The 71,553-nt window shown below is 41.1% G+C and overlaps 2 protein-coding genes across 2 annotated transcripts in view; both read left to right on the top strand.

Annotated features, from left to right (window-relative positions):
- The window catches only part of HECW1 (HECT, C2 and WW domain containing E3 ubiquitin protein ligase 1), a 94,813-nt gene extending 59,536 nt beyond the window's left edge, over positions 1 to 35,277 (top strand). The window contains exons 22-27 of the mRNA XM_027901507.1: positions 15,104 to 15,202; positions 16,619 to 16,748; positions 20,485 to 20,631; positions 21,335 to 21,449; positions 22,677 to 22,875; positions 30,184 to 35,277. Of these exons, the coding sequence (XP_027757308.1) occupies positions 15,104 to 15,202; positions 16,619 to 16,748; positions 20,485 to 20,631; positions 21,335 to 21,449; positions 22,677 to 22,875; positions 30,184 to 30,295 (802 nt within the window). The 3' untranslated portion in view covers positions 30,296 to 35,277. The remainder of the gene's footprint in view (positions 1 to 15,103; positions 15,203 to 16,618; positions 16,749 to 20,484; positions 20,632 to 21,334; positions 21,450 to 22,676; positions 22,876 to 30,183) is intronic.
- A 4,875-nt stretch (positions 35,278 to 40,152) lies between these two features.
- On the top strand, positions 40,153 to 64,389 carry STK17A (serine/threonine kinase 17a). The gene is made up of 7 exons (XM_027901508.1): positions 40,153 to 40,429; positions 46,912 to 47,124; positions 54,189 to 54,333; positions 60,331 to 60,457; positions 61,208 to 61,256; positions 61,379 to 61,558; positions 62,367 to 64,389. The coding sequence occupies exons 1-7, from the start codon at positions 40,227 to 40,229 to the stop codon at positions 62,698 to 62,700; spliced, it is 1,251 nt and encodes a 416-aa protein (XP_027757309.1). The 5' UTR covers positions 40,153 to 40,226; the 3' UTR covers positions 62,701 to 64,389.
- The last annotated feature ends 7,164 nt before the right edge of the window (positions 64,390 to 71,553 follow it).

The raw sequence follows: 71,553 nt of genomic DNA, 5'->3' as shown, positions 1-71,553 counted from the left end.
CACAGGCCTTAAAAAAGGCCAAGTGAAAGCAGCTTAACCTTTTCTTCCCCGACAGACTGTCCCTGCTTGTGTGGGGCAAGGCCGGCAGAGTGAGCAGGTACTTTGCCTCACCAAGTATATGTGCAAACAGACAAATTGCTGATCTTGTTTCTTTATCAAAAATTCTGAAAGCATATTGTGTTATCCTCATTTTTTACTGTCTGCCTCCAGGTCTGCCTGTCTTTGGGAGTTGTTTTCACTGTGATAGTTTCAGATGTGGTTCAGCAAAGCATGGGCTGCGAGCCCTGGGCATCATTTGATCCCTTGTGGGATTTCATTGTGTCAAAGAAGTACTGCCACGTGGGTTTGTTCCTATGGTGTTTTTCTTTGTCAATCTCACTAACTTCTTTCAGAGCTCCTTTTTTAAAATGGAAGGCAGTTCAGCCCCTTTATAAATTGCAAATAGTACGTGTCCCTCTATTCTTGTAAACAGATCCTCCTACACTTGGCTTGCAGTGGGCAGGAGATCAAGAACAGTTGTACTGTCATGTCTGTTAAGGTTGAAGGAGAAAAAAGCATGTTTCTTGGGATAGCATGGTCTCTGAATTGCTGGGGGTTTTTTTGTATTATCACTTACAGCAGTGGAGCATTATGCTATCAGTGATCCTTAGAGTGTTTCTCTACTGACACGAGCAGGAAGAGAGCTGCTTAGTTCTTACAGCTTGTCCACCCCCCACTGCAATCCTGTTCATTAGACATTATGTGGTGCCTTCCCAGTTTTCAAGAAGAGATATAGTCTGACTTTTGCTCATCTTACCAGACTGCACGGGTAAACTTTTGATTAAGGAGGCCATAATTTGTGGAGATGTATTTTGATTTCAGGGCAGAGGACCAAACCCAAGATCATTCTGCCCACATTGTGAGCCAACTGAATGCAGGCCTCTGTCTCTGGAAATGGTGTTGCCATGTTATCTCAGCAGTAGTGGAAACAGGCCCTTACTCTTACGTGTTACAAACACTGTCATTGGGAAGAGTTCAGCTGCAATTTTCTTAAGTGATAAATTCTCCTGCAAAAAAAAATATATAGTTTGTTTGATCCCTTCATTTTGACCCTCTGTGCATTGAGAGCTTTCAGCATGAAAGCAGCAGATTTTTAAATGTTTCCTTGGCTTGTAGAACTGCAGAGAGACACCTAATATGATTTTCTGTAGCAGCTAGCATTTAACTCGGAAATCAGCAACAGTTAGACACTTAGGTTATTTCTCCATCTACACATACCAGCCTGGCTTCTTGCATACAAAATGTTATTTGGCCTCTGGGCATTTTTGATTTTCTCTTTTTTTAAGAAAGAGAAAGAAAGAAATGCTATGAATGAAGAGGTTTGCACATAAAGTATTGTAAATAGGGCAAGATTGCAGAACCCAAGGGAAAGATAAGCAACACAGTCAGTCCTGGGAAGTACTTCTTGAACCTGTTATGGAAATAATTGGCTGAGACCAGCATTTTATAATTAGCCCGATAGGTTTCATGATTGGGTTGTAGATATCTAGGCATTCTAAATGTTGTTATGTTTATCGGTGTGACTGATCTCAGCTGTTCATGTGTAACCCTGCAGTATTGTATTCAGAAGTCTGTGCAGCCAGCTAAAATAGGATTGGGACCAAGCTTTTTAAAACTCAGAGTAAGACTCTCTCCCATAAAGGCTGTATAGGCTAACTTCTCCAATGGCATTGTCCTAACGTGCTTGAGGTTGTTTGTTCACGAGGAACGGGGTTTTGTGATCTCCTCAGTCTTTCTCCAGCTTCATTTTCATCAAAAACTTCTGTTTCTCAGATTTAGTTGCTGATGTGATTCCAGCAGAGCCTCCTCCGTCTAACATACAAAAAATAAAGATTATCTTCCAGTTCTCAAATCTGTTACGAAGCACCGATTAACACAGATGAAACAGTCTGAGGGCTCCAAGGTCACAGATAATTAATATTCATAGTCTTTTCAAAGCTTGAAGTCTGATGTCAGTCATGAAAACCACGCAATGGGTCTAGATTTGCAGATTTCTTCAGCTGTGTGCTGCTTTTTTTGTGCTTGGGGGCTTATCATTTATGTCAAATCTACCCTTGGCATGTATTTCTGCAAGAATGGCTATATTAAGAAGCAGGACCAGCAAAAAAATTCCCTCAAAGTTATTTTACATTTTCTCTTTCTTTAGAGAACAGTGGTGAGTTTGAGATAAATACAACAAAATGCAAAGATGTGAGGTTTTGTTCATATTGGCAGAATTGGGAAATACGCTGCTCTTTTCCCGTGGCCTAAAAGTTACTGTTCTGCCCCTTTTAATGGCTTATTTCATGCTTTGCTCTTTGTGCAAACAGCATTCTGAGTCCAAAATGAGCACATCAAAGCACAGAGTAGTTGTACGTATGCCAAGTTATGAAAGAGACATAATGACTGGAAAATATTTCTCATTTATGGAGAAACTGAGATTTAACACCTTTCCCTCAAGCTTCCATTGAATAAGACTTTTTCCTTCGGTTAACATACGTGCATGCTGAGCACTCAAAATATAAGATATTAAACACTTTAAAAAAAAAATATTTAAAGTCTCCGTTTGTCTGAAAGGACACTGTTATAACTCTCTAGACCAAATAAGTTTGATGATACGCATTTTTATCTGCATGCTACAGGGTGTACCTGAAGCTCGTAGCCAGAAGAGCTGCTTTTAATCCATGCCAGTAATGAGCCGTTCTATCTGATCTGGGTACTCACCTTCCTCCCTCTTAACAGTCCTTTGAAAGACTGCAGATGGGCTTTGAGCTCCTGAAGCGTTGAAGCCCTGGGGTCCAGGATGACCGGTATTAGCGGATTTACAAAGATACTTTTTCACGTTTCTGTCTCTGATTTGAATTACTAACAATTGATTGAATACTGTAGTTCTCTTTTTCACCAAAAGTCAGTAAGTATTAAAAGACTGGTTGGGTAGATCAACTCTGAGGAAATATGTTTCTGAGTTCTGGGACTAAAATGCCTAGTTCTGGAGTTTGCATAGTCTCAGATCTTCATGTGGCTTACTGGTTCCTCTCCCCATCTTCATGGTGCATTTTCAAGAGGTCTAGAAAGTGGCTGTCATCTTTCCCACGCATCTCATTCTTTCTGTATTGTAACAAAATCACTTGCCTAATCATGCTGTGATACACTGTGGTTTTCCTCTGGTCTATATTTTGCCTGACATTTTCCATAGTATTTCCTCTAGCTAAGCAAGGTGTTTAACTGAAAGTCTGTTTCTGTGATAATTTCTCTATCATTGTCACCAAACCTGAAGCGTATCATTTTTGTGCTGTTTCATTGTTCACGTGGCTGTCATTTTCACGTTATGATCTGGGTGTCATTGTAATATCACTTAAGAAGTTCTACTTCTTAGAATAAAGCAGTTCTTAGCGTTTTCTCGTGAACTTCCCCTCACTGCTGCGAGTACTTCATCTGACAATGGCAACAAAAGTACCGTTGTTTCTCAGTTCCCAAATCATTGTGTTCATACTCTGCTGTCAGGTGGAAGTCCAGTCTCTCTTTTTCATGCCTTCTGAGTGGGCCAGAGTTTTCCTTCACAGCAGTCCTGCCCCGAGGAGTAGTGCAGTAAGATAATGTAATGCACCCTGTTTTTGAGAGACAGCGCTGTACTCATGGCACAGTCATCCCCACCAGACTTTTTGTCACCAGATCTCTTGCCTGTTCTTTTGTCTGACTTTCTCCAGCAATCCATGTCACATCATCTGCTTTGGAATTTTTGGTCATTGCGTGTTTGTAAATGTAGAACCAAAGCCAGAAATGTGAAAAGAAGCCCAGTCTCTGCATAAAAGGCCAAATGGCCTAGACAGAAAAAAATCATTCGCAGACATTCATTTGGAGATCTGAGGGATCTTTACTTGAAACATCTTTTTCTGTGTTTTCATAGTAAATTAGTGACAGCATGGGGTTTTGTAACAGTCAGACATTTGTGGACCTTGCTGTGACATTTATGCAGCCAGAGAGCAGTACCCTAGTGTTACAGTTATCTTAGAGGTATTTACAGCTTGCTGATCATACTTAGCATTCTATATCCATCTCAGAAAAGTCCTGTTGCGTTGCTTGTTTTTCTGTGTATGAAAATTACTACGTTTATTTACCAGAACCTTATTAGAAGGTTGAAGACCTATGAGTCAAGTGGTTTTATGCAGAACCCTGCTGAAGACCACAAAGACAGTGATATAGTCTAAACCAGCAGCCCAGGTCTCCAGAAGCTGTAGGCTGATTCCTGGCTGCAGTGTCCGAATGAACTCCATTAACTGAACGCTCATTTAGAACTGCTTTGGGGCGGGAGTTTCTTCCTTCAGTTCCCATAGTTAACCTTTCTCTCTGCCCTTCAATACCCTTCTTCATATTCCACTTTGTGCTGCCGAACAGAGTCAGACAGAAGACTTGCATGCTATTTCCACGTCGTGTTCTGCGGGCAGATGGAAGCCTGGTGTGCCCGCTCTCCGTGCAGACATGAACTTGCTTTCCCTGTGCTCCAAGCCAGCTGACGTGGTTACTGCAACACTGAGCTGAGAAAATATACACTGTCTCCCATCAGGGCTGGTTACTTCAGGCTTGGCACTGCCTCGATTGCTTTTATGTGCTGTGGCAGGCTTGGCACGTGGATAGAGCAAAGCTCCCTTTGCCGGCACGGCGCTGTGTGGGCGTAGCCACAGCCAAACTCTGAGCGGCCCCTTTATTTATTTGTGTCAGTGAGAAACCACGTAACCATCACTATGCATCTCTAGCATCCCAAAGAATGCAGGGTGTGCTTTTTCCCATCTTTTGTTACGACAAACCCAAGAAGAACCCAGAATATTGCAACCTCAGCTGTCCTTTCTCCCTAGAGAGCTCAATTGGTTTTCTTAGGAGCAGTGCCTTGTGCAATTGCCCTGATCAGACAAATTCCTGGTAAGTTGGAGACCTGTTTGACAGGAAGGTGAACGTCTCAAAGACCCTGATTTCCTAAAAGCTTTATGAAACTTGTGTCGGGCTACAGGATAGATCTGCAGAAGAGTGTCTTAGTGAGGCAGGTTGATGAGCTCAGCAGGGATCTGTTCTGTTCTCTCAGCTGGCCAGGCAGCATGAGGGAGCTGACAGTTCTTTCACGGGCACAGGCTGCGAACCAGCTATAACATCTTGCTCGGTAGCTTGTGGATGTGAGGGAGAGCTGTGAAAGCTCAGGGGAGGCAGAAGGGAGAAACTGGAGATAGTCCAAAGTGTGGGAAGTGCTAGCAGAGATGTGTAGGAGGAACTGTAGTTATTGCAGTGTGGTAATGTAGGGCCATCAGAGACAGATCTGTAGGAAACAAAGCTCCATTAATCCTACTACGCAGAAAATTACTTGTTTCAACTAACGTGTTTTTAAAGAAAGTGACAAATTGCCTCGTGACCTAATGGGTTGTATTCAGAAGCTGACCAGCTCACAGGATGGATTTAGGCACATTCCGTGGCTCTTTATAGAAGCAGTGGAGCAATGTAGTCACAGCATCTAAGCAGGAGGTCTGCAAACTGCCATTACTCCTCTCCACTGACTGAAAGTAGCTCTGGGGAATATGTGGTGTGAGTTACTCATTATTCTGTCTAATTTTTCAACTGCTGTGGCAGTCAGCCTACATATGGCCCAATACTCAGGGAGTCAGAAACGCTGAGTTTGGTTCTGGGCTCAAAAGGGACAGTTGTGTGGGTCTACATTTTGGGGGAGGAATAAATTTAGAAGACCAACTTTGCAGCCATCTTGGAAAGGCCTGTTTTTGCTAAACTCTGAAAAATCATCCTCTTAAAAATCAGATCAGATACAGCACCACCCCAGAGTGGGGCATCCAGCTATATCCAGTTGTTTTGAAAATTAGATGATTACCTCTTTGCCTCAGTTTCCATCTGAAGAGATTTCCTAGTGTGTAATCAACTTGAAATCCATTTGATGCACACTAATGCTCTGAACTGCTTTGAAATTCTCAGATGAAAGGCACCATAGAAAACCAAAGGATTTAACGTTGTGTTACACTATAAATTTTAATTACTAGCAATATCTTATTTTTAATACATTATGTTTCCATGAGAAGTTTTCAAGCACTGTTGTAAATCTTCTGGACAAGAGTCACATTAAAATAAATGTGCAGCTGAAATAATTTTATAAGACCTTTCCACTATGTGAAAGGGGTATGTTACTGAAATGTCTTCTTGCTGCTGTACTGTGGTCTCTCTCAATGCCTTCTGTACTTAAGTAAACTTTGATTTTCCTATTAATTTTGATGTATGACTATATCACATAGAGCCTACCTCAACATCTGGTTAATTATTTATTAAGAGTCAGGAGGAAGATTAAAGGCAAACCAAAACTGAAGGAGAAGAAAAACATTCTTTTTAACCGAACTTGTACAGCAACCCTTTTTTAAAAAAAAAAAAAAAAAAAGTTCTGCTTTATGTTTACCTTGTTCTTGACTTTCTGTCTCTTAGTAGAGAATTTTTTTCCAAGTTCTTTTAATGATCTGAATATCACTGTTATATAAGTTGAAAGAAGTGATGTGTCTCACAGCCTCTGCCCCTTTTTCCTTCTCTGAATTTCATCGTCTCACCAGCACTGCTTCCATAATTAGAGTTTGGTTTGAGGGAAAGGGAGGTGTTCTGTTTTGTTCTGTTTTTATGAAAGCTGTATTTATGGGGTTTTTTTTTCCCCCTGCTTGGGGCACTTAGTCTTTTGCAACATTGCAGATTAAGTTTGCCCAGAGATGGGAGGCTTCACATGAAAATCTGCGTAGTGTCTCCACCTCGCGTGTGGCAGAGGAGAAAAGGGTAAAATCCACGCTGTGCCTGAGCACGTGCAGGGAACCATAGGGATGGGCAGTGATTCTATGTGTGTTTGTAGTGGCAAAAAAACTCCCAGGGAGTGATGAATGTCCTCATATCTCCTGTTCCGGCCGCACTGGAATGGCAAGGCTGAGCTGTCACTATGAAGTATTGCTCAGTCATCATTGCCCCTCCTTATTTCTCACTACATTTTATTCAGACTTTGGTGAGGTAAAGAGAAGTCAACTCGAGCAGGTGCAGAAATTCCCAAGCTAACCTTTTTTTATTAGCAGCACCGTTCATACATCAAAAGAAAGTGCTTGCAGAGCAGTATTGTTTTCAGTAAATCACCCGTATTCATTTTGGGTATTTTTGAGTAGACAAAACATTTCTCTTCGTGTAGGCCTCTCCCTGGGATGTTTTGAAGGTTAAAAGTTTCATTTGACCGTTGAAAATGATTCTTCATTTCAGTATGTTACCTTAGTGTTACATTAAATATCAGAAAAAGGGAATATTAAAGATTTGAGCTGATCTGTATGTTTTTAAAGGGAGAAAGGCAACACTGAGTTTGTCAGTTTGCCTCAGCTTGAGACGTATTTTTCAAAATCTCAATAAACTTACGGAGAATGAGAAAAATCCTGACCTGACCACCCTCTGTGAGAAAAAATTCATTTAATAACAAGAACACAGAGCTGTGCATTCAGTATCTTGTGACTGATTGAAGGAAGCTTTTTCCACTGTGACTTATGTCTTCCATTCTGGAAAAGGACAGAGTGGAAACTGGAATTATTTAATTGTGTTGGCAAGAGTTGTAAAGGAAAAGTCAAAAATTTTCTTAGACCTGAGAACAAGAACGTGAAGGATCAGGCCTTCTATTCTGCATATTCCCAGGAGAGGATTGGAGCAGTCAGTTTGCAGTGGATTCAGTAATTTGCAAAACAATATCTAAGGCAGACTGTCAAGCAACTAATAGCATGTCTGAATATGAGCACACAGATTTCTGAGTTTACTCAATTGAGGAACCTCATCCTGAGAGACAGGGATCACTGGCTGAATCGCAGCACAGTGCAAACCCACCCAAGCGTGCAGCTTCTGGGCCAGGGAGGGTAAGTCCACGCAGCTCTACACTGCAGGTGACCTGTTTGCAGTTAGCTCAGTATCTGCATCGTGCTTCATCACGGGGTGTAAACATTCCTGGCTGTTTACCTGGGACTCTATGATGAGCAGTCTCTCTCATGCTTAAATACCCCAGACAGGCTGGAAAAGATTTTGACTGGAAATAAGCCCATTATTGTGGCTTCAGTGTTCATAGTAGGCCATCGAAGGAAAATGTGCAGTCAGTCAGCTTGTGCTTTTATGGCCCTCTCGCCTGGCAGATGACTAAATCTCTGGATTTTCCCCTGTAGCTTGACTTGTTTCAAAACGTGGCAAACACAGGTCATGCAGTGTACAAAACTTCAATAATTTATAGATTTGAAAATGCCCACCACCAACCTTTCCGAAATGTTTGACTGAGAAATCAAAGTCTCTTTGATGAAAATGCCCTATTGCTGGCTTGAAAAAAAAACAACCCATATGCATCAGAATAAATTGGTCCATAAGGAGCTGATCGACAAAATTACATATCATTTTATAGAAGATGAGAAAGTAAAAAATGTCAAACAGACTAAGCAACTAAAGTGGGCCAGGGACTCAGAGGAGTGTGATTCCAGTATTGTCTCCAGCACCTTTTTTCTTGATAAGAAACTTCAGATGAGTCATTTTACTTTTGTACTTAAGTTTTCTAATTTTTCAAATGATCTCTTCTGTAAGCTGTTTTGACATCTGCCAGTCAAAGATACAGTCAGGATATGACAATCACAAAATGTAAAGGGTTTGTAATCTTGTAGCCAATAGTCCATACCTCAGTCTGTATCTCCCCTGTAGCACTGGGCAGAACTGGAGGAGTGTTTGCCAAGAGTCTCCAGAGGCCAGTGTGTTTTATCCATTGTACCAGCAAGAAAAGCTAAAGCCTGCAGGCAGACTGGTTTCTGATGAAGGTTAGTCATGCTTGTGCTGCTGTGTTTTGGCAGGGCTTCTCCCAGAGGAGGATGATTGTACATTATGGGCTCTGAGGTTGATAGTTCCGCAAGCAGAGATGGCCACCTCAGCACTCGGCCACACTCCCCCCCCCTCCTTCTGCAAAACTCTGCATTCACAGAACTTCTTTGTTACTGGTAAAATGACACGTAGCACAGACTTCTTGTTCCAGAGAGAGACCATCTTCATTTTAGATAGCCAGGATATAAGGAAGATGGAAAGATCTCTTGAGTGAACGTGCAGCATAGCTAGGTTAGAGACAAGGAAAAGACTTGAAGGATCTGATTAGGTTAAATAAAGAAGCAATAAGGTTTTCATTATCTCTTTGGTTTTCAGTTGCTGGTAAATTAAGCTTCAGGAATGGTTTGAGGTTTAGTTGCTAGTTTAGGGTGCATGAGCTCCAGAGATTTAGAAGGACATGGACAGTTCACATTTCCATTGCATGTGAGTGATAGATCTTTTTCATGTGGTTACTCCTTAGTACTTGAGGAACAGAAATGTTGTGTTCCACTTGCCAAAAGATCCGGAAAATAAAAGTAGGGCAAGATCTTACTGAGGTGTCAATATTTACTTGCCTTTTGCAGGAAAAACTTTATGCACAAATTAGCAATAAACATAATAAGAAAGTACAGAGACTCCCCTTAAAAACTCAGTAACTGTCTGAAAACCCATAATGAATTTTGACTGTATGTTGGATAAGTGTTTCGATATTTAGAACATAACTCAGAGGGGGTGAAACCAAAACCCGTTTGAGCCAGTCATTACCATTCCTTCAAAAGATGTGGGGGGGGGTCTAGAGTAGGTTCTCAGGTGACGTGCGAGTGTTGTTAGATATCAGAGGAGTGGGATAAGTTCTCAGCACAACATTAGGTGATGCCATGCAGAGATGACCCAACAGTATGTCTTGGTCTCTCTGAGAATTCTTCATACTAGAGGTGAATACAAGAAAAGAAAACGAGCTAACAGTCGTCTTGTTACTTCTTGTATTGGAATTCTTCTCCGTAATTTAGGAATTATTCTACCTTTTCTTTTTAATGTGCTGAATCTTCACAGACTTCCATCTCGCAGCCTTTGTAAGAGCCATTCCTTTCATATTAATGACACATGAGCTCATCAGATTCCTGACCCGAAGAGGCATCCTGCCGGAATGCCACAGCGTCCACCTCCCAGCCTGCAGATACGCGGAGCAAACCTGCCACGAGGCCAAATGACACGGTGGCAGAGAGGCAACCTGCAAGGTTTGCAGATGCAAGTGAGATAGAACGGCGTTAGCTCTCCCAAACCCTCCTGACAGCAGAACGCCCCGTGTCATCGCATTGCTCCGCTCGAGCGTTCTGTCATCTGTGTGGGTAGGGGTTAAACACGCACTCCAAATTAAAGAAAGGCATTTGTTTACCAACGCTGATAGGAGCGTGGGTTTGATCCACTGCCAAGGTTTTGTAAAGGTGATCTGATGTACTCCTAGATTATTTCTCTGTAAATGTGGCTCACACAGGACATGCTGGTCATGTCCTGCACCGAGCCAGTACAAGGATACTGGTGCATATACCTAACACATGGCCAGTTTAGCTTAAAATTCATAGTGTGTGAGTCCAGGCAGAGTTGATGTAACCATCTGGTCAGCTTTCTTGCAAAAGACACATTCTTAGTTCTTTCTTGAATTAGGAAAAAAAAAAAAAAAATTCTTCATTTATAAAGTGTTAGTGCTGGTGATAACACCAAAATTCAGAAATCACAGAATCAGTACATTTTCCTCTTCATGTTTTGTCCCCCCTTCATATCACAAGATTGCGTATCAGAAACTTTTGGGCTATAAGAATGGATTCTTACTTCTTTTAACCAGCAGTTTCTGGCCTTCAGGTTGTTCGTGAGTGTCTTCATAACAATGGTGGGTTTAACTGTCCCTTTAAAACAAGCAACCTCTTGAATCTATGATGCCTGATTCCCTACAAATTTCTGTTTCATGACTGAATTCTCTGTTGTCTAATAAGATGCATGTTCAGAGTGAAGTCTTTCCTGTGACTGTGCCTTTCTAAATATTTCCTCTTGTTAGATTTTCTGGTATCTAATAATGATTGCGATTAGGTCCAGTCTCTCCTGCTGTGAAAGGACTAATAGGCTGTCCAGCTGTCGGGCATCCACCTGACAAATATCATTCTGCCTCAGGAGAGCTGCCAAGGACAGAAACCCTGTACTACAGTGAAGCCTCATTTGTTCAGTTTGTCTTTCAGGTGGCCAGAAGTTCATCTGCACAACATTCAAAAGCTTTAAAACTGGTGCAAGAGAAAGTGTAAATTTGCCTTACAGATGAAAGCAAGTTTTCACTAGTCTTATGAAAGGGAAGTGACATTTTCAAATTTGATGTGAACCGTGTTATATTTATCTCTCTTGAGCCCTTCTTTGAATATTTTTTCACAAGCTACTGCATCAAGAAGGGCACACTTAAATGCAGCTAATGTGTTTGAGTGAGATAAGGCTTGCAAGATTTTCAGTCTTTTTAATCCCATCAGGTGCTTCCTCTGTTTAGGATTTAAAAGTTTTCATACCATACCCAATTTAGCCCACAAGGTATGGTTCCCAAAGCATCCCCAATAGAATGATAAAACCTGTTCTTCCTCCTTACACATGGATTACCATGTTTTCAAGGTACATCACTATCCATCTCAATCCAAGCTAAAACTGTCGTGTAAAGTAGAGCTGCATTCATCCAACCGGTTAAGAGAGAGCCCTGTAACAAAGTGTCGTTATGGGTCCTGACTTGCTCTCTGGTCCTATGTGATAACAACTGGAGTAAATTAAATCTCCTGTAACCCAGCTGCAACTGCAGGAAAATTTGTTGCCCAGTCGCTGCTATGGAATATGGATTTGTCTCTCCCTCAGTACACAGATATGCAATAGGTATGCAGAGTAAGAGAGTCCCACTGAGGGGAATGAGCCTGTTACTTTGCAACAGGCTGTTTCAGGGGCACCTGAAGCCTCCAGAAGGAAAATGAGTTAGCTGGGTACTGTGGAAACTCCTGCAAATGGGTCAAAGAGTAGTGTTGTTAAAAGCCAGAAAGCAGGTGCACACAATGTGCTTTTTGAGTGGAAGAACGGTGTCAATAGGCAGTCAAACCAGAGCAGCTCTACTGCTCATTAATTCTGTCTCTCGTTCCACCATTTCCTGGTCATTAACTCCTTCCTGCATTTCCACTCTCTGCCGGAGCACATTACTCAGACTCAATCATTGTCTCCAAGAGGGAAGGGTGTTGAAAGAAAAGGCCAGAGCAAGACCTTGCATTCCCCAGCTCTCCCAAACTAGCTTTTCTGCTAGAAAGAAACCAAACAAGCATTTTACATTTCCTTGGAAAGATAAATGTAAGTCAGGTTTAAGGAAGGTATGTGCCCTCTAGCCAGGATTTACCTCTGCGCTGCTTATTCTGTCGAGAAAACTTGTTTTGTTCTGAAGGGACTGTCTCAGCCACCTCTACATCTCACCAATGCTCTAAATCCGTCAGGAAGAAATATAAACACAGGAGCCTGGTTTTGTTTTAACTGGCTTTTGTGAGGAGGGCAATTTGTTTCTTCTTGCTTTTTTGTCAGTTCCGATACATTTCAAGTGGGACTGTTATACTTGGCTGATTGTAGTGGCAGCACGATGGACTGTATTGTTGTTCTCTGAGAACGGCAGCAAACCTTTTAATAGGCATCCACTGACTTACCGTGGTCCGTGTTTCTCAGGTATCCGTTGGCTTGCCATGATCAGTGTTTCTCAGTGCACTGCTGGACCACAGCAGTGTGACCTCTGGTCCCAGGCCCTGTCCAACCTGGCCAGGGGGCCGGAGGACCTTGTCGTAGACTGCTCTTCAGATCACAGAGTCAAGCATAGCAAGTCTTTGCAGAGATACCAGAGCTTTGTGCAAGGGCAGAGGGGTCTGTGGGTTGGAGAGCTCACACACTTTGGACATGAAGCACTTGGTCTTCTGGGGTGATACGGAGCTGCCAGCAGCTTTTTTATCCATTGTATTGGTGGGCACCGGGAGTGGCAATGTCTTGTTAGTTACATCATCTCCCTTTATCTAGATCAGCTAGTACTGGACTTGTTTTCATACAGAGTATCACTGCAAGGGCTAGGACTGTGGAGCTATGGTCATACCCCCTGTTTGAGCAAGATCTGGTGTGTTCCTGAGGGCTGAAAGCGCAAGGCCAGACCGATGAACCACACTGCCCACATTGGCTTAGGCTGACCCAGCAGGCTCGGTCCTTTCACACAGAAATGCTACTCATGGCTTTTGGATGGTTTGGTGCCGTTCTGCCATCAGGCACTGACTCAAATTAAACTCACCATTAACGGCCACCCTGACATGTGCCCGTGGTTGTAAACACCTTGGTCTTGGTGCACTGCCCCTTCATGTCAGCTTTGCATGAATGCCCTCAGAGCCACGCTGAGGTACAGTGATATATCCAGCAAGGAGGAAAGGAACGCTGTTTACGCATTTGAGCAGTTTTTTTAGGAGGAGCAGCAGCGTTCCCAAATCTTTCTTGGCAGTTTACTTTCAGCTCTCCTTTATTCCAGATGGCTGCTGCCTGCCCCATCCTGCACAGCTGAGCACTGCAGGGAGGAACACCCCAGTGCTCGCAGTGTTTTCATCCAGTGTTGGCTTTCAGTGCACGGGGACGGATGGGGGCGAGGAACAAAACCGAAAAAGCCGACGTTGTTATTTAGGACAAGCGGACTCGATTATGGATCCTGAAGGTGCTATAAAACTGATGGATTATAGGCTCGGCATTTCTGGGATTTTTGAGCTGTCTGGCTTCCACTGTGCTTTCATTGTGTCAGCTCCCCCTCTTCCCCTTGCTTTTTTGCTGGAAACGTTGCACCAGAGCACAAGTGAAGTGAAGCAGGTCCTAACTAGATCCAACAGCTGCCTTTTGTTGCCGCTGTGGAAACAGCTGTAAGGGGATAATATAATCACTCCTCTGTTGCCAGTCAGCTGCATGTCATAAGCACCTTTCTTGGATGCAGGGGACCCGGAGGCAGCTCCTGTGGTGATGTAAATGCTAATTGGGCCCACAGCATGCTGTTTTGTGCCCCATTTGACATACTGAGCACTTGTTGTTCTGTCCCGTGAGCATAAAGTTGACTGAACGGATATTTTGTGTCACTTTTATTACAATGAGGCTCGTGTTTCATTCATATGCAGGAGAGGTCTTTGCGCTGGTTCCTGTAGTGGAAGGAATGGTTTCTTGGATTTTAGATCTGTTTCTCATCTTCTGTGCAATAAAACTTCGCTGTGATGTCAGTCAGCTCAGGCTTGGAGTACTCATATTTGACTTGTTAGATTTTTTTTTTTTTCTATTCCTTTTCTAAAAATAAACAAGTTTTGAATGGTTGTTGGGTATTGTTTTTACAAAAATCAAACTCACTTGACCTCACACCAATTCTTTATTTGTCTGAGATTATTGATTTAAAAGTAGATTAGATGGAAAAATATCTAACTCATAGAAGAAATCATAGAAAGAAAAATTTCACAGCTTATCATGACAAGTTGAAGACTGTAATGGGCAGGGTACTATTTGAGTGTATTTGCTGTGGGGGACTAGGGGTTGTTTTTCTTAGGAAAAAAACATAGAAATGTGTAAATGCTGAAGACAGCTGAGCATCAGCATTAAGACAACAGTCTGGGGACGGTGATTTTAATCTGTCCTTGGTCACAACAGTTAGCTTACTTGAACTTCAGTTTTCCCGTATGAAGTCAACTTTTAAAGTACTTTAAAGCCCCACCTTGGACAGGATTGTAACTAGTCAGAAACTGGATATACTGATTGTCCAAATATCCTTTACAACTCTTTTGAGATAGTATGTTTTCTGGTGAGGTAGAACATTACAGTAGTTCATTGGCTAAATATTGTGCTTGATGGGGTCAGTCTGTGTCAGAACATTCAACTAAAGCTCACAGAAGGTGAGTGTTTATTGGTTTGGCACAGGAGAGCACATAACGTACCAGCTGCATGTATAGGCACTGTAGGAGATGGATCAAGAAGAGATCCATTATTAATCAGACACGGGAGGGGTGGCATTAAGTATCTGCCTGGAAAAAAAAGAAATCAATGAATAAATGTAAAAAACTAATTCAGAAACAAAAAAAAGAAAAACAGTTGCTACCTATGTAAGTTTCTGTACTGACAGTCTCGAGTTACACTTCGTTTACTCTGTGCTTTTATATCACAGGTTCAGGTTCAGCGGTCGTATTCTTGGCCTTGCTCTCATCCATCAGTACCTTCTGGATGCTTTCTTCACAAGGCCGTTCTACAAAGCCCTACTAAGGCTGTAAGTATAAGCGTGCAACCACGCAGAAACAGTGAACCCACAGTGAGTCCTACAGAGACACAGTCCTACAGACCTTTCATGAGTTGCTTCGAGCACCCTGACCTTCAGGTTCTTTCTGGTGTTGGTTGGTCGGTCTGTGATTGAAGAAAATTAACACATTCTAATTCTTCTTTACTTTCTCCAAGAATTTGCCAGTCATAAATACTATGTTGATAAAAATGAATAATAAGTATGACGTATGTAGGAACACACATTTGAAAGTACTGACCCAAAATTCCCGAGTTTACTGAGGAAAACTTACAAAACTTCAACCATGTGGAAGACTGAAAAGCGTCTTTGGTGGAATGAAATAAAATAACAACAAAAAAAGGAGTGAGGTCATATTAAGAATAAATACATAATATGTCATGCCTCACTGGTGGAGTAGGTTTTCATTCCAGAGCACTACTTGGGTTAATTAGGAATGCTAATATAGATAAAAACAATGAATGTTTCCTTTTGGTCTTCTACTGTCTTTTATATTAGTAAGCGGAAGCTTTCAGTAGTACATTACTTTCAATTTCTAGTTTATATTTGATTGACAATCTGTCCCTCTTAATTAATAGACTGAAGTAAGACAAGGTACATAAAATTTGCAGCAGTAAGAAAATGACATAATAATAAGTATTATGTCAATACTGCAATTAAATGACAAAGAGCAGAGTAAAGCTTAGCTGAAATAGTTTATCAATTAAGATGATTCCAGATCAGCAAAGATAATTGTCTTAACAGTCCTTTGAGTTCTTTATCATGTTGGGGTTTGTTGTGTTTTGTTTGTTTTTTTTTTTTTTTTAACAATGAGTATTGCTGGGTTCCAAATGCTCATATCTCGATCATACCAGATCTAGTCTGGAAATAGCCTGAAACCTGGAGTGCTCCCTGCATCCCTATTGCCCCTTTAGGGAGTTTGAAACCAGGCTGGTCATAACATCCACCTGTCCTTTCAGCAAACGAGGACGGCTCCTTAGTAGCAGAAATTTAGGCTGCCTGATGTGCCTTATGTCAGTCCTTTGAGCTCACCTTGAGGAGGGTAGGTACGTGGAAACAGCCAGGTACAGCATGGTGGGGCTGAAGGTGAGCATGTGCTCTGCAGTGCAGGGCATGCTGAAGAATCACATAAAATCAAGCCCCAGAGGTGTCTCCTGACAGCAAACGGTGCAGGCAGCCAAGAGATTTGGCCTTGAGCCTAGCTATGCAAAGTAGACAGTTGCAGAACTGCCTCAAGAGGGTCTTGTAACAGGCTTTGATGTTGACAAAACCAAATGAACATCAGCTTTGTGTTGGATCTTCAGCATAAATTTGTTCACATACTTAGTAGGAAGTCATCCTGCCAGCAGTCATGGGGTCTTATCGTTTTTTTTCTTGTCTTTCAATCAGGCCATGTGATTTAAGTGACTTAGAGTACCTGGATGAAGAGTTCCATCAGAGCTTGCAGTGGATGAAGGATAACAACATCACAGACATCCTGGATCTAACCTTCACAGTGAACGAGGAGGTGTTTGGACAGGTGAGCACAGCTATGCAAAACATCTGAAAAGCAAATTTGAAGCTGACAGAGTCGGGCATGATGAACACTTTTCTGTCAGAACAAATCCTTTAGCCTTTCAATAACATTTTCTTCTCCCACCTTCTGTTTCTTTCAAGCCACCTGTTCCAAGGCAGATGTTTATTCTTAGGGTGTATAATATAAAATACCAACTCCCCTACAGGCCTATTAAGCCACACACTGATGAGCACGAGGAATTCTCTGGAGTGCAGCTCTTCTGTCCAGCATGCAGTTCACACAGATGTGGCATTTGGTGAATGCAAGCAATGTAACTCAAAGCTGATGTGACTGAAAGGACGGGGGTTAGGAGGGAAGAAAAACATCTGACAGGTGGTGTAGGACCCGGCAGCTCTCACCACTGTTTTGTCTAATGTCTCCCTGTTAGATCCTGTATCTCTTGCTTAATTTGCACCTACTTAACAACTTGGTATGTACATCCATTTATTATGCTTTCTACAACTCAGCTCTACCTTAGTCATTGTAACCTGACTGATCTTGGGTAACTATAGCCTTAAACAGGGTGCAGCAGGTAAGTCTTAAGTCTGGCACCCAGAATAGGTGTCTCCTCTGGGATTCTTTGGCTTGCACAGAGGGCCTGGTGCTCTTTGCTGTTGCAACTCATGCTAGGTTATAACTGCCTCTGGAAAACCTTCAAGGGACCCAGAGCAATATTCAGAACAAGATTAAGGACCTCCAAGGTGATACTGAAAACGAGGGGGGCCGAAGAGCCACGCTCAGCAAGCACTGCAGACACTCAGGGAATGTGTGAGGAACAGACACAGAGTGTCAAAGGGAGCGGAGAGATCAGGTGGAATATACAGAGAACGGCTCTTACCGCTTCAAAATAAGATTGCCAGGAGGAGTTTGCACAAAGCTAGAGTAGTTGTGTGAGCTAGGGGACAGTTAGACTAGTTTCTGGGGGGAGGAATTCTGGCCCTGCAAGTTAAAGGGCTGCTCAACTATAAGCTTGAAAGTAACACAAAGCAAGCAAGGCTTCGGGGTGTATATTCCAAGCTGAATTTAGTCTGCATATAGTACAAGGTCACGAAGGCTGAGCCAGAGTTAAGGGTGGATGAAATGAAAAGGATGGGGCCAAAGAACTGAAGTAGTAAGCCTCTGTAGGAACAATAACACAGTTTTTCCCCAGACTCAGATGAAGGGTTTTTTCGTGGACTTGGAGCTGAGAGCTTGTATGACATTGAGATGACAGTGCAGTGGTTTCCCTGGAAGGTATGGCCATGTAAGACTAATACAAAAAGACAGAGAGAAACATACAGACATACTCACGAAGGCAGATAAGACAGGTTTATATTTACATTGGAAGACTACAAAGTTGAATAAGAATCTCAACCTGAGTTGCTCTGATGCATCTGAAGGTAACATTTGGCACACTAATTACTTGTTATACTTTCCCCAAAGCAAAGAGCTAGACAGTTAGATAGGAGTCTGTTGTGGAAGGTGGCATTTGAAAGAGAATAGAAAAAAAACTGTTGTAGATGCTGCGGTATGAAAGCAAAAGAACACTAAAAGGCAGATTTTGATTCTAGTTCACATGTTGTCTAGTACTTTGTTTCATGTGTACTAGACACTAACCTTGCTAGAACTAATGATGGGTTAAAAAATGGTTCTCACTGTGAATTACAGCTGTCAGAATCCCAGAGTCCAAAGTGAAAGTGGGAATTTCCCCCTTCTAAAGCTTGCTAAGGGCTGACAGCAAAGTAGCAAAGAAATCTCAAGTCACATTTTATGCTCACAGATGGATCCCAGTTGGAAATTCTTGCATGCCGAGAGTATCTGAGCACTTAAATGCCCTCTGAGCACTGCTTTGCTGGATACATGTGCAAGTGTACATCACAGTGGGAGCTCTGCTAATATTTGGGAAGCTGGATTTCAAGGGCTGGATAAGGGAAACGAGAATTACTGACTTTTTGAGAAGCTGCATGGTAGATGGGTCACAAGCCTTTTGTCTGCTTCCACAATGACTTTACTGTGGACCAGTCACTGCTTCTGTCATTTTTCCTTTCTTGTCTCATCTCTGGTATGTATTGAGCTTTTAAGCCTTCCAGGCCAAATTCTTTTTCTTGAACTTTCTTAATTAGAATGAATTACAGCCTTCTTGTATACTGGGACCCAGAGCACTCCTGTAAGAGCAAGGGTACAGTGTCAAATCGAGCATTGCACATTTCTACTGCTGGGGACTCAATGCTAATTTGAGAAGTTCACTTATAAGACAGAGAGAGGTGTCAGTTACTTGTCACCCAAAGTAGTTTCTCATGCTTTTAGCTAGCAGAAAGTGTTCTTTGTCACCTTTCAGGCCTGTCTCTGAGCTCGATATGTGGATACAGCCTGACTCTGAGCCCTGGCTATTGCTCCAGTCAGGTAAAAGAGATGAGCTAGTGCGTTTGAAATGTCTCCTTGCTACTCTGAAACCTGATTGTGAATTAACCACAGCTCACGGCTGTGGTTAATACTTCTGTGAACAAGAAAGGAAAAATAGGGACACTTTGATTGCAGGCCTCCAATTCCAGAGAACTACTTGTATTTGAATTCATATGGATAATGAGAAGTTGAAGAAATCACCAGCTTGTGTAGATGTTTGGGGGAAATCTTGCAGGAGACTTAGAACATCTGGACTTACAGCTGTGCTGAAAGCTGGACAACATTTAAGTCTTTGGTTTTCTAGGTGTATCTTATTGCCACACAGCTTTGAAGAACACAACATGGCAGCTGGGCCAGAGTCTTATCCTCTGGATAAAGCAGCATCGCTTGTATAATGGTGATGCAGTGATTTACGTTTGGGAATTTAACCTGAACCAGCTAAGAATTCCTAACTCATTCCATCCAACCTTACTTGTTCTTGCTGTTTCTCAACAAAGCTGCAGGTTAGATGACTCATTCAATGTTTCCTTAATTCCTAATATTGCAACAGGTCCCTCAAGTAAAGTGACCTAAATACTCTCTGTGCTGTCTGTTGGGCTAATAAATAGATAATAATATAAATAGCACTAATAATGAATATGTATTTGTGCAGCTCCATTTACTATCTGTGCTAGACATCATTGTTATAGCAGCAGAAAACTGAAGAGGAGAGCAAAACATTCTTCCTTTTAAACCCACTGAACTGAATGTGAAAATAATTACAAGATAAATATTATTTTCTGTCACATGGGAGAAGGAGTATGTGCTTGCTGGGTAGAATCCAGATTGATTCCTTAAATCCCTTCTCAATCTCAAGTCTTAGTAACCCAAGCCAGTTAAATTAACCATTAAAAGCAATTAAATGCTTTAGCTCTTGATTTTTAAAAAAAATTATTTACAGTACAGACACTTCTCAGGTTTGGATGGCTGACACAAAGACCTGAATCCCAGAGTGACTATTTGTTTTCTGTGCAAGGCTACTGTACAGGTCTTGTTTTAGGTAGTGTACTGGGAGTATTCATTTTATGATAATTTCTTTGGCTACTGGCATTTCTGAGTAAACACTTTTACTTGCGCTTGGGGAAGGGTAATGCTTGTTTTCTAAGACACAAGTAGATATCTCTTCCAGTTGGTGGAGCAGTCTGCCTACTCCAAGACTGCGATTCGGTTGCCTCTCCATCCTTGCTGTTGTTTCCTGTACCGTTGCTTGGATAGTCTTGAGCTTAAAATACAACGTGATCCATACATTGCTACACCACTGTTTATCTTCGTTCTGTAGGTGACAGAGAGAGAGTTGAAATCTGGAGGGGCAAATACAGCAGTGACAGAAAAGAACAAAAAAGAGTACATCGAGAGAATGGTCAAGTGGCGAGTGGAACGAGGAGTGGTTCAGCAGACAGAGGCCCTGGTCCGTGGCTTCTACGAAGTAAGTAACGAAGCGATGCTCCCACGGTCTCCCATTCCTCATCTGAATGAGATTACCCCCGTGGTTAAACTGTGCTTCGTTGGGACCCTAGGAAAGAGCTGCACAGACACAACAGCAAGGATTCCTGGATCTGTAGGGATGGGGACCTTGGATATGTATGGCTTGTTTAGCATTAAGGAAGAAAGGAAAGAAATGTGTAGCCTGAATATAAATAAAGCATTATGATCAAGAGTTAAGAAGGACATTGCTTTCCATTCACCTAGTAAGAGAAGTAGTCATTTGCAAATTTTGTTCTACCCTAGATGAAGACCTGAGGGCACTCCCACACAATAGAAATCGAATTCCAGTGTAAAACAAATACAGAATAAATTGTCCGTATTACAACTCCAGGCTTTATCAAGATCACTCGTCAGAATGAATGTAACAACGAAGAATGTTCTACACAGATTGTGTCCAGTCACTTTTACTGTTTCGGGCTGGCCAAATCTCACGTGTGATGGTTGTTCGCAGCTCATCAGACTCCCTTCATCTGTAGGCTCCCTGAAGAAGAGCACAGATTCATCAGGAGAGGAGTGGAAGTTAGCTGTCAGCTTGCAGACTTCATCAGAGTAAACAGCTGGCCATCAGAGCCATAGGTTTAGGAGACTTTGCATCTGCTTTATTTCCCATCTCAGACTGTGCTTACAAGTGTTTTTTGTTCTAGGTTGTAGACTCCAGGCTCGTCTCTGTTTTTGATGCCAGAGAACTGGAGCTGGTTATAGCTGGCACTGCAGAAATAGATCTCAATGACTGGAGGAACAACACGGAATATCGTGGAGGTAAACTGCCTGCTCATGTTTACTAATATCTTGACTGGTTCAGTCTAAAACATAAAAGACTTGGTCCATCTTTTCCTTCTGTCTTTCCTAAGGGAAATTTCCCTATTTTGTTCAGAGAGTTGTTGTGAAGAATAACTCCTGAAATAAGATCTCAGGTTTGGGTCAAGAGGTGTAACAGTGCTGAAGTTGCTTCTGCTACTTCTATCCAGATTTTATCCATTCAGTCCCTACAGACTTAGCAGGAGTTTTGACTATTAAGGACTTAAATGGATTTGCAGTATTAGATCTAAAAGTTACTTAGATGACTGTGAATGAATTCCTGGCTTCACTGAAAGTAGTTCACAAGTCCTCTTGGCTTCAGCAGGGAGCTGAAAGCAAGAGCTGAATTTCATAGTTCCCAATTACACTTCAACAACATACAGATCTTGCTTAAATGTCCCCTCTTAGCGTAAACTATGTCACTTCTCTGCTGCTTGGCCTGGTTTTGCTTTAAACACTGAGTATGATTTATCCAGCCTGTCTTGGATGATGGATAAATGTGAAATCCACCGGTTCTGCACCACAAATGGAAAGTCCCTGAGGTTCATATATCCTCCACTGAAATTCAAGGTTTCAAGTCTTTGCTGCTCACTGCCCAGCCTTTGTGTTGCCTTGAAACACATAGCTTACCCCAAGCACAGCTGGTCCCCAGAGTTCTTCTCCTGCTTTCTTTCTGTTCAGCTACTGAAACAGATTCAGCCTGGGTTTTATGCTGGCTTTCACTAGCACAAACCAAGGCACAGAGCCCCTCAGGTGGGAAGTTTGCCAGGGAAGGGCTTGTGGCAGCAAGCTCCTCTCCATATGTCGAACACCACTGCGATCCAAAAGAGAATTTATTTGGGAACGAGAAATTGTTAAGTTATTAAGACTCACACTGTGTGGCATATTGCAATTGGTCTTTAATACCTCGTGCGTGTAACACCAGTTGTTGTCAAGGGATTTGTGAAAGGCCAGTGTACCTTGAATATATATTTGAGTTTCGGGGTTTGAAATTGATTAGTAATATTATAATACCCACAGCCAGGACAAAATGGAACCTGGCACCTATTGCTCAAGAAGAACAAGGTATGTTGTCAGGACATGATCTTTTAAGCTGATCTTCTGACCCGTGCCAGTAGGAACGCTTTTCAGCTTTGCACCTTCCACTTAGGAGGGCGTGATTTTAATCCCTCTTGCTTCTTGGTTCAGGTTACCACGATGGACACATAGTGATCCGGTGGTTCTGGGCAGCGGTGGAGAGGTTTAACAACGAGCAGAGGCTCCGGCTGTTACAGTTCGTCACGGGAACGTCCAGCGTGCCATACGAGGGCTTTGCCGCTCTCCGGGGGAGCAACGGCCTACGGCGCTTCTGCATAGAGAAATGGGGGAAAATCACCTCCCTCCCAAGGTATGTCCCAAGGGGGAGTTGGTACCAGAACTGCTGTGGGAAAGGTGGTACGCTGCTGCACCTCCCTGCCAGGGAAAGATAACGAATGCAGTAAGGACACCTAAAAAAAGAAAAACCAAGAAAGAAGTAATTATCAGTTTGTTCTGTAATTATACTGGGAGTTGTTTTATTTTGCTACCTTTTTGGTTTTTAAACTAGTTGGAATCCTCGGAAATGGTTAAGATAAAGGTTTCCACAGATCCAAACCTAGTTGTCTTATTTTGATTCTAGAACAGATCCAGACCAACAGGAGCCTGTCAACTGATTCTGTTCCCTTTGCTTCCAGAGTACTAGTAAAAATACCTGTGAATTTACAGAGAAAGCCAAAACCTGTCTCTGAGTTTTGACTAGAACCTGAGCATAATCCCTTCATTCGCTCTGGTGGTTCTACTTTTTCATAATGAAGAATCTTAGTGATGGGACATCAGACCGTGTGGTGATAATATCCAATTTGTTACATCCAGTTCAGTCAGCCAACTAGGAGCAAATGAGTTATAATGTCATCCTGAATCAACGGATTTGGCAGTGCTTCCCAAAGGAGGGGTCGTCTTCCTTTTCAGAACAAAGGGACAGGGGCTCAGAGGGGTGGTTTGACTTGCCTAAGGCCACCCAAGAGAGCCCTGGCACAGCCAGTGATACATTCAGTTCTGAGTTCTGCTTCGCCACTTCGTGGGTGACCAGCACTCATCCTTTCTCACTGAAGGGAGTCACCTTTTTCTTGAATGTCCTTGCAGTTGCCTGAGGCTCTGCCCCGTTGACATTGCACAGCAGTTCAGCACCTCCGAGACACTTTTGCTACATGGCCCTTTTACATCACATTTTCCCTCCGAAGGATGCTGTCTCCCTGCTCCTATCATTTGCTTTCAGCTGCAGCCCAAAGGAGGTCACTTTCGTGGCATGGAGCAAAAATCTCTTGGCGCAGACCTTGCAAATATCTCTTCAGACGATCAATTAACAAAGGCTCTGGTCCAGTTTTCTCATTACTTGCAAACCTACAGAGTCCTCCAGAGAGGCAAATTCCAAATCTGATCACCCTCTTAGTCCATGCTCAAGCCCACATTTATTCAGTGAGGAGATGCAGGAACTGGACCAGGGCACTGCATCTGCAGGCATTCAGAGCTGGCACCTTATGTATGGACTCCTTCTAAAGTCAGGAAAAGGGAAGCGTTTTTAAGGAACAGTTCATCCCAACTGAACACAGATTTTTAAAATTGTTAAGCTGAGTCTCATCTGGTACATTCTGATTTATGTCCCTCTGCTATAAAGACTCTATAGAGACGATATGGAGAACTAGAGCCTACGTGAAAGCTAGATTTAAAAACAGATGAGAAGATGTAAGGTCAGTGAGATGACTCCAAACTCCAGCCAGCAATGGGGAAAGAAAGCCTGAGAAGAAGTTTGTTATGCATAGTCTGGATCCTCATTTGCAGAATTAGGTAGTCTGGTTCTACGTAAGGGTTTCAGAGCTTACTGAGGGCATTCCTGCCTTGTGACTGCAACTAGCAGTCACAGACTTGTGCAGCATTTCTGCACAGTTCTCTTTGCACTCCTTCTTTGCACAGAAAATGCCCTGGGCTGACCCATCAAGTTCTGAAAAGGTAATTGGCCTCTTTCTGCTCTGCTTAACTTTCTTTGTGAACCTAGGAATTACTTATGACCTAGATTCAGTTAGCCCCGAGATATTCACATTAATGATTTTATGTTTGTCTGCTGATCACCGAAGTTGTTGCTCTCCCTGAAAGAGGCCTCTTTTCCAGGTGAAAGTTGGTAGCAACTTTTAGAAGTTTTAGAGCTCTGCATTCATTTCAGCCAGGGGAAAAAGAAATAACACTTGCTCCTGGGGAATAAACACCGCTTGATCACCTTAAATTAGTGCCTACATTTTTATAAAATTATGGGCTGCTGCCAAGTATACACAGTGTGAAGAAATAACATAAAACACACAGGGTAAACCTGGAGGTTCCCTAAATCCTTAGTTAAGCAAATAAATGAATATCATTTAAAACTTTTTTTTTTTAATGCCTGTTTATGGTTTTCTCATGTTTATTTAGATTTATGTACTTACTTAGAGGCTAAAAAACAGTCATATGTTATATCCTGTAGGCGTTTTGGCCCCTGTGATGTGAATTTAACTAACTTTAGCTGTTTACAGTAAACCACAACAAATTCACTTCTCACTCCAACAGTTTCTGCAGTTTCACAGTGAGAGTCACTCCATGTTTTCAAAGTCCTAGGGAAAAAACCACCAGCTTTCTCACGTCTTAGAAATCATCAGATTTAGTTGCTTGTGTGTTTATGCATAGTTGTCCTGGTGGCCTTAGGTCTTAGTCTGCAGTGTGTTGAAAGGTATTAGGGAAGCTGATGTGTTTGGCATTCTTGACATCCAGGTAGATGGTGAGTCACTGGCAATAGGTTAGTCTGGCCTTTCGGTTTTCATTTGCTTTACGAAGCACTGAGAACTTTTAGCTCTACGAGGAGGGTAGAGGACTCTCTTCTGTATTCCCTTGCTTCTGCTCCAGATGGCTGAAGTAGTTGGGTGACTCTCCCTTGCATCCTGTCCTTATGCTTTGGCAATGGAGCATGCAACTGCCGTTTGCTTGTAGTGAGCAAAGATGTGACACCTAATGCAATACCTAAACCACCTGTGCTTTTGCACTTGCAACAACAACCTGGCGCTCCCAGAAAAGAGGCATGGTGCAAGTTTCTAAAATGCAACGCTTTTCAAAGAATAACCACTAATACATGACACTTAGAGTGCTTCTCGAAGCACTGAGGGTGAGGAAGACAAACCTCCAGACAATGACCCTGAATCAGGTGCCAAAGAGACTGCCAGCAGTCAGTGTGCAGATCTGTCAGTGTAAATCTGCAGCAGGGTTTCTTCCAAACTGCTGCGGCTTGTCATGTGAAATAACAGGTTCAATTATGTGTTCGTCACAGTTGAGTTTTACTCTCCCTATCTAATATGCAAAGCATTGCCCCCAAAATAAAGGAGTTACGTGTTTTACTTCTTAAAACTGTTGCCTGAAGTAGAAATGGTGGGAGAATTCTTCCAGCTAAAGACTCTTCTGAAGCAGGAAGCCTCTCTTCACCTTTCCTGGGTCATGCAGGTGTTTTAGACTGAACCAGTAGTTTTAGCAGTAGTTCTGTAAGAAATGATTGTTTATTCCCCACCAAACATTAATGAACAGCCACGGGTTTTCTGGCTGGGATAGCTTCATCTGATATGGGATCTGATATGGGATCTGATATGGGATTGGAACTCCTGGCCCAAAACAAAGCTGTACAAAGAACTGGCAGTGCTTTCTACTGTAGCCATAAAAGGCAACAGTTCCCCCTTTTAAAATTCTCAGTCATCAAAAGTGTTCAGTGCCTACAAATACCACTGCCCCGTCTTCTGGTTGTGCTCCTCACCTGGCTAAAACTCCTGTCAGTTCCAAGGTTATGTCTGTTTGAGTATGAATTAGGTAAGGACCTCAGAATGTATCCCAGTGATTCAAATGATCACATTTGACACAATGAGGTCACTTTTCCTCACAGTGCTGAGCTGCAACTACCCTTTCATCAGAAGAGATATTCATTTGGCACAGTAATGCATGTTATATATGATACAGATTACCAGTGCTAGTCAATGTCTGAACTTTTGTAAGACAATTCTGTCCCTCTCTGTCAGATGATCAAGTATTTAATCACCACAGAATCCCATATAGCAACTAAGAAGGATTGTGTGTGACTACAAAGAAGTTTTTTCTCAAAATTTCCTTCTTCCCCAGTGGACTGACTGCATGGGCTTTGCTGTCTTTTATCTCTCCGTATCTTCACTGTCCTCTTTTCTCACATAAAACGGGAATGTTATCTACAAATCTACATTCATCTATTAACCACCGGTTTCCAGACAGGATATAAGTCAAAAGGAACAAAACTTGCTACCTGTGGGTCCTGAGGTTGATCAAAGAGAGGTTTGTGGGTTCATCTGAAGAAAGCAAGGTGAAAAGGAGAGCTGCCCAGTTTGTGCCTGACAGGCATGTTTATGTTAGAATGCAAGTCTTATTTTAGTTGATGGGTTCAAGCTATAATTAAGGGGTTCTGTGCCCACATTTACTGCCTTTGGGTTCTCATCTTTCTGAGGAATAATGGAAGTGACAAAGAAAAGATGAATGCAAAAGTCTTAAAAACTTAAAATTTTCAGAGAGAATTCTTAGAAGAAAAGAAATAGCGCAGTACTGTGAACAGTGAGCAAGATTAAAGGTTCAAACCCACCATAACTACTTTAAGCAATAAACACAGTCTGCCAGGAGGAATGAAATTTTAAGTGGTCCATTTACTGCTTTACTTACTTGGAGGATGAGGGCATATGAGGGTCACAGTTGGTTTACGTGACTTTATCTTGCATTTTCTTCTAGAGAAGCCAGAATCCTTCCCATAAAAGCTCTTACCAATCTAATTCTTATTCCAGACCTCTCACTCCCTGAACACCCTCTCAAATGTCACCAGGCTTATGTGGTAGGAGGCTTAATCAAGGAAAGAAATATTTTCTTATTGCTATGACTGTTTCTTGCACTTCTGATGTAATGCTTTCACCCCAGTATGTGCAGCAAACGTCCCCTGGTTACTGTAGACACTCTCACTGAGATGGGCAGTAGGAGGCTGACATGGTTCAGGACTAATTTACCTTTGCAGCAAAGAAGCAATTAGGCCCATTGCTGAATGTAAAATAGACAGTTTTGTGCATAATTACCTTTTTGTAAGATTGGGTGGGCTTCACAGGCATCATTGGAGCTGCAGTAGATTCATATTAGTTTCACAAACCAGAATTTGAACTCAGGCTTTGCCTTTAGCAATATATTGTGGTTTGCACCAGAAGTAGGTAGAAGTGTAAACCTAACCTGAATCGTACTCCTGAAAATTATTTTTCATTGATTAATTTGATGCCTTTTTTTGGAATGAAAGGGTTTTTTTCTGTAAAGTTGTTTTTTAAGTGGTGAACATGAGAGTGTTGCTTGGCAAAATGCTTCAGTGTTTCTAGACACATTAACTTTTTTCCCTTTCTTTGTAATAGTTTCTCCCTACAGTAAATTGCTTGAGACCTCCTATAGAAGATCCCACTCCTGTAAACCTCATATTAAGGAAAGGAATTACCTTTTTTCTGAGTTTGCCTAGGTCAAGGATGACTAAAAGTCAACAGCATTGTTGTTTCATAATCAGCATGCATTGAAATGGATAACGATCAGTCAAGATGAATGTCTGCAAGACAGTAAGCATCAAAGTCGGTGGCTGTGGATACGTCTGCACCACACGATGGGATGCACAACAGCAATGCCTGAGATGCTGTTGTCTCAAGCAGTTAAATGTGCCGTGGTTGAGCACCATACAGAGATCTTCCTTCAGGTTCTGCAAAGTTACATTAGCAGAATCCACACCTGAGCCACCGTGGCTACGCTGCTTCCAGTTCTGGAGCCAGGCAGCTGAGCCCCTCAGGACTGGCTGTCTTTGCCTGTTGCTGTGATAGACATGTTCTGAATGGACTACAGGAATCCTTCAGTTAATTAACTCCCAGTGGTTGATATGTATTGGCAATGGATTGTAGAAACAACTTACGCTGCCGTAAGATTGCTGAGATAAACAATAAACAGTGTAGTGCTACTCATGGATAATACACATGAGCTGCCATGTTTAATTTCAAGAGATGAATTAAATAGTGGGTTTATTAATGTTCCTTTTTCACTAACTCAAGTGTTCCCAGCTCATTTCCACAAATTTTGTGTTTATTGTACTCTCTCTGAGAGTGACCAGCTAACAAATCTTCATTCAGAAGGGGAAAAAGGATGGTAAAAGCTCTCCTAATTGAAGTTCTGTGATGCAGTGAAGATTACATGCCTCTGACTATTTCAGTTGCCTGATTGTTTTTAATGATTCACCACTGGTGCCTGATAAAACTCTCCCTTTGAATCTACAAGTCTCAGGCCAGCCCATCTTCTGGTATTATGTTTTTCACACTTTGTGGGTGGCCTAAGAGGTGACTAGCACATTTTTCATGTAGTTTTCTCCAAGATAGCTCTGCTGCATCAGTTTTGAAGAAATAGCATTGAATTCAAGTATGAGATAAGAAAGCTAGATGTAAAACAACTTTGTGGCTCCTAAAAATACTCAGGGCCAGAAGCCCAGACATCATCAGTCACTGAGGCTACGTTTCCTTCTGCACAGTTTTGCAAACTCACATTTATCGAGCGAGCAAGAGGAAATAGAAATATTGCTAACATCATGTAAAAGCTGCCTGAAAAAATTCGTACAATCTTAATGAAAAGGTGCCTCTTCATCCCTGTTTGTTGAATGAGCTCTGCAGTTTCTCAGTCAGATGAAATGGCTGAACTGTTGGGGCAGAGGCTGTTTCTTTACTCCCCACGTGTGTAGCACCCCACACAGTGAAACGTAATCTGCCTCTGGGTCTAATTGCTGCTGCCAGAAAAGCTGCACCAAGGTGGAGGCTTTCATGGAACCCATTCCACAGCTTCTTTTGAAGGTGCTGCCAGTGTAAACACGATGGAGGGTAAATACAATGGTAAAGCCAGGGGAAGAGATGGTCATCATCAAGTTTGCAGCTTGCTCTGCACAAAGTGTTTTGCTTTTGTCTTGGCTACCGCAAATAAATAACATTGAAAGGCCAGACTTGCAGCAGATGGCCAACAGCTGACTTGCAGGAACACTTTCAGCAGCCTTCCTTCTTCAGTTAGCAGATCCCTGGATGGTCTTTTACCAGTCAGCCCTGCCTCACTGCAAACACACGCTGAGCCCATTCTGTCAGTATAGTCCATAACGTTATCCTTGTCCACTGGTGCAAAACTTACTGGCTGCTCGTGTTGGATGTACAGCTGAGTTCCATTTTTTGTGGAAAAAAAAAAAAAAATCTCAAAGCAACCAAAATTGTAGTAATTTCCCTCTATCAGGGCTCCTCAGTGACCTCCAGCATTCTTCTCCATCAAGATTCCCCAAGACCCCTGCAACGTCTAAAGCAGGGATATCAGAGAATGATGTTTCATTTAAACTTAGTCTGTGTCTTCCTTATGAAATATCCGCGTGTATGTGCACATACATTTCATCACCTCCTCTTTTGGTGCAGTTCAAGGGTTTTCCTTTAATAGTCGGAATTTATTTTTCTCTCTCTTAAGTGAACTGGGATGTCTTGAGTCTCAGTAGGATCGAGTTCTCTCAGTTGTTATTTTCTCAAATTTTTTTTAGATTAAACTTAACATGTAGCATATTTTCCTTTTGCAGGGCACACACATGTTTCAACCGTTTGGATCTTCCACCTTACCCCTCATATTCTATGCTGTATGAAAAGCTGCTGACAGCTGTTGAAGAAACTAGCACCTTTGGACTTGAATGAGGGGGTTCAGGCACTTCTGGTGTTTTTATGGCTGATGATGTCACTTTTCCTGTCAACCATCATTTGATCTTGGTTTCCCATGTTTTTATTTTTGAAAACAAAACAAAAACGACAACAAGAACAAAAAAAATCAAGATTACAAAAGCTGTGCATGAAGAACTGCCGCCCTCAGCGATCTAACCTTCATGCTTTCATCCTCTGTTTCCAATGGACTGCTAGTCTGTATGCAATAGAAAAACAACTGTCTCAAGGTTTCTGTATATCTCTACATACCTCCATTAATAACAATGAAAATACAAATGCAAGTTACACTACACTTGACCAAATGTTAATAAATGTTTACTTCCACCTGCGTTGATTAAAAAATAAAAAAAAAACCCTCATCAAGCATTCCAAGCTTTTATATACCCACATCTTCTAAAATCAATTCACAGCCCATCTTCTTAACTGTTGAATCCAGTACTAGGAGCTGGTCAAATATATCTTCATCCATCCTTGTTTTCCCTGTGTGTATTGTCCATTTGAGAGACATCTGTGAGCAAAACTGAAATTTTTATATACGAACTCGTGATCAGTTGCATCAGCTGGAACTGGCACAGATACATGGTGCAGATATGACCTTCAAAAATTCAAAAAAAAAAAAAAACCCCAACCTGTAATGCAATGCAAAGCATAACAGCGATTGTTATGATTGTTGCTTGCCAGTACTGGAGAGAACTTGCACTTCAGAGATATTGGGAGGGGCATCTCCATTGTAATGTTTACCACACAAGAAGCACAAGGTTGTGCACACTCAAGAAGGATGTTTTATTATGTAGCATAAAGGACAAGGCTCCCTTACCTTAGTATTGTATATGACAAGGAAAAGGGGAAGTAAGAAGAATGTTCTGCTCTTACGAATACTCTTGGGTTCTGTTTACCAGATCTTTGTTTTCTGATGTTGAAAATGCTCCTTTCCAAATGAGAAATTTAGACAATCCCATCCCCTGTGTCAGAAGCCATTTATTTTCTGTCAGGCTGGGCTAATCTGTGGCTGGTTGGGGGTGGTTTTCGGTTCTGTCCTTTTTGTTTTCTTGTTCAGTGGAATCACCCATATCCTCAAGAGCAGTTGGTTGTAGACAAAATGTTTTCATCTAAGGTCTGTCAGATGAGAAGCTGCATTGATTGAGGGTGTTTGTCAGGGATGAAGAGGACCGTAACTCTCTGTGGGTTAAGACTTTGTTGCACTTCCTCTTGGAGGAAGCCCAAAGGCCCTCCAGTCATGCTAGATACCACTAAACTAAAGATCTAGCTCTTGTTACTACAGACATAACCCTCTTCAGTTTGGTGCATTTTGCATTCCAGCTCTGAATCCAGGCAACAAAATCAAAACAGCAGTAAGATTGATTGTCTTTGGATGAATTCTGCTGAGGCTCTTACAGTCCACCTCACTGCTCTGATTATGTTCTGTTTAGTAATCTTTGCTGCCCTTGTTTTCCAAGACTAATCTCAGGTTGAAAGTGTTTGTCTTGACTGGGAAAAGGAAGTACGAGCATCTTCTGACACTAAATATGTTAAAGGATGCGTGAAATACGAACAGAGAGCCTTGTGAAGGTAAGTGAGAAGGTAACATCACAGCGTCTAGCGGCTCACATGAAATACCACACCCCCTTGGGGGCTTGTTACTGGTAGTTTTGTGCTAGCTATGCTTCAGAACGTTATAAAATGAGGAGATTAGTGTAAGGTCTAACACATCTGAGTTTTCTCTCCAGAGGAAAAAACTGGACGCTACTTTCTCGCATGGTTTTATGGTGGCTGTACAGAATCTCATCTCACTTGAAAAACTGCATTCTGAGAGTTTTACACCATTCTCCTGCTTTTATTCTTAGAACAGTAGGTATTTGAGAGGTGATGCACCCAAAAACATGTTTCTAAGCAGAAAGAGTAGCTTTTGTTAATGATACAGTAAAAAACTGGAATATTTAAATTGCCCCATTCATTCAATTTCTGTGACATTTCAGCCACTTTTATACTAATTTCATGTATGTTTTTACTGAGAATCTATTTTATAGTATGTTGTTACTATTCTTATTGAGTAATCATTTTACGGTTGCAGAGGGAGGCTGCAGCTACAGGCCAGCTTCATTGTACCAAACACCAAAAATGATGTTTAGTATTTCCATAAGGGAGCTCTCAGGCATCTGTTCCACATGACCAGCCCCACTGCTCAGGAGAGATGGAAAACTTAGCATTTTTCTGAGAGCATCTGTCACGTCCACACAAATTCCACCAGAACGAGTGACACCAGGAAAGGCTGAACGTGAAACCTTCCAATTTCTGCCTCTTCACCTCCGGGCCCCAAAGTCCAGTGATTCCTGTATGGTTCTTAATTTATTCCTGGTGATGTGTTATAGTTACCTGCACTATGTCAAATGTTGGGATGTCTTCCAACATTAGAAGAAAAGAAAGAGAAGCATCCAGCTGGTTGGTCCATGTTTGGCCAGAGAAAATCAAGAGCTGTCTCATTAAAATAGTAAAAAAGTGTAAAAAAAAAAAAAAAAAATCCAATCTTTACAATGCTGTATAGTTGAATTTTTTTAAGTATTTTAAAACTATATTTTATTAAGAAAAAGTGAAACTATTTTTTGTAGCGTAATAAAAGACGTTTGTATTTCAGAGACAGCATCAAACCCCACTGACTGAAATATGGAAAGCTTTCTCCTAAAATTCTTCTTCACGACATGTTCTGGCACTTGCTAGATTGTGTAAAGTAGATTATGTTTGGCAGATGCCATCTCAAGCACTTTGTGTATTCCTGCTCTGGGAAACATACAGCACAGCCAGCTACTTCCCATCAAAATCCTTGATCCAAACTGTCTTTCAGACCCACAGCCTAATATTTTTAAAAGGTTGCTTTCTAAGTTGACAAGGTCATGCAGACTTCCTTGCAAGTTTTTTGGATCTAAAGCTAGGAATAGAGACAATTGGCTGTTTTCATAAGACAAAGAGAAAGAACATTGCCATACTAGGGTGTTCTGGTATTCTGCCATTCCAGTCCTTTCCCTCTCTCTTCCCCAATCCCCTACCACAATAGGTTTTCAAACTCTAGGATGTCCAGATCGATGCTTCTCCTTTCATTGTGTCATACCATGGGCAGAATCCAGTCCCAGCCTGAAGTAAAGGGCAAGCCACGCATCTAAGTGGCATCGTGGTGTTGGAGCGAGGCAGTGAATGGTGCTAACAGGAGAGAGGGTGGAACCCACCTCCCTTGGCCTGTTATTTAACCTGCCCATTAAGCAATTAATTGACTTTGTTGTTGTTATGCATATGCGAGACATATACCCTTCCCTGTTCATATTTTGATTCAAATGCTGTTACTCACTCCCCAAGTCTGCATTTGCATTTGTCACACACCGACTGTTGACTACAGAAATTCTGGTTTCGTTGTTTCCCCACAGGAAAGACTAGAAGATACTCCATAGGGCAGATTTACAGTGGAATAATCTTTTCAGCTCTTTAAACCTCAGTTCCCTTTAAACATGGTGGTGACTAGATAATGGTGGTGGCTAGATTAAGGTATGGCATCAACATCAATAGATTTTTAAAATGCAAATGAAAAATGAAAGAGGCAATCTGACAGCTTTTGTGAATTCTGGTTTTTGATCAGAGCAGTGAATATTGACAACCGGTATGTTTTCAGAGGGCCTGTATGATTCTCAAAGTGGTTTTCATGACAGTATTAATGGTAGAGGGAGGGAGGGGGATATTTCTTTTTTATGAAATCCTGTTGCCCTACTAGCATTGATCTGAAGAGAATGAAAACAGGTATTTTAAATCACCAGTAGGTCTTCCACCTTGAGGTGGTCTCACTGACTGTTCAACCACATAAGCTATGCAGGATTTGATCCAGTACAAACAGCTGTACCTTACTGTTAACAGCGTTACCAAATGCTGTCACTTCAGTCTGCAGTGCGTTACATGAGCTTTCGGCTTCAGTCGTGTGGCTGTGCATGTTCAAAACTTGACTTTTATGTTCCAGGGAGACCCGTGGCTATCACAAGGAAAGAAGTGAGTGGTCCAAACTACACCTAATGGAGAAATCATGAGTTTTGTGCAGGTCTGACACAGGGGACTTTTTTTCACCTGGTTTGCTCAAGTGCCCGTGAACTTTTACGATGGACTGTAGCTGAGGTTTAAGTTCATAGTCTAGTCTGAGAGACAGCCTGTGGGGAGGGGGGTGTTTGCTGGGTTTGTGTTTTGTTGTTCCAGTTTCACTGTAACAAGCAGTTGACATACCTCTAGTTGGAAACAACAGGATACTAAATTTGAACATGAAAAACGAATCTGAAATAAGCTAAAATATAAACGCACAGGAGACGAGCTAAACCTGTCCTTCACTGTTAATCCTGTGACAGCCTGTGGAATTTCAGAAGGACAGATTTGACTGGAGATTTGTTTAATTTCTGTTGAAATAATATCTGCCCTGTCTCCATAGTAATATTAATAGGGCTTCCCAGTCAAGATTAAACACTTTCAGTCAAATGCAGACCAACAGATCTTTCTACAACAAATGCGGTGCTTTTTTATTATTCTTGCTGTACCTCAGTGTTCATTATTAAAAGATAAAATTACTGCAATGTACTAAATCTGGGATAGGTTTTCCAGTTATCACGAGGTCCAAAAGATTGGATTGTTATTTTCTCTCTAGTGAGTCATGTAGGTCCTTTGTTCTAGTAGAAAAACAGATGCCTGTAGATAGTAGTTACTAGGTATAGTAAATATTGTACCATTAGCCAAATTCCCTGCAGCTTCCAATTTATCCAACAGAAATGTCTGTTATGGTTTTTGTTAAAGACTACATAAAGTCAATGGCAGGAAAGGTCCTCATTATTGGACTGATTTTGCTTATATTGACAGAAAAATGTCACATGATACTCAGGCTGTGCTTTCTATTCGACCGTATCACTATAGAGGAATGTCAATAAAATCACTTTGTTATGGCATTGTGTGGACTGTCTATTGCAAACAAGTTATTTTGTAGAGGATGTATGTTAGAGTGGGTGGAGACTGGCATTGGTCAAAGCCCACTCATTTCAGGAACTGCGGTTCCAGGGTCGTATCCTTTCTGACCATTGCCTTCAGGCCCTTCCACTGCTTTAATTCAGTTTCTCAAGGTACGTGTCGTAAAAACTTGAGGTTCTCCCCGTAAGTGTGCGTAACCAGTGCCCCCATACTCTCCCAGACTACCCTAAGGCCAGCCCTGCTTTGAAAGCATGTGAGCTTATTCCACGCTGTGGAGAATGTCTGGTCGAACGGAGGGACAAAGGAAATGTATACGCTGCTTACGCATACCTTGCTTCTGGATGTAATTACTGCATTACAGGTATGAAATGCGAGTGCAAGGATGATTTCTTAATAGCATGTGCTGGGTCTGCATTAAGTGTTGACAGCAAATACATAGCAAGATGCTCTGGCATCTCGGCGTGTCACACCCATTTCTCTGCTGCTCGTCACTGTAATATCTCAGGCATGTTTCATTAGCACATTCCAGGATAGATTAACGCGCCTCAGATGCACCGTCAGCAGACACCTTGCTGACCGTACCTGTTTTCTTACACAAGTGGCACCCCGTAAGGGATTATGATACAATGGGAAGGATGGGAAAGCTTGAACGTGAGGCACAGTTTTTATGAGGGAAATTACAAATCCGGGGGAGACGCTCCAACAGAAATGGTAAGTATATCTTGCACAGCAAATGTGAAACTATGTGACTGTGAGAACTCATGAGAGACCCTCTGCAGCTGGCACTGCCTTTCATCCTGTGTGGAGGGGCACAGGTCCCCAGGCCATTGCTGGCTCTCCTGTGGCAGAGATGGTGGTGGTGGTGGTGGCACGAGCAGCACCTGCCCATGCACATGCTCAAAAAATCCAGATCTCAGCGCAGCCTTTGTTCAAAACTTGTTTGTGTGATGTGCATGTGCGTGAGGAAGAAGGGAGGGAGAGGCCATTTGTCACGCTAAGCTAGATTTCTCTGAGTCGTTCACATATAAAGGAAGGGAAAATTAATATCTACTAAAAAGCAGTGAAACAAGTTGCTGATCATTAGGGTGCATCAGAGGTGTCAGTTTGTGCAGCAGTGATCCGTGTGTGTGGGCTGGAACTATGCCTTTTACCAGAACCCATTCTATTATATATTATAATTATCGAATTTCTGTTAAAAAAGAGCAACAGCACACCTGCATTCTCTATGTACATTAGATGTCTCTCTTGGCATGGTAACAAAACTCCATAATCCTATAGAATATTACAAAGCAATAATAATCCTGCCCTGTGGTAGCAGTGCCATAGTTTTTACCTACAATGGACAATAAATCCTCTTGCAGCCTGATGTTCGTTCTTGTACAAGAGGCCAGACTGGACAATAGCTGTCACATCTGGAGAACAAAGCCACAAAGGATCTGCTGAGTCTCCCCTAATCATAAATCCTCCTTGAGCTGCAAAGCCACAGTCTTTTATTGTTTTTTAATTTAATTCTGGTAAAGTTGAAAATCAACTTTGACTGAAAATACCTTTCGTGGATTTATCAAGATGAAGAGTGTGTGGCTTTGTTTGTTTAGTTCCTACCCTCTTGGAACTAAATTTATAAGAGAAAAACCCAATACCTTATTCTGCCTGAAATACAAAGCCTGGTTCTTATTATATTAGGCTTTGATGTAAACCAGGTTTATATTTTTTTAACTCTATTGTAAATGAAGCTTATCCCCACAGTGCCATGTTACAGCTTGTTGAGGCTGAACAGAACAGAAGTCACTGGAAAGCACAAGGAGTGCAACTAATGATGTTTCTTCCCTGAATTGCTGGCACATAGGATTTCGCATAATTAGTTAACTCCCATGGTACAAGGAGATAGTGGAGCTGCATGGGGGAGTTTTCTGTGTCAGTGATAAGCAATAGTTACCACTGAGGTCACCTGCCTTTCCTTCTGTGAAGAGGACACTTTTTAAATTTTTCAGTATGAAAATAGAGTACTGGTTTGGGTTATCCTTTTTTCCCACTTGCAAAATAAATCAGTTGCGAGGGGAAAAAAAAAAAATGCCGTAAATACCCTGGTGTGACACTGAAAATCTATTCAGTTTTGAAATTGACCACAGAGAGCAATTGAAAAATTGTTGTTGGGTGTGATTTCCTAATGCTGGTTTTCCAAAATCAAAACAGCATACAAAAATAAATTACATATGCTCCTATTTTTTTTTTTTCACGTTTCGGCGCTTAATGTGGTTCTCCTTGTAGACAAAGCAGTACAGCTTCCTAACCAGCGTGCCACATGGAGTCACCTTGTTTAGGTAACAGCTTTTCAGGAATGCAGCTGGGGCAGGGCTGGAATCTCCTTTGGAACTTTGTTACAAGCTGTGATTTGACTTCAGTACCTCTTAGGTATGTCTCACTACTAAATCCGATCAGTGACTTTTTAAGAATGACTGAAATCAGTAACAAGAGATTACTGTAAAAGATTATACTTACAGTGCGTGAGGATACGTTTGCTGACAGCTTTGCCATCTTTGTGGTGCATCTTGGATTTTGTAAAACATAGTCTGCCTAATTTGTGAGAGGTGAATCAGTGTTTGCCTGGGCACTGCAGAGAAGCTGAAACTGACCTGAGGAGCATCAACGTAAAGAATGGGGACCCTCATGATGTGTTTTCCAACTGGTAAATTAATATTATTGTATGTAAAATTCATATTCAAATGAGAATTTCTGCAAAACATGAACTCGGGAGAGTATTTGGAAAGATTACTGTTAGATTCCCTAAGCACAAGTTTATTATTCATCTGTTTTGGAAATTATGAAATCAAATCCTATGAGTAAAAAGGAAAAATAAATATTATTGTGACACGAGTACCAGTTTATACTAAACCTCTCACAAACATCAAAATAATTCAGTGAAGCTGGCAGTAATGATGCCTGCTGCTGCCACTTAGTGGAGCTGTGCTTTCCTTCCTTAAATTAGAAAAGAGGAGGTCAGTAACACTTTTTTTTGTTGCAGCTGGTCAGGAACCTCCATTTGTACAAAAGTGTGGCGGGACTGTTTTTCAGCGGTGCTGGGTGCTCGGAGTTCTTGTGTAAGTGCTTTTACAGGATGACAAGAGGTGTTTAAAGAATACAGGAGCAAAACACCTCAGGTGAGGAACGTGCGCTCTTCCTGTTGCCTCATAGGTAAACCACCACATCGAGAAATAAGTAGCTTCAGCGCAAAATAACTAACTTCATAATGGAACTCCGGCAGCCTGCAGGAATTCCAGCCACAGAAGATCCGCCATTGCGGAAGTTGAAAGGGGTGAATTTAGCACCTGAAAAACAATCTTATATGTGCTGAGCTACGGATGGTAAGATTTCATATTTCTGTTATAAATGGACCATGATGATGATGATGATGATGATGGTTACTTTGGGTAACTTCTCCATCATGTACAACCTGCCTGAATACATACATATTGAGAAGGGAAATGTCTTGTGATGATCAGGCTGGAGTCAGAGTGACAAAACTGAACAGAGCTCATGTCCCTATACAACACTTTTGATCCAGCTCTTCAGGGCAATATAGAAATCACTCTCTGACTCCAGTGCATGCAGATATACATTGAGAAGGACATTCATTGTTTTAAACAGAATACTGTGGTGGTGTCTTCCACCTCACCTCCTGCTTCTTAGCTTGCAGGCCAAACACAGCTCATGAGAATGAGTTCCCTGGATGCTACTGCCAGAAAAGAAAACAAATATATGGAAGTGTAAAACAGTTAGTGTTACCTGGACCAGCAGGAATCACTGTTTGCTATGCCATCTGAGTGCAACTGAGCACACAGCAGGCTAATAATATTTCAGTGATAGAAGCCGAATATCCAAACAACAGAGAAAAAGCACAGACATTTTACTAGCAGGTAACATATGATAGTTACCAGCCTAGATGTGTCTGTTAGCTTATCTCTAAGTAAATCAAGCATTGTTCATATCCACACATATTTCTCCCTGTGCAGATAGCAGATATAAGCCTATGCTTATTTAAGTCCAAGATCAGCGCTGTTTTAATGCACAGGTGAAACTACAATAAGTTACAAAGCTTATATTTATCCTTTCTAGAGGGAAAATTTACTACAGGATATATCAGCTCCACAATATTCTGGCACAACTAGGCAAAACATAGTCTGTTCTATGGTGTATAGTAAAGTGGGAGAAGATTTGAGACAGCCAGCACAGCTTTGCCAAGGGCAAGTCCTTCCTGACCCAGCCAACGGCCTTCTATGTTGGGGTGACTACATCAAGACTACAAGATGTCATTTATCTGGACTTCTGTAAAGGCTTTGACAAGGTCCCCCACAGCATCCTTCTCTCTAGATTGGAGAAAGATGGATTCAATAGGTGGCCTGTTCGATGTTTCAGAAACTGGTTGGATGGTTGCATCCAGAGGGTAGTGGTCCGTGGCTCAGGGTCACGGTGGACACCAGTGTCCAAGAGGTGTCCCCTCAGGGACCAGTGTTATTTAATATCTAAATAACTCTATACACTGGTTCTGGAATTTATTCCTGAAGTATAGATGATTAGAAGGATGGAGCACTTTTCCTATGAGGAAAGGCTGAGAGACTTAAACTGAGCCTCGCCGCCCACAGCGGCCGCCGCCAGGGGGCGCCGCGCGGCCGTCCCGCCCCGCCAAGGTGAGGCGCGCGCGGGGCGGGGCGGGGCGGGGCGCGCGTGGCTCCGCCCCCCCCCCCCCCCCCCCCGGCCGGCGCGTGCTGCCCGCTGCCCTGCGCGAGCCCGCGGCGGCAGCGCCCGCTGGGAGCCGGGACCGGGAACGGGGACGGGAACGGGAACGGGACGGACACCGGGAGGGCGAGGAGCAGGAGGAGAAGGAGCAGGAGAAGGAGGGAGTCCCCCTGCCCAAGGAGAAGCCCCCCGCGCCATGAGCCCCGACGAGAAGCCGCCGCCCGGTCGCTCCCGCGGTGACTGGCCGCCGCCGCCACAGCCACAGCCCCAGCCCCAGCCCCAGCCCGGTGCCGGGCGATCGGGGCGGCGGGGCGGGTTCCTGGCCGAGATCCGCACGCCCATCCGCACGGAGCCCTTCCAGGAGCGGTACAGCCTCAGCCCCGGCCGGGAGCTCGGCAGGTGAGCGGGGCCGGGGGGCTGAGGGCTCCCAGCCTTGCGGGGTCCAGGGGCACCCAGCGGGGGCTGAGCCTGCGGCGGGGCAGCCCACGGGGACGTGCCCGTGGCTCTGGCTGGGCTGGAGGGGCGCGGAGAGACGGCGGTGCCCGCCTCTGTCTGTCCCTCCTCCCGCTTGGAAAAGTCGCCCTCGGCTCCTGAGCCTTGCGAACCTGGCTGGGAAGGTGGTGTGGTGTTCCGTGGAAGCCGGTGTGGAGTAGTGGGTAATGCTGATTTCCATTGGAGAGGGAAACCTCCCTTCTTCTTTTTTTTTTTTTTCTTCCTATTTGGGCTTTGTAGTCTGTGACGTGCGGGGAAAAAAAAAAAAAAAACAACAACTTCAGACTCGTTTGGGGTAACAAATGCTCGAGAATAACCTAATGGTGGAACTTCTCAAAGAGTTAAAAAGCTGGTGAAAATCTTGGGTTGGGAAGTGATTCCACACACAGGGTTTAGTCCGTTTATGATTTCAACACCTGTCTGATAGAAAGCAAGGTTTGAGGGAAAAATTCTCTTTGGACGGTTTTTGCGTCTTGGGAACTACATATACGGAGTTTCAGCACCACTGGACCATTTTTTTTTTTGTCTGAAATTCTGTCACTTTTTACAAAAAGAGAAACACTGTGCCTAGAATTGCATGTACTTCATCTCAAGAGTATTCTGATCAAAAAGATTAGATGGAATACCACGGGATATATGTATAACAAGATACCCTCTTCAGTGTATGGTCTTTTCAAGTTATGCTAGCTTAGTTTTACAGTTTATACAGCAGTTTTAGTTTTAGTTTATACAGCACCACAACCAACCCCTTTGGAGCTAAAGAGGAGTTTCAAAGCAAATGTAGCTGCAGTAAGTGTCTCTAACAAAATTTTAGGTTGCCTAGGTGTTAGCTTAATGCTCACTTAGTAACTCTGATGTATTAACTGGAGTTTAAACGTAGTGAACTAAAGCATTCCCATGGGAAGCAGGTGGGAGAAACATCCCTTAGAGTGAGAAAGCTTTTTTTAGCGTGTTGTGACAACATTTTCCAAGGTCTGGAAACTAAAGCTGACTAAATACAGGCTACAAATCAGCCTAAATTCTAAGAAACAGGCAAGAAGCTGTAGGAGGAGTATAGAACAGGATGTCCTGGTATCACTTCTGCTTTTTTTTTTTTTTTTTTTTTTTTAAATTTATTTAAAGTTCAGATGAGTTTTCAGAAAGTATTTTGCAGTTCTGCCATGGAATTAGAGTTTCTCTTAGAGCTGGATGATAGTTATTGGCTTAATCAGAACATGAAATAGATGAAGGTTCCTTCTGGCACGCAAAAGTACAACTGAGATTATTAGCTTTTACCCTATGAACAAGAATTAAGGTACTGCAACAAGTCTTAGTCTGCAGTCTAAAGAAGTAAATCTGAGCATGGCTTTTTTTGTGAGGAATATTTTTTGATCAGAACTATATTTAAAGATGACCTTTGCATGAAGGTTGTGATTTTACACCTGTATGTGTTAAATTGAGTTAAGTGACAGTTCTTAGTGTTTGTCTTGTTTTTGTTCAAGTCCCACATATTTTGGTTCAGACTGTCTTTTTCTCTCCTCAACTTCACAAATGTTTTCACTGTCTTGTCTCTTAGAATATAGAAATCTATACACTTGAATGTATGTGCTTGGGTTTTTATTCAACAATTTTGAATTCTTTTTTTTACTACATTTTGATTTTTAAAAAGTGGATACTTCAGCTCAAGTACTCCCATTAAAGACCATTTTTTGCCAATTTTGTGACAAAGCATAGATGGAAAGTCTCTCCACCCCTCTGACCTGTCATTTTATTGATAACTTGTTAGCACAAATTGTTTCCCTTTTATATGTTCGTAAAAGGTGTAATTCTCAACTTATGGGTGAAGTTTATCTTTACAAAGGACTTGGACAAACTAGCACCCAGGCATGACAGGTTTTCATCCTGGATGAAAAGCAGTCCCTCTGCAGTGCACACAACTGCTTTGAGAATGTAAAGCTAATTCTGTTGCCTCATTCAGTAGCTGGGAAGGTGTTTGCAAGTCTATTGAGGTACAGCTGTTAGGAAAGCCAGGTTATAATGGCTTGGTTATAATGGCCACTCTGGAAAGGAAATCATCTCAAGTTGCTTGGGATGACATGGAAATAGCATTCTTTTAATGAAATCATTACATATATGAATTTTTGGTCCAGTCTTCACAGCCTTACTAATTTTACTGTCCTCAGAATCAGAATGTTCTCACACAGGTCTTCATTTGCATGAGGTTTAAAATCAAACTTACCTGTGATGAATGTTTTTAGGGTGCCTCTTCTCATCAGCTCACTGAGACTTAAATGTTTTCAGACAGTGCTAGCTCGAGTTAAGTTAGCTTGAAGTAGTGTAACCTTAGCAGAGGACAAGACACCAATTGCTTAACTCTTACCATCTGTGCTTAAGCCATAATTGTACTGTAAAATGGGGAACAATACATTTTCTACTACCCAGAGCTTCCTTAAAGAGTCCAGTGTAATTAAATTTTGTTGCTTTGCTCATTTTCCTCAACAAAAAACCTCCTAATTACATAAAGTGTTACTAGACTATTAATTCTTCAGCTTGTTGATGGAGCATTGCACTTTTTGTTTCTTAATGTGAAACAAGCTATACGCATATTGGAAGTCTGTGTACAGAAAATAATACTCCTGATGCTAGAGCTGGCTTGGAGAAAAGCATAAATGTCTGGTCTCCCTGTCTTCTGGAAGGTAAAACAATCACCTTAAATGACTGATCCAAAATAAAGGATCTTCTAGCAAAATAATGGGTGCAGAGCACACATGTAAATAAGTCCAGTGCAATTCAGTTGGTTCTCCTCATTCCCAGTTTTCTGTTTAGGCAGCGAAGCTCATTCTCCACCCAAACCTAAGAATAAGAAATACTGTAATCATCAGAGGAGATTGAAATATTCTTTGTTCCTGGCTAAGTTACCTGGCTATAGTTTCATGTGCAAGCAATGCATGTCTTAAATCCTTTTTTTTTTTTTCCCCCAAAAGAAATACAACTCTGGCATGAACTTTCATATTTCTCGGGTAGCTTTCGGTAATGTGCATCTTAGCAGGACGTGACACTTGTACAATTTTGTGCATCAGTGAGAATGCACCTGCTATCACACTTCTGACCTCAGCTGCTTTCTGCAGAGGCATGGCTAGGGTGAAATAGTGGTGGAAGTAAGTGAAAGTGGGAAAGAGGTGAAGATGAAGACTTACAAGTAGTTGGTTTCACCATTTGAGAATAAATTTATGTGAGTAAACTGTTTGTGAACATCAGAAATGGAATCCCTGCGCTTTGCTGTTTGGAAACCCAAAATTATCAGGGGAAAAAGCCCACACTTCAGAAAAAAAAATTTATAGGAGTTATGTAATAAATTGCATCATATTGTATTGTGGATCTCAGAAAAGTTTTCTGAACTTTATAAAAAGTAAATATATTCACAGGCATTGCTGTTATTCCTGCATTTGTTGTGGTGACAGTGTTTTATAGGTCCCTTAAAAAAATAATGATTAATGTAAGGTTAGTTCTTTGTTGTTCTTAACCTAGGACAACCAAAATTAATTGGTGTGACATAAATGTTCCTGCTTATCTAATTTGACATTTTATTTGTGATTTGACACTTTTCCTTTAAGCTATAATGTGTGCCTGATGAAACAATGCAAACTCTGTTGGCAATCTGAGAAGGTGACATTGAGCTTCTTTGCAATCAGATGTGGTTTATCTTAAATCATAACTCTCGAATGAGACTGAGAACTACTTCTAATTTCCTATTCTTGCCTCCCTCCAAAGCATTTTTATATGTGTTGGGATGACTGGTGGTCTGTTTTCAACTTGGGAAACGTGTGTTAAGTTTTTCATCTCAAAATTGTTTTTCCTTCCATGCAGTGTGGTCTCTGCTGGCTCTTCTCAATACACTGAACTAGCAATAATGGGATCTAACACTCTTTTTCATTGTTTGACGTGTTTTTTTATTAGGAGGTCCGAGAAGCAGGATTTTAAGAAAAGCAAATATGAAGTGTGTGCAATGTAGACTTTGTAAGAAAGCTTGTTTATAGCTGTCTACCTGCTATTCTTTCTCAATCAAAAAGAAATTCTTTAAAATTTTTCTTTGGCTTAACCATACAGTGGGTGCTATCTTTGGATCTTAGCTCTAAAATTTTCTCAGACGTGAATCTAGATCGCTGCACAGAAAATAGTTCTGCTAGCTAGTTGTAAACATCAGGTCTGTCAAGTTTGATCTTTTGGGGGATTGTATTCAGAAAAGATGAGTTCTAACAGGTAGTAGTTAAAATAGCTCTAATTATAGGCATAACCATAAAGAATCTGGGCAGGATTCTTGGTCTCGAACAACTAAGAATTATTATTATTTGTCAGCCAACTGAACTCCCGTGTAACCTGTCCTTTTCATTACGTCACCTATCAGGCTTCTGGCCAGCTCAGCTAAACAGGACATGCGTGGCCACGCACACGGTGGTGGCTCTTGCTGTCCCTTGCTGCTCCGTGAACACTGTTTTATTTCCGTAATGACTAATGCACGATGAATCGGCAACGTTCGGTACTCATTAGGCTAATTAACTTGCTTCCAGATAGATTTTGTGTGTAATTCAGGACAGCACAGTGCTTGAAAGCTGTATTAGAGAGATTTCAAACTTCAGCAAGTATTTTAACACCTTTGGTAGATGAATAGTTATATATTGCACATGACTTTTAGGATACAAAATCCTGTAATATTATTGTCACGCATTTGCAAAGCTCTATAATATTGTCCTTATGTACATGTTCATAATTAAGAATTTCCTCCCAAAAAATTTTATTCAAGACATTGAAAGCATATTCTTACTATTTGTCTACTTACACCAGACAGCTGGTGGGCTGGGCTGTGATCTAGCCTTAATAGACATCGTGCTGTAGATAATGTGTGCTTACACAAAATATTATCCCTAGATGAATAACTGTGGCTGTATCAGTGGTTACGAGTCCAGTTATTTTATTTGAGATTGCCCAGCAAATACCCACTTTGTGGGTGTTTATTCGACTCGATCCATTTAGACTGTGTGATTTTGAAACAAATGCCTGTTAAAAGCAGGCTGACCACAGCTGGGTTTAGCAGTTACATTTCATGGATAGCAGTCTTCTGCCAGCGGGTCAGGAGACGTGAGAGCGAAAACTTTGACACGAGCTGAATTAGTTAATCCTGTGAACTTCGGCTCAGAGGAGGGAGAGGCAAAACCCATTGTAATTGTATTCCAAAACAGATGAAGACTGCTATTTTGGTTTCAGCAACCCTACAGTAAGTTAAGTAAAGAAAACCAAAATAAAGATCTCCAAGCTATTCCTGCAGCTGTATAAGAGCATGCTTATATATAAACAAAAAAAGATCGTTTTGATGAAGATCATGTCAGTATGGTAAGAACTAAAGTAAGTAGGAGAATTCATCATTCGTTAGATGATAGGTATTAATTTAAAAGCCTTTTCAGTCTAAAAAACAGCGCTGTATGAATGGAACTGAGTGGAGTAGGTGGTGTGGGACTGTCGCAGGGAAGTTTAGAGCAGACACTTCAGCCAAAGTGCTGTGGGGGAAGTCTCCTGACGCAAGTGCTGCAGTGTGGTTTTAGCTGCCCTGCTGGCTCGGTGTATCATCATCAGTTGTGTGTTCTGTGGGAGGTGACGCTCATTAACGTGGGCTGAGCACCGTGCTCAGCTCTGCTCAGTGTGCCTTCCTGTTCACCTTAGCACTGCTGCAAAAATCCTGCTAGAAAACTTGATGTTTCTGTTAGAAAACTTGCTTAATTTTATTTAAATCATCCATGTTGCTTACTTACACGGTGAGATTAAGGGACTTTGAGAACTGTTAAACAATCAAAAAACTCTGGCTCGTATCATTTGAGGCACACCATGGTGAAAATACAAAGTGCCATCTTTGAAAATGCAGAGTAGAGTCCGGATAGTGCTTGGCAAGTAGAGCAGGGTTCGGTGAGAGCACTGGTTGCTCTTCCCTTGAATACGGTGGAATATTCTTGAGAAAAGAATAACTGGATTATTGTGAGGTAGTCAGAGAAAGCATAAGTTGCCTTCAATTTGCCTTAATGTATACATTTTGGTTTTGCCAGCTTTTTTAGTTAGCATTTTGAGGATAACTTAATCTTGGGAACTAGCACAGCTCTTTTATGCTGTATCTTTGAAATTCAGATTCTTGGAATTGATAGATTTTTAAAATTCTTTATTTTTCACGGAGGTTGTATTACACTGTGGGCTGGGGTGTTCTTTTAACCACAGGGATCATCACTCAGCAAGGCATCTCTCTAAACTTGGAATAAATCTTAAATGTTCCCATTAATAGGGATTTGGTTCAAGTTTCCTGAGATGTTAATTTATAAAGGCAGTACAGAAGCTGTCACTAATTATAAATAATTCTTTTTTAATTTCAGGGGAAAATTTGCAGTGGTGAAGAAGTGTATCCAGAAAGACACTGAAAAAGAGTTTGCAGCAAAATTCATGAGAAAAAGAAGAAAGGGCCAAGACTGTCGGATGGAAATAATCCACGAAATTGCAGTCCTTGAGCTGGCACAGTGCAACCTTTGGGTCATTAACTTGCATGAAGTTTATGAAACTGCAACAGAGATGATTTTAGTCCTGGAATAGTAAGTATTAGTAATAAGTCCTGAGTAACCTGCAGTATATGCTTAAAATTGACAGTGTAAAAACACCTTGTATCAATGTGAATAATGTGAGAGTTTTTATTGCTTGCCTGTTACCCTTGCTTAACTTTGAAAAGAATTGCTAAGAAAATCACTATTGCAAGAAGTTATGTGCAGTCTCATAATTACTGCAGATTATAATAAATTTCTCTAATTATGTAGTATCTTTCAAAGCTGAAGTATAATTTATGTAGTTTTAAAAATGTTTAATGAAATATGAACTTGTAAAAGAGGAAGAGGAAAAAGCAGTGAGGATCTGTTCATGAACTGAAGTTTTTTTTTCATTGACCATGACAAAGGTGGGGTGAAATCTGTGGGGTTTTTTACCATTGGGATTAGCTGAGTTGATTAGAGCACAGTGCTGCAAACACGAAGGTTGCAGGTTTGATTCCCATACAGGTCATTCACTTAAGAGTTGTATTTGATGATCCTTGTGGGTCCCCTCCAACTCAGAATATTCTGTGATAAGAATCTGATAAGTTATGGAAAAGGTATTAAAGCAACATCATTGTTAAAAAGAAACTATCAAAAACCCCTGCAGCAATAAGCTCTCTAAAGCATTATCCTTTGGGGGAAGGAGAAAGAGGAGGAGGGTTGAGACCTAGAATAGTTTCTTTCAAAGAACCTTTCAAAGAACCTTTAACTTGTGACTCTGCACATGTCTGTGTGGTTTTCTCCACTTGAGTTTGTCCAGATGGGTATTTCTGCAGCTGTTGTGACTGTTCATCTAATCTGCCAGGGGCTTAGATACTTGACAGCTAAGTTCCAAGATGCAGCCAAGTACTTATTGCTAAGTTCCTGTTCAAGCTCTGTGGATTTTAAATGATTTGGAGAACAGTGAGGCTCAGTAGTTTGGAAGTGACTTAACCTGTCTGCTAAGATAAATCTAGTTTGTACAGCTCTTTTCTTACTTGGTATCAAAAAGAAATTGTGAGAAATCTTTTCTCCCAACCACATCTGCTTTAGAATGAGGTGGTGTCTGCTAAGGCAAAGTTCCTTCTAGAATACATTTTTTAAACTTCGTTGTGCCCTCATGGAATTCACAATATATGAAATATTTAAGTATCTGTTATAATGCAAAGCTGTGACAGAGCTTCTGGAGTTTTCACTGCTGTTACTGGAGACTCATAAATATCTGCTTTGAACATTAGCAGAAATTTAAACTAGAACACAGTTTAAATTTCTGGATCCCATAGTGATTTAATATGAGCAGTAGAATCCAAATGAGCAATGGGTTTTGTGATAATTTCAATGCAAAATTGCTGGGCTTCTTTTAGATCTTAATTCTCTTACAGTTGCAAAACTGTTTTAATCCAAAGTATTAACTAGGTTGTTCAGTAATTAGCAAAATTATTTGGCTTATATGCATCAAACAGTCATACCTTGTTTCAGATAAATAGCTGTGTGTTAAGAGTTATAAATTACAAGAACAGTCTTTCCCTGACTTCAGCAAATACGTCTGGATGCTTCTTTAATGTCAACATGTTTCGGAGACATGTTGCAACAAAGCAGGTATGAATGTTAGTGAATTTCTGACATTCTTTATGCAGAGGATTAAAGAACATACCTAGACTGCAAGCTTCTCTAGGGCATTTCAGTTTCTGTTAAGCTTGATGATCTGTGTGGCAGATCTTTATCTTGTGAAGGAGTAAAACAAATAATTGTTGACCACTAACCTTATCTGCTAGGGTTTTTAAGTTTCTTGTCTTGGTGTTGAATCTGCCATAAGGGCTGAGGGGAACACCTTGTGTTTTGCCTTCAGGAACAGAAGTATTAATGTTGCACGGAGGGTTGTCTTTCAAGTGGTATCAATTTTTGACAAAAAAATGAACTTAAAATTGACCACTAACTGTTAAATATTAAGTGTTGAGCAATGGGAAGCAATGAGGCATTACAGTGTTGACTTCAGCTGTACCATAGGAAATTGGTGGCTCTCTGCATCCACCCTGACAACAGTCTCTGTCCGAAGGAATTTTACTGAAAAGGTAGAGAAACTTGGCACATCAAATATGAAAGGAAAAAAAAAGCAAATTTGATAATTTGGGGGCTTGATGCACGTGTACAACCTACCTGGCTTTTTCCAAATTATTTTGAAAGAAAGAACAATAAGAGCATCTGATGCTTAAGAATGGGTGGGTTTTTTGTAAGTGTTCCATCCCCATGTTTTTACACATCTGTGGGAGAGGTAGATGATATTAGCGAGTCATTAGTGCGGCAGATGTTACAGAAACCTTTAAGTGCAACTTCAAAAATCTGAGCCATTCAGTACTGTGTTGTGAAGAGCTTCTGAACTGAGCCCTTACGTGCCAGAGTCTTGTGTAAATATAGCAGACTTTCATTGTGCTTGCTTTAAAAAAAAAAACAACAAAAAAATTGCCTCTATCATCTTGAAGACACAGTAAGTGTTTATCAGATATGCTGGATGAAGTGTCTTTTTCACCTACAGTTATTTGTACCTTGGTAATCTTACTGCTTGTATTGTCTTGGACATTATTTGTTGTCCTGCTTACAGAAGATGTGACTGGTTAGAGTTTCCTGCAGGAAACTATTCGTTTGATATGGGATTCAACAGATAGGATTTTATGCAAAACCACTGTAGTCAGAAATAAATGTGGTGCTCCAATGTCTGTATCTAGTCTATTAGAGCAATTAGCAAAGTTGTTCTAGATGGCAGTCTAAAATCAAGGCTGGAGCTCTTCAGAAAGTGGCAGGGGAAAACGTCTCAAACGGTGGTAGTAACCTTTTGTTTGCATTTCATTGAATTCTTAGGATACCTGATTGGAAAGGATAGGGGGGAAAAAAAAAAACAAACAAACGTGTGTGGGAACCAAGAACTTAAAAGAGTAGTATCTCTCCTCTTATGTCCTCTCATCAGGCGTGGATTTACATTTTTCTCAGGCTTTGGGGATATTGGTTTGTTGTGGTAGCTTTACAATGGGAAAACTATCAGTAAGTGCATTTGCTATCTGATGGTGTAGCTAGCCAAGGGAAGGGGGTATGGCTGTCAGCAGCACTGAACAGGAGCCTTTGCTCACAGTGTTACAGCCACCTTGTTGGGATCTTCTTGTATTATAAGCTTCATGTACAACAAGTAGATGAGTTTCTATTATCTCGCAGAGATAAACCTTTCAAGACAGACTTTTGACCGAGTTTAATATTCAGGAAGGGCATTGTTTCCCTTGCAGACTGTGTGTGATCTCACTCAGCACTGAAATCAGGTATATTCTAGGAACTTGCCTACATATCTGTGCCCCGATGATTTGCACTTCTGAGTCCTTCAGAACACTAACTTAATGTCTGATCCATTAAAGCAGGGGGAATGTTTAATTTTTTTTTTCAGGTGCACCAAAAAGTGTTTTTCTAATGATACGTTGAATGACCATGTAAGTGTATCGTAAGTGCACTTGAAGGAAGTTTGGTGCTGAATTTCGTACACTGCATTGTTAAGAAACATTTCAAGGAAGATAAGTAGTCTCCATTTAATCTAAAGTCAACATGATTGTAACAAAGATTAGTGCTCCAGACTTCCAAATGACTTTATTACTGCTTATCAGCATAAGTGAGCTAAAAGTGTTAGCATGCTCTTCACTGATAAAGAGCAGTTGGATTTCACTTGAAACTAGAGAAGTTCATAGCACAACAGTACTTTCATAAATAAATTAAAGTAGCTAAAGAATTATGGTTGCCATACCTTTCAAGTTTGGAAAGAGTTCTCAGTCTCACTTATTTCTTCCATGCACCTAGCTAGGGGAGCATGTATTAGAGAAATAACGCACTCCAAGTAACATTGGATTTCAAAATGTTGTGCTGTTAAATATTTCCTTATCCTTTTTTCTTTTCTGATTAAAATGGCTTGTTTTCTTAAAGGGTTTGCTGTCCTGAGGATAATTCTTTGCTTTTATCCCCTAGCAACATTTTCTTTCTAGGTGGGTGGGGTGCCCGGTCGTTTGCAAAGTTATTTCATAATGACAAATAGAAAAAAACTACAGTTTAATGGATGATGTGTTCTTAGAGAAAAAAATGCATAAATGTTATTAACACCAGAGAACTCCTGGTCTGCATGTCTGCATACAGAAATCATATTAATGACATGCCATGATACTTTCCTAGCAGATATTTTAATCCCTTCAGTTGTTAGATTTTTATATTTTTTTTTTCCCCAAATCTAGCTGGGGAATACAAAATAACAGAGTTTAAAGTATTGTTAAGGAGCTTGGCAGAACTTGACATAGATGCGTAGGGCAGTCTTTTTGGAGCTCACTTTGACATTGTACTTCCAACCACTTGTGACTGGGTTGGCTCACAGCTAGCTGACTGTTTTGCTTAAGGAAATCAATTAAGCTCACTCCACAGAAACAATACACAAAACAGTCTTGGAGTATCGAATTTCAGTGTGTTCTTGTAAGGGGTTGCTGGTTGCTTCTTACAGTGTGGTAATTTTTGGATAGGGTGAATTGTCCAGAAGAAGTTGTTCTCTCTGCATCCTGAGTAGCGAAGTTGAAATCAAAAAATGAAACTTTGCCTGTGAAGTCGCCGTTCAACTGTTTTGTAAAGCCAAGTGTCTGTGGTGGGTGGGAACAGCAGTGTCTCATAAGTTATGAAGTGGGTGTGCATGTGTAAGGGCTGTATTTGCATGTCTCACTCTTAAAAATGCTGATGATTCCAGGCATCTTCAGAAGTACTGGGAGCTACTTAAATACCTTTTTTTGAAAAGAAGGTTTTTGTGGTTCAAGGGTTTTCTGCTCTCATGTGGTAGCACTGTGTCTCAACTGCAGCGATGGCACATTGTTTCAGCTTCCATTGCCTTGACTTTTATCACTTGTAATTCCGAGTTCTTTAGGTGTAGTATTAGAATTCTAGGTAGCTGACATCTTAGCTTGGTGCCTGCTTCAGTGTTAATGAAGTTACACTAATAAACAAATGGTAACAGATGCCTACCAAGTAGAGATATAGCAAACAGGGCTTTGTAAGGCCCCCCATGCCCTCAACTCCCACTGTTTTTTCGGGTGGGTCTGTTAAATGTAAAGTGTGATCCCTGGTTGACGACAGCAGGTTTTGGGTGCAGGTCCTATTTCACGGAATTAAATATTATATAAGTTAATGTAGAAGTATTTTTTCCTTACTTGAAGTGGCAGAGCTATACCAACAAAATCCCAGTTTCGTTGCCGTAAAACACATTGTGTTAGTAATTTTGGTAGTAGATCTTATCACTGTATCATTATAAATCACTGCTAAAAGGAATTAAATCACTCTTTCAAGTAACATACTATGATATTCCTAAAGCAGAATGTTTAATTTATGGGTTGCAGTAGATGTTTTTCCATCCCTATCTGGAAGATCCAATTGATGTTGCTTTTTCAAAGAATTTGGTTTAGAATATTAGAATACACTAACCAGTAAATACACTTTGTCCATTTTAAAAATGTCATTAATATCTGAATCCTGTTCAAAGCTGAAATATTACTACTGTCACGAATTAAATGAAAAAGGACTGAAGAAAGATGCGACAGTGTCAGGCAGATGCAATTTTTCAAAAGGAATTAAAGTCTTAATATTCTTTTGAAAAAGTAATTTTATTCTTGAGCTCAATCATCTCTGAGATGGAATGAAGAAAAATAATTATTTAATAGACTTTTTAAGAAAATATTAGTTTAATAAATCAAATCATACTACTGTACCAGTAGTAGTATGTACCAGAAAAAGTTAAGATTTACCTTTCTTTTAATTCTTTTTTTTTAAGACAACCTACAAGGGTAAATTTAACAGTAATGAGAATAGCTGGGAAAGCAAAAAAACATTTTAAAAGCCACGAGGCTTTTCAGAGCTCTAGGACTGTAGCAATGAAGTTAATATAGGCAATATGAGAATTTGAGTATATTGAAGTGCTCTTTCTCTGGGGTTGCACAGTCTAAATGCATCGTTTTTGTAGAAATCTCATTTGCCATTATATTCATGTTGAATGTGCCTTCTGGATTGCCTGGGTAATAGAACTTGTTGGGAAAAAAGCAAGCAAAGGCAGAGTAGATGGCGATGCCTCGATAAAGATTGATGCTTGTGCAAGGTCACGTTCGGCATGTCACAGTTTGGTGTAACTGGAGAAGATACTGTCCTCAGGGGCTCCACCATCTTTCACTGCGGGGTGATTAGAGGATTTCATGCAGAACTAAGTCTCTACGTGTTGATTTCATAGCAGTATTTCAGCAATCCACGTGCAAAGTGGCCCCATTCTAATGTTCTCGTGCCCGTTTGGTTTTAGGATGGAGCCTCCGCTCAGTTTATTTTATTTTTGGTGCTACAGGGTTAGGTGGTAAAACACTGTCAGTTCTCTTGAGTCATTGCTATACGGAGATGCTACTGTGTGTGGCTTCTGAGTACTTTAAAAACATTCATTCCTATCTAGTTCTTTTTATATTTTTGTTACTTTGTTATTTATTTAAACATATATAAACAAAAGAGGAAGCAAGCCGAGAGCTAGAAATTTCAGAAGTATTTTTAGATGAAAGATGTTTAGAGACTCAATCCAACCCCGTATACCAGAGACTTCATAAACAATTCATTTACAGGCTTTACATTTCATCTTTTAAGTGCATGCAAAGAGTTTTGAGGAGGATGGGAGGTGGGGCTGCTTTGCTTTATGTTTACAAAGGCTTACCTTAGCCAAATTTTCATGTAGTTTCATAGGAATGGCAAAAAGCAAAAAACACTGTGTTTAAACAAATGTGGCATTCCTCTGAAAGAATAGTCAGTAGTGTTTCCGAAGCAGTCCCCCAAATTTCTGGAGTAATTTATCTTCTCTAACTTAAATGCCTAAAATCTTGGCTTCCTTCTAGAGCTGCCGTACTGCAGAGAACATTTCTGAAGCTTGTCAAATGTGGAATAACCAAAATTACCACTACTGGATGCTACCACCTGCTGCTCTTGCTTGCATGAAATAAAATAGTGCACGTAGAGCAAAACGGGTGCTATAAGTTAGTCTTTGAACTAATAATATTCATATTGCTCTATAGTGCTGCTGGAGGTGAAATCTTTGACCAGTGCGTGGCTGAAAGAGAGGAAGCCTTCAAAGAAAAAGATGTGAAACGACTTATGAGGCAGATATTAGAAGGAGTTTCATTCTTGCACAGAAACAATGTTGTTCATCTCGACTTGAAGGTAAGATTATTGCTGTGTTTTTCTCATCAGTTTCTGAGCTGCTGACTTTCATGCTGGTCATATGTCAAAATAATGCTAATATGTAATTAACACAATTTTTATCTAATTATAGCTTGAATGATAAAATTCAGCCTTTGGGATAGAATGATAAAATTTAACCTTGGGCCTTGCAAGCCTTTTGGAGAGTTTCTGTGACTATGTGAAATATAAACTTCACTTGATTAAGTGAAGTGCAGCGAATTCAAAAGTGGACTTGCCTTGCACCTTTAATTGCAAATGAGTGCTTTGGGTAAGACCTGACTCATTTTTAAAGTGCAATAAAAATGTCTGGGTATTATATGGCCATTGAAAAACAGGTTTGGTTTTTTTTGTATTGAGTTTTAATGAAGCAGAAGGGTGGCAGAGACACTGGTAGTATCAAGTATAATGTTTCAGAATGAAATGTTCATATTGCACTGGTAATGTGTTAAATATGTGTTAAGTACATTTATAGCAGTTCCTTCTTCTTTCCTGATAAAACTGTATAATGTAAGTTAAATGTTTGCCACTTGCTGCCAAACATTTGGCCAACACCCTGTTGGTATATAAAGTATCATAGTTTACTGGGGTAAATAGTTTTTCATAGTGAAAAATAGTTTTGACCCAAATCAAGAGAAAAGTACAGTTGCCATCATACAAAATTACAAGTATCACTCGTGGCCAAGAAGGGAGTTATAGCAGGGATCCAGAAAACTATCCTCTCCAACTTGTCTAAAGCTGTAGATAATTTTCTTCAGCTTCCATCCATACACTCATATGGAAGATGCACCTCTATCTCATTATGAGGTTCAACTAGTTTGTTACTAAGCAAGGCTGTATAAAAAGCAACTTGCATTAAAATTTTTTTAATTCTTTTTTGCATGTCCTATTGTCATATTTACTAAGTATGTTGTAGGCTGCTGCATGTTTGTTCTCTTACTGAGATCCTTACTTGGTTGTATTTTGGCTGTTGTATTACAAAGCTACCAGTAGATTCCAGTATCAAGCTGTGCATACTTAATATATAACTTAGCACATCATCAACCATTCGCCAGCTAAAGCAGATCATGAGTCATGTTTGCACACAAATATGTCACCTGCCTGGTTTTCCAACCATTTATTCAAAGTATACGTGGAATCCTTTAAAACTTTGAGTCATGCACACAGAATATTAATAATTGCACTAAAATAATTAATGGAAAATTTTTAGCAAGTAATGTGAGAGTGAGTGTTCAGAAAGACTAAAAATGAGCAGTTAGACTTCCCTAAAGTTCTAGGATGCTTCAGCAAGATACTCAGTGTCTCTGTAATGGTTGGCCAGCTGACTTTTCTTGAAGCAGAGTGTTTAAAATTAAAACATCTTTTGTAGACAGTATATATTCATACATGTTTGTAGTGAAAGCTGTGGTGTTCCTTAGCACCATCTGTAATCAGAAATGTGTTTTAAATGACTGGCAAAAGCAGACTGGGATGTTGATTACAGCATTTGAACAGGTGTCTTCTTCAAAGTTCAGGAAATGCTTACTTAAAAACTGTCCAACTGATCAGAAAACTTACGTTATAAAATGGGCCGTAGGCAGTTCTCACTGAAAGATCCAGCATTGCTTTCCTGCCTTAAGAAAGCTCGTTAGCAGAGCAAATTGTATAGTGGTTGAGGGTGACCTGTTTATGCATTGCTACAGAGTGCAATGTGTTTTTAAAGGGGGATCTTAATAGGAGTCCTAATTGCAGTGTGATGATTTTCATGGTAAATTAAATTATCAGTCTTTTGCAAAATAAGGTTTGGGGAACACTAATACTCTTCAGAGTATTGGCAAATAAAGGTGATGGACACTGTAGGGTTAAAAACCATGACTTGCAAAGATTAGATTGATGTGCCTTGCGAGACTTTCAAAAAAGGCTTATTTTACAAGGAACTCAAAAATTTAAGTTGGGTGCTGGTTTTGGCTGCGTATTAGTTAGCCCACTGCCCTCAAACCATCATCTGTTGTATAGCATGTCTCGTGCTGCTTTATCTCATGCCTTAAAGCACCGTGGAATTTAGTAAATACTAAATTTTGAGTAAATACTAATTTTGTGATGACATTTGGAAGACATGTATGCGTACTGCTGTTATGCAAGGTGTTTGCCAATAGCAAAGTTCACAAATTCTTGCTGAAGTGTTTTCCTCGTACCATTAGCTTCACCTCTGTGTCTTTAAAGATTTCCGTTTCATTTGTCCCTTACAAATACCTTTGGGAAGGTACATCCAATTTCCCATAAAAAGCCAAATTCTGCACCCACAGAATTTAAACCCAAATGGTTGTCAGTATGTAATGGCTGGCTTGTGGTTGTAGTTTTTTACTGTAAATCGCGTGAACCTGATCTACGACACTGACAGCTGGCTTGCTTTAGCTTCTGTATGCCCTCCTCATAAAGAGAAGATTTTTCCTATGAGACTGAACACTGCAGGAAGAAATGGGGTGTTTTGATGTGGCTTAAGCAAGGTAGCCACCTGATAATTTCTTTCCAAAAGCACGGTTTTACTGAAAGATGGTTGAAATATGGCTGGTTTTTAAATAGCAAAATACAATTAGATAGTCCAGTTTTGACTTGGAGGAAGAGCAAATATAATGCTACCGAGCGCAAATTAAGTATCACTTAACAGTATTGTGTTAATGCCATTTAATTTTCAGGGCGTGCATAGGTTGTAGGCAGGAGTCTTTCATCTCCTCTTAATGGTGCATAAAAACTGCAGAGTAAGGGAAGACTCCTTTCTCTGTGTTCTCATATGCTGTTTGACTTGATCTTGACTTCGTGTTTGGTAAAAGCTTAAAGGAGTTGGGAACGGAAGAGAATTTAAGGCGTGGGGGCTGAGGAAGGACTTGCTGCCTCTTGTCCACAACAGAGACAGATTAAGAGCCCTGTGTGTGGGAGAATGACTGCTCCAAGCAGCGCCCTCCTACACTGGATATTACTCTGACAGCCTTTCCCTTTCTTCTTCTCTGTTGTGTTCAGAGATGGCAACTAGCAAAATCATCATTTCAGATTGTTTTGGGTGTCACTTTACACCGATATTAAGAGAGCAAACTAATGCAATTACAAAAGTGGCCTGTTAGAGTAACAACACAGACTAATTTTCTCAACTGAGTTTTCCAGGTGGATTAAGGCGAAATGTTTATTGCACAGAAGTGTAGTATTAATAGATGTGCAGTTATTTTTTTACTAAAGGAACACCCAATAAACTAAGACAAGAGTTAAAAAATGAAAATAGTAAATTTTCAGAGGAAAAAAAACCCACTTTAATTTGGAGTTCATACCTTTACAGCAATTAGAGCAAAGCTGTTTGTTAATAGGCAGGTATAGAATATCCATGTTCTATGGAGCCTGTTCTGGGTATTTCTTCGTGTATGGGACTTGCACTGCTTATTTTGGGAAAGAAACTGCGATGCAAGCCTGCTATGTCTTGTCTTTTAGTGACTGTTGCATTTTTTCCACTGGTACACATTTACAAAAAAACAAAAACAAAAACAAAAAACAAAACCACCACAACAAAAAAACCTAGCCCCCAAGCAAACTCTGCTGTTACATTTGAATTTCTTAAAGATATGGGGATCCTCTAAATGTTTTTAGGTCAGTCTGCTCAGCCTAGTTTAGTGTCTTTAGACACAATGAAGTTGGGTATCTCAGCTAGTCTGTTTTTCCTGTTTCTGCCCATTTTTTCTTGGATAATTCATGTCTTTTTTTTTTTTTCTAGGGATGTGATTTTTTTATGGTGTTATAAAATTAGATATCTTGCAACATTACTGGAGTTAGGTCTGGTGAGGCATTGATTAGCTTAAAAACCTGATCTTTATTATGTGTCCTTAGTCCTTATGTGTCTTCTTGAAACCCGCTAAAGGTACAAGAAATTAGAGGACCTTAGTTGGAACCTTTAAGCCTCACTGCAGTAGATGGGGAGGGTTTTAAGTGTTGACATTTGATGGTTTTCATCAGCTTTTTGATTAAGTGCTTGAGGGTAAGAGCGAAAAGGCCCTTTTTAGAACGTCCACCAGGAGAGCCTCCAGCCTGCATCTCTCTTGCTTTTGTGGGCTGATCAGCGTTTGGCAAACCGAGATGCATTCTAGCAGTGAAAATAAAGAGAGAAACAGCATTACAGGTGTGGGAAACTGATTTTCCTTTTCTGAAAACTTTATAGAGTAATGGTGTCCAGCTGAAAACTGTGGTAAGTTCAAAGCTATGGCCTCTTTAAGGTTTCATACTGGTGTTTAGACTGTCACTTCACATGAAACCCATAATGATTCCTTACAATAAGAAAATGACTGGTATCTCATTATGAGTTGATTTAGAGCTATGACTCAATTCATACTGTAGACAGAGGGTTTTTTTCTGCATAGGTGTGTTTCGTAGAAGTTTATTTAAAAAAATAAGAACTACTTCTGGCAACTACTTAATCTACTAAAATATTAAATACAAGGCTGAAGGGTTTCACAAAACTTTTCCATTAAAAATGTTGCCCCATTGAAATGTAGAGAACAAACACTTTTCTCGTGCTTTTAATTTGCCTCTTCAGAACTAAACTAGATTTCTCAGCGGGAAGAAGATCTGAGAGGGTAATGAGGGAGATATGGTCAGCTTTTTTGGATGTTTGCTTTTCTAATACATATAGAGAATAACAAATGTGAACTATTAAGTATATGGTGATGTGCCGCTCCAAAAGCCCTTGTAGATCCCAGTTTGTGAAGAAAAAACAGAGAGCTGATCTTAATATGTAGGTTTAGAAACAGAAAATAAGTTGATGACGTCATGGAGTTCGTTTGAAATACCACGGTATAACTTTGCAGGAATCAAAGAAGTTGACTTTATTCAGGTCTTGCAGTGAGGAGAACTGGCCCAAGTTTTTTAAAACGTTCTGTGTTCAAAAGCAAGATTGTTCACGTGCCTTCATGACTGACTTACCGTATGGAGGAGAGAACAGCTCTGTGATTAGGGAGGAAATGTAATTATTGGTGTTACTCCAGTTGGATTATCAGTCCGTGGTTGCGTTGCTGTTCATTCCCTTTTCAACCCCCCTGATGCAAGACAAAATCCAGGTTCCCAGTAAAGGTTCCTTCACTTTCATGGAACTTGTGCTCACCAGAGGCATGAATGCAGTGTCAGTTGTCAGTGTTGCTGTTTGGAGAGGTTAATGATAAAACCCAGTGTGATCCCTGGCCTGGGGGCAGGGGAGGGCACAGTTGTTTTTTGTGTTTTTTTTTTTTTCTGGCAAGGATATGCTTCAGTTGCAAAAATCTAAGACCTGTTGTCTAAAGTTAGTTTTCAGATGATTTTTTTAATTGAGCTAGCATTTAAAATAGTAAAGAACTTTTTCATGACCACGGAGGTGCTTTGAAGGAAGACAGCCAAGATCTAGTGACGTCAGCACAAACAAGTTTATCCGAAGGTGATGCTCTTAAAAACCTGTTTTTCAGGCTGCTATATTTTTTTTAAACTGTTCTTTGGTTAGTGTTCTGTAATACAATTGTTTTGTACTTTGAACAGGATTGAGGCCGCTTGCAACAGACCTTCTTTAAAAAGGTGCAGTCAGAATAGCTTTGGATGTTCAGGGTTTTTGAACTGATTGGGTATTTTTGGACACCCTTCAATGAGAGGTATTTTACCCCATTTGTTGGAAGAAAGTGAGGAGGGAAGGAAGGGTAGTTTAAAAGGTGATACAAAGGACTAAAGGTGCAAACGTGAAGACAGCTATTGGCGTGTGTTTTGTATGTCTTCTAAGCTAACAAAGATTTGATCCTCAGTTCTAAACAGAAAATCCTGCCACTCCTTTTATTTTAGCCTACGTGTCTCTTCAAGATCACCTTGAGCGAAATACATAAATGATCCTGGGTGTCGTACTCGTTGTGGAAGACATTATGCTACTCGTGATCTGAAATAATTATGCAATATGATGTCATAGGCACTAGATTCGGGTGATCCTGAAAGTCTTCTTTTGTTTTTCAGCCCCAAAATATTCTACTAACCAGTAAGTCCCCTCTGGGAGACATTAAGATAGTAGATTTTGGTCTTTCCAGAATAATGAAGAGCAGCGAGGAACTAAGAGAAATTATGGGAACTCCGGAATACGTCGGTAAGTTGTTACTGTAGGAGTGATCTATAGTCCAGGCTTCTGGGGAGTGAAAAGAGAAACTGCCTCCATTTGAAAATGCCAGACTGGCTGTGTCCTTACAGTGTTGCAAGATGGAGTTATCCCTTGGACGTGGCACTGCTCTGAAAGATAGAACTGGCAAGTCTTGCCTATCTGATGAACAGTGATTGTGTGCTTGTATTGGAGTACATGCTTTAGACAATTCTTACCATGATGATAGCAAGTATTACTTGGATTATAAGTTTAAATTCACATATTCAGTCTCTGAATACAATGTTTTAGCCTGTGGAGCTTTGTATCTTTTGTGTGTTTTTGTTTTGTTATGTTTTGTTTTGTTTAAAGCCCAAACCATTCCAGGCCTTGAAAGTATGCTTGAAAATACCTTTAACTGGTGTGGTATGTCTTCATGGTTATGGGTTAGGTTACAGTGCTGGAATATGGAATATTGGATATTTCCGGTTTTTCTTGAGGAAATGTGTTTACAGATTGCTTAATTGGGAAGGAGCCTGGCCTGGCTTCTGAAGATGGCAATAAAGGAAAACATTTTTTTTTTATATATATACTTTAAAATTATAGAAATCACTTAACTTGAACAGAAATATCTTAGTTTTAAAAGACTGTTATGCTTCAGATGGCTTACCTTAAATTTCACCACATGCCCATTATTGCATTATAGAACTCTAATGTAATGTCTGCAAATGACAAAGCCCACTTTTTTTCCCCCCTCAATAGCTCCTGAAATTCTGAGTTACGACCCAATCAGTACAGCAACTGACATGTGGTAAGTTGAACAGATTAATGGTCATCATAACTTCACTGAAAAGGGTTGTTGTTTGGGTTTTTTTAGGAAAAGAAGGCAAACTAAAACAAAGTGCTTTTCTGTTTTTTTTACTTTAAATTTAGGAGCATTGGAGTACTGGCATATGTTATGCTAACAGGGATATCGCCTTTCTTAGGGGATGATAAACAAGAAACATTCCTAAATATATCTCAAATGAACATAAGTTACTCTGGAGAGGACTTTGACCTTGTATCAGAGTCTGCTGTGGATTTCATCAAAACTCTGCTGGTTAAGAAACCCGAGTAAGTAAAATACACAGTTGTATATGCTAACATGTCAGACTGAATTAATTTCAAATGCAGCAAGTGCGAGTGTTTTCATTTTTAAACTATAATGGAACTTTGATTTCATTCTGCTGTTACTGTTTATGTATATGAAAAGAGAATTCCTCCATTTCCATCCAAGCTTGTATAAGTGTTAGTAATTAAAACTCAAATTAGTTTCAGAAAACTGTATATGGTTAATTACAGCATACTGATTCTTCTTGCAGGTACTTTGCTGAAGTCTTTTAAATGAACTGTGCTTTAAGTCCTTCGTTTTAGCTGATAGAGTACCTTGCTCTTTTCTGATTCATTTGTGCCCTTTAGTCAGTCAGTGGGCAGCAAATTGGAAGTTCCAGGTCTCTAAACAGAAGAGCTGCTCTCTGTGGAACTTCACCACTTTTTCATGGGGCATGTCAGCTACTGAAATTGCCTACAGCTTGTCTGTGGGAATACTTGAAGAATGTAAGGGTTGAATAATTTTCCTATACATATAAAAAAAAAAAAACCTGTATAAAATAAACTTTGAAAGTTGGTTGGCAACATGGGAGCATAAACTTGTATTTAGGGTTTCATGAACTCCTTTGTTTTAAATGCCAGCAGTTCATTTTCTTGGTCTCTTCTGGTAAAAGATAGCTGACAATGTGCTTTTTTTCCCCCCTGTTCTATCAGTGTGTCTTTAATACAGTCATATCCTTGGAATAATCTGTAGGGATCTCTTCTGCAAGGGGCTGGATTTTGCATTAATTTGGATGTTTATTTTAGTGCTTTTTTTTTTTTTCCTCTGCAGGGATCGGGCAACTGCAGAAGAATGTCTTCAACATCCATGGTTAGCACAAAGTGATAATCCTGCTTGCAGGGCCTGGAGTAAGAGTGCAGGAGGGGAGACCAGTGATGCCACCCAGAAAGATTCAGATTCTGCCTCCGAAAAATCAGTAGATGCCGAGAAGACCGAAGAGGAAGAATCAATAGTGACAGAAGAACTCATTGTAGTGGCTTCATATACACTGGGACAATGTAGGCAGTCAGAAAAAGAAAAAGTAACTGAGCAGAAAGCCATTTCCAAACGATTTAAATTTGAGGAACCATTGCTGCAGGAAATACCAGGAGAATTCATTTACTGAACTGTGTGAGTGAAGCTTCATAGCTATAACTGGGAGGCAATGTTTTCTACTAAACAAAAGTATCCTAGCCAAGTGAATTTCTGATATGCAATAAATGTTCTAGATAAAAGACAGTGTTGATAAATGGCATACAAGGAAAATGTGCCAAGTTCTTATTTTCATGGAACAGATAAACAAGATTTCAAGTGGCTGGAAGGAGTTTAACAAAGATTATAAGCTTATTTTTGTTTGTAATTTTTATTTCCGGGTTTTTTTGTTGTTGTTGTTGCTTGGTAACAGCGTTTTTGTTAATTGTTCCAGTGTTCTGGAGAAGTTGACATTGGAAGTGTTTCGGTGACAGATGTCAAGAGGAGGATTTTAGGACATGTTTTGCCATTTAATGCAAATATATAATGCTGGGTTTTCCTCAGATGCCTCTTGGCACTCCTGACTTTAGTGGAACTATCTGCTGATCTAAAACTTGTACGAGAGGAGAATTTGATCGACTGGTTCGACATACACACGGTATGATTTTGAAATCCTTATGTTTCTTTGTTTCCATCAGGAAGATGTAAACAAAGACCTGGACTCATATGACATATGCCCAAACACTGGGCTGCTCTTCTCTAGGAAGAGATGCTCGTGTCCCACAGGTAAAGGAATCTGTGCTGGAGATACATCTTTATTTGGGAGCACAGTAAAGTCCTGCTCCTGAAGATGATGTGTTGGCTTAAGTCAGTCACTCATGAGGCAGCTGAGATTGCTCCCTTCCCCTCCTGTGCTGGGTGAGATGTGCCAGTAGAACCCAGCTCAGTGTGACTGAGAGGGGAAAAGAATTACGGAGTCTGATGTAGCTCCTCTGAAGTTATTGAAGTTCTCTCCACTACTTCACCATGTTAGATTAGACAGTATGTCCAACTAATTGATTCCACCTCCCTCAGCACTTGGCTGTGGTTTTACTGGGAGCATGAGGTCATTTCTGCCGTCTCTCTGTTCCTCTTTCTTCCTTTAAGGAAGAAAGAAGCATCCTTAGGCTAAATTGCATTAGCTTGTTCAATATAGCTATCACATGAGGAAGAACATACCGGTTCCCCTGGAACAACAAAGCACAGCTAATGCCTCCTTCCTCCTGATCACTCCCCTTCAGACACTTGGATAAACAGCATGTTGTGTGGTGGGGCAGAGTGGGATTAGGGAGCAGTATGGATGGGTCACAGTTCTCAATGGACGCGGTCCCTCAGAGGACAAATTTAGAACCGACTGGGCATCAAAACTGAGTGGTTTTTGCAATGTACAAATCTGAGGATCTTGGACTGAGTCCTAGTTTTCTAAGAAATCTTTCATATTGATGCTGTTCCAAAGTTTAATTTTTATGTAATTTTGAAGTTTAGTACTATTATATTGCATACCGTTAACTATTCAACTATTTATTTGGTTTCCCTATGCTGTTCCTTTATAATAAACTGACAAAAGTTTCCTTGCTATAAAACAATGAATAGAAACTCTTAAGCTAGTTTTTTTCCCTCTTTTCCATGTTGCTACAGACTTTCCTAATTTCAGATGTATCAAATGTTCTTACTCTGTTCAGTGAGCAGGAGTTCAGGGCTCTGTGCTAAGATTTCAGTTCCTCCTTCACACAAAAGTTAAATGGCTTCTTAACAAGAGCAGCAGTACTGGGGTGATCTGATCAGCAGGGCTGGAATGGTGGGGCCAAAAGCTGTAGTACAGAAGAAAGCTGAACCAAAAGCCGTGTGATGCTGAGTGGGTAGTTTTCTGTAAGGATTTGTGGCCAGAGGTCGGGTTGCCTTCATTTCAAGCCACATCAGAAAAACTGAACGGTTCTATCAGGCTTCTTCCCCTAAGGAATTACATATTGAGTATTCACACAGGTAGGGCAGCTTCTTACTCCTTGAAGACCTTCATATAAGAAAACACCCAGTAGTACTAAGAACTGAATTTGGATGTGTTTTGTGTTGTAATGCAGAGATGCCTTTCGTGCTCTGGAGAAATGAGTCAGTTGCTTGATAGCTCAGGCTGGCTGTCAGCAGGAGTTAGACACGAATCTTAGAGCCAGCAGAGTATTGGTGTTGTCTGGGTGTTTCTGGAGGCAGATGGTAGCTGACCCTTCCTACAGTGCTGATCGGTTTCAGGGTTGTTAGGCAGGACCGTACCTTTCATGAGCATCTTTCTTTTACTGTCCAGTCATTTGCCCAAGACAATTTGCTTGGGTGAGGGGACACTGACTCATGAAATCCTTCTGTGCAAGGTTACAGTTTCTCCCAGCTTCCACCACTGCCGCTTTGACTTTTTTTTTTTGTACATCTGTGCTTCCTTACTTTACAAAGTTGAGCAAAGCAGTGAGGTTGAAGCACACTCACAGCCCACCCGTGCAAAATGTTGCCTCATACATAAATGCTTAATAACTCATGGTTCTTCACAGCAAATCATTTGAACTATTTCAGTTCCTCTTTGTAACCGCAGATCATGTCTCAGATGGAGACTGGTACTAATGGAAAAGAGTAGGTGCTGAGCAGTGTACATTTTGTCCTAGATACACAGTATTTAATGTATGACAGTGAAGCTTAACATGTATACATGAACTGTAAACTTACTACAAGGCCAGCTTCTCTTGAATTGGCTGCTTTGAGATTTCGAGTGGGCTGCATTTGTTTAACTTTTTGTGCCTTAAGGTGGTTTTATAGGGTGTTTTTTAATGTCATTAAGAATTTGTATGAAGTTGTGAAAGTTTAATAGTATAAGTTATAAACAAGGCATCTTAGATTCACCCTGTAACAGGGAAAATTTTCCATAACATTTAACTGCAGGATTATCAGCCAGTCCCACACTCTTGAAGCCGTTTGTGTTCTACTGTGAGCGTGGGTAAAGCTGAAAATGAGGTGTTCGTACCCTACACTGTAGAAAGGGGCTGTTGCGGTCCATGGTTTTGAGAGGTTCAGTTACTAGTGAAGCAACACATCAGGAAGACTGGGAACAAATTGCTAGTTTGTGTGGAAGAGCTGGTTTTCCACAGTTCTGTGAACACGGAGGGCTGTGTCTACATATGCAAGTCATCTGAAAAAAAGCTGCTTGTGTTGGTGGGAAAGGGGCTGGTGTGGAGAAGGAATCGAGTCCTTGGACCTTGTGGGCAATGCTCTCCCAGTCCCTGCTCTCCAAACGGGGCACCTGCTGGCTGTTGTTTGCTGAGATGCAGGATGCTGAAGGAGTGGAAAGGCAGTGTTCCTAGAGAGTTGTTATGTCTATGGTTCTGTTGCAAGACCCATGAACTGTGTCAATAGGAGGGGTAGGTCCACGCTTAGGCCTCTCTTGCAGTTTTTGGAATAAATAGCAAACACCTACCTGAAAGCACAGCCTTGTCTTCTCTTGTTGCTATGTTCGCCTCTTTCAGTAAGAGGCTATAGATTTTATAGTCGCTAAATTAAAAAGTTCTACAAAATAATATTTTTGGGTTTGTCCAAAGCTGAATTTGTATTGTGATTTGTCTCATTTGTCACGCTTTTAATCTGCGGGTCCCTGAGTACAAGCTTGTCCCAGCTTATGATCCACCAGGTGAATCTTGAGAGCTGTTAAGTCACAAATGCAAATAAAAATTACCTGCCCATTCTCCACTGATGGTGCTCGCAGGGAATGGGGAGGGAGGCCTTGCACCAAGTTACTCCATGGCTTAAGATCTCTCTTGGATATTTCAGGTGTTGTCCCTGGAAGACAGTTCAACATTTTAAAGAAATATTGCCAGTTCATTGTACTTCTGATAAGGCGTTTACTGTTTCAGGAACTTTACAATAAATGAAATTTTGTTTTCTGAACAGCTAATGAGTCTGTTGTTCTCTGTGCTTTGGGAAACACTTAAACCCCAGGATCTTTCCTCAAAACAGCATTGCTGGTTAGAAACTGAGTTCCAGAAAGTCACACTGGTTTGTCTGGTGCAGGATAAGCTGCATGATGACTGAAATGAATAATAAAGCTGAAGCACAGTGCTGCATTGCAAATTACCGCAACTTAAACTCTTCTGTCCTGGGTGACCGCACACCTTTATGCCTGGCTCTGACTACTAGCTAGAAATATTCTGCTGGATCTGAGTTGTAGTATTGCTACATGGAGTCTCTTGCTTTTCTCCAAGGATTATTGTGAAGTTATTTCTCTCAGCGCTCATTAGAAGGATTACTGATATTTTCGTTTTTCTGAATTATATATTTGTTCCATTTTTGCAGCGCATATAAGATGCACCAATCATCCTTTCCACTCTAAAGCAACGTGCTTCCACTGTAGAGATCTTCACAACAGAGCATTTAGTGATGTTGAATTAAGCTGTCTTTGGGATTGATGAATATAGTCACATTATCCATGTAAATCTTCCTGGGTTTTTCTTGGTCTGTACTAAACCTGGAAGTACATTTCCATTAGATTTAGGACTGTTGGTTTAGATGTTGAAGAGGTGGGAAATGACCTGCCTGAGGATGTGCGGTTGGCAAGATGGTATTTAAATGCCAAGAACTGTGCAATGTACAACTGACAGCTGTGTATCCAGGACAGGTTGGAGCAGCTACAAATCAGCATTTATCCAGGTTTAACCAATTGTGGTGTCGTGTCTGCTCCTAGGCAGTGAAATTTTGATATCCCCTCCAAAACGTGCTGTGTCCAGAACTGCGTTATTTGCCTGATGCCACTTCTGTGGGGAAAGTAAGAGCATCAGCTAGATCCTAGGTGATGACCCTAGGGGGAGGAAACCATTTCTTCTTCTCTGGAAAGGCATTTTCTCTTCTAACATTGCTTAATTTCATTAATCGTTCCTGTTACAAGACAGCTAACAACTGCAGAGCTTTGCTAAAGTAAAATATTTTGGTTCCATAAAAATGCAACCTTGAAGCTTTATAAAACAGAGAAAAATTAGGTCCATATGGGTGTAAAAATCTCTCTTAATTAAGGAAAGGTTAGGATTTGTCAAGGTGAAGCAGAGCGTTAGGAGCACAACAAAATTAGGAGAGGAAAGGGAACCACTTGGAGGGATTATCCTTTTTCCTGTAAACACGGAGAACTTAATTGAGTCTTTGCTTGCCTGTGCAATCAGAATCACAGCTAAGCTGGTGATGCATTGAAATCAGTGTACCCCATCTCTTCAATTAATTTGTAATGCCAGCGTACAGACTGAATTACACAGGTGCCTTTTCACTACTCCTGAGCTGCCGGGGTATATCACCTTACTGTCCACCACCTTCCAGTAGCACCCTGTGAGATCCAGCTGGTCTGGAATCACTGGATGGAAGTCCTTGTTGTGGGCCTTACCAAGCAAAGAGAGGCAAAGACTGTCTCACAGAAGTTACTGAATAAAGGTGCTTGCTCCTAAGTCCTCCAGGAAAGCAAATTAACAGAAACAGCACTACGCTGCTTAAGAAATTACATCATTCTGTTATTTTTATACAATTGGTGCTAATTAAAATGAACCAAAGGCATTTGGCCAGGTGTGATGTGTCTTCCAAAATAACACCAAAAATTTGGTGTGGGTCTCCGTTGCTCCTTGTGTTACAGGACTGCCTGGGCCCTGCTGCAGGAAACTTGCAAACTTTGCAAAAAACATGCAGGAAAATGATTTTTCTTTGGCAAGCAGGAAAGATGCAAGAAACAACTGGATGCGTTCTCATTTCTAAATGAGAGATGAATCCAAATGACTTGTGTTCCCAGTGCAATGCAAGACATCTGCCCAAGCTACAAAGTTAACTGAGTGGCCCATAAATTGGGCAAAACTATTAATCCTCGGAGAAACATATTCAAAAGGGAACATGTCAGCCCGCTTAGCCTTTCTGGAGGTTGTGCTTTTACAACATCTGGCTTTACACTGCCCCTGTGTGCTAGTTGGGTCCAACTCAAGTAGGTTCAAGTGTTGGAACAATATTTGTTGTTCCTCAGCTGTAAATTAAGTCTGAAGAGTCTGCCACCTTGATAGTTTCCTTGAGGGTGATGGCTGCCTGGCAGAAGCAATTAAAATCAAACTAGAGAATGAGGAACAAACACGCAATCCAGCGAAGGTCGGTCGTGACAATGATGCTTGTTTTAACCACACCAACAACTGGAAAAGGAATGCAAATTTTCAAGACAATTAAAAAGAAATTATTTAACGTACTCAACATGATTAAAATGGTTAAAGGATTGCAGCACCTGTTAACAAGGGTGAGAGACTTGGAATTGGAAAAGAGAAGGTTCAGCAAGGAATCTTATCAGTGTGGGGGAAGACTGAAGAGAATGGAGCCACAGTCTTTTTAGTGCTGTCCAGTGGCAGGACAAGAGGCACTGGGCACACACTGAAACACATGAAATTCTGTTTAAACATAAGAACAAGCTTTTTTTTAATGTGAGAATGGTTGAACACAGCTTGTCCAGAGGGCATAGAGTCTCCATCCTCAGTGATCTTCGAAGGCTGACTGGATGCGGTCCCAGGTAATACGCTCTAGCTGACCTGGGTGGGAATGAAACACTTGGACTAGATGATCTCCCAAAGCTCCTCCCAACCTTAGTTGTTCTGTGGGATCTAGGGTCTTTCATCAAAAGGTGAATATTTTCCCAATAAAAATTAAATCAGTGTTTCAGTGACATAATGAAGTTAAATAGAACTTAATGTGCTCCAGTGTTCCTTAGAAGAAAAGACTGCAAAGGGCCCAGGTGCCCTTTTGAAGTTGTTTGGGCTTTCAGCAGCTGCTGTGTTTTGAGACCTTTGCTCTCCCTGTTTTCCTGGCATGTTCCAGCTCCCTTGCCTGCTCCTGCTGCACCTGTGTCCTCCCTGAAAGCAGCTGTGGGCTGTGATGTATTTAATGGGAGCCACATGGCCAAAGCAGCTTGGCACCAGCCTGCTGAGGTTTTTTTTTCCTCCCTTTGAATATGTGCAAAAAGAGCTCAAACACGGAGAGGAAGTGACTTCTGCAGCTCCTCAAGGTCATGAGGTAAGAAATTCTGTGTTTGCTGACTCTTTGGTAATAAAACAAAGGCAGGGATTTGATTGTGATTTTACTCTTGTCCCATTGCACTGGTTTGCTGGCTTCCAGCTCCACCCATTGCTTTCTTACTCCTCTGGGTTTAAAGATTTGGAGAATTGGTATGCTATGATGATACTGCCCGTTCCTACGGCTCTGGTGACCCTGTTGGTTGGTTTGGATGACTGGGAGTCCTCAAAGTTAAAGGGGTGCTCTGTTGGGTCTCTAGGGGGAAAGTGAGAGATGAAACCTCTGCTTCCCCCAAGAGAGGTAATCTCCAGCATTACTGGTAAGGTTTGTGTGGGGATACACCTTCCAGGTCTGGAAAACCCAGGGTCAGAGCCAGGCCATGCGGTGGTGGTGTGGTGCAGCAATTTGTGAAGCCAGAGTGGAGATCTTGTGTGTGCCAGCTGAAGAGCCAAGAAGGTGGTGAGCCAGCATTGTGCTGCAGGCTATGGCCAGGTTTCCTGGACACTCGCTCACCTGGCAGCCATCGCAAGCTCCGGGCTTACTAAGCACACAGAGGTGACAAAATGCAGAGGAACGGCGATGTGTGCCAGATGCAGCCAGTGAAGACAGAGGGAGGGACTACGTCTGACTGAACAGGCTGGGGTTGCTCTCCACAGCCACATCATCTATAGAGATTAGTAAGAACTCAAAGCTGCAGCCAGGGAAGCGGTAACTGATGGATGGGAAGTGGTTTATTTGGCTTTTTCTTGTCAACTGTTTGGCTCCCCACCAAACTTCTTCAGTGACCAAAAGCTAGAGTTGATCAAGACACCAGGTGGCCAGGAGATCTCTGTATCTCTCAGGTGTTCTTCTTGCTAGGTGGGCTGCAGTAGTGCACGGCTGATGTTTTGAAATCACATGGTTTGTATTTCGCTTTACAAAACCATCTGGGTAATGCTGCCTCTCTTTGATTCATCCTAATCTTCTCCCTGGTCTGCTGGGCTTTCAGGCAGGTTGGATCAGGTCTCCCAAGAGCTGTTCATCCTGACAGCTCTTTGTGAAGTTCAAACTGCAGCGTGTGTATTGTTTCTTTCTGAAATTGTTTGTCCAAGATGCCTTTGCTGTGGTCCTTTAATTCCTCCTTCTTTTTACTGCGGCATTTGCTCTTCAGGTTTGTTCAGAGGTCACCTTGTCCAACTTGCTGGCTCATTGTTGAACAAGAAAATGCCCACTGTTTTTCAATGATTCTTTGATTTAGTTTGCCCTTTTCTGTGAAAAGCTTTGCAGTGCCTCTGCCTCAAGTGGGTTTCCAGGACTCAAATTTGGATGAAGACATTGAGAGGGAAGAAAAAGGAACTGAGTGATATAAGCCCTGGGCTTTCCCAAGCTGCAGCTTGATTAAGCATCTCTGTTAGAGTGAACCCAAAATACTCTTCTGTCTGGATGTTCTTAATGGCTCACGTGTTACTTTAAAGCATGAAGGCAGGACAGTTACTTGTGTTTTTTCAGTGTCTCAGACTGTGCCTTTGTTTGCAATTGTTCACACGTGCAGTTTGGAGTGGGAGTGGAAAATGCATGCATTTGGGGTTTTTGTTTGTTTGTTTGGGTCATTTGTGTTTTTTTGTTTGGTTGTGTTTTGGGTTTTGTGGGTTTTTTTGCTTATTCCTCAGCTTAGTTCTGGTGCTGGGCAGTTCTCTACCTGACGGACAGAACTATGGCACAGTCGAAATCTCCTGTTGTAGTCAGAGTGAACTGTGGCAGTACTTTGTGTGTTCTGCACCTCCTGAGTGTTCTCCCCCCTAAGTAAATGTCCTCCCCTGAACTCGTGTCACGCAGTGCCAGTGTGAGGCAGCGGCTTCTTCTGAGTGACCCTCAGTGTGAGCAGGGAGTCTCTTCCTGGAATTCCTAAGTTACAAGGAATAGCCTCAGCTATTTCATGTACTTT

This window comes from Empidonax traillii, unplaced genomic scaffold (assembly GCF_003031625.1).
Source record: "Empidonax traillii isolate 1590-97213 ecotype Southwest subspecies unplaced genomic scaffold, ASM303162v1 scaffold793:size290412, whole genome shotgun sequence".
Lineage (NCBI taxonomy): Eukaryota > Metazoa > Chordata > Aves > Passeriformes > Tyrannidae > Empidonax > Empidonax traillii.
This window is presented reverse-complemented; position numbering and strand designations above follow the sequence as displayed.

What these genes read in the sequence shown, in the direction of transcription:
- STK17A (XM_027901508.1), top strand. Translation starts at nt 40,227, where the DNA reads ATGAGCCCCGACGAGAAGCCGCCGCCCGGTCGCTCCCGCGGTGACTGG. An exon ending in ATGATTTTAGTCCTGGAATA is followed by an intron (nt 47,125 to 54,188) that starts GTAAGTATTAGT and finishes ATTGCTCTATAG; the next exon opens with TGCTGCTGGAGGTGAAATCT. An exon ending in CTGCTGGTTAAGAAACCCGA is followed by an intron (nt 61,559 to 62,366) that starts GTAAGTAAAATA and finishes TTTCCTCTGCAG; the next exon opens with GGATCGGGCAACTGCAGAAG.